Genomic DNA, 71,774 nt, shown 5'->3' with positions numbered 1-71,774 from the left:
TGTGGCTTAGTGGTATAGTGCTTGCCTAGCATGCATGAAGCCCTAGGTTCCGTTTTTCAGAACTACATAAACAGAAAAAGCCAGAAGTGTTGCTGTAACTCAAGTGGTAGAGTGCTAGCCTTGAGCAAAAGAAGCTCAGAGACAGTTCTCAGGCCCTGAGTTCAAGCCCTAGGACTGGCAAAAAAAAAGAGTTGTGTTTAATTGCTAAGGGAAAAGGAAGGGAAGGGAAGAATGCTAAAACCCATCATTATGCCCTTCCAGGACCAGGCTGCTGCTACCATTTAACTGCTCACCATTGCATCCAGGTTAGGAACCTCCAGACCTCCCCTAGCTTCTCCTACGTGAGGAATAACGTCATCCTGCAGCTCCCCATGCCCTGCAATAAATATGATTGAATCAAATCACTCCTTTTAAAGACTCACGCTTTTCCACTGCCAGTGGCTCAGGCCTGTGATCCTAGCTATTCTGGAGGCTGAGATATAAGGATCACAGTTGGAAGCCAGCCCTGGCAGCTAAATCTATGAGGCTCTTCTCTCTAATTAACCACCAGAAAACCAGAAGATGAGCTGTGGCTGAAAGTGGTAGAGCACTAGCCTTGAGTGAAAACGCTCAAGGCCAGCATGCAGGCCCTGAGTTCAGGCCCCAAGCCCGACAAAAAAATAAATAAAATAAAATAAAATAAAAAATAGACTCATACTTTTTTAAATGCCCCTTGGGAAGCCAGGGCCTCAAATTAGTTCCTGTGGAAGACTTTCTAAAAATCTTGGCAACTAAGTATCCTGACAAAACCAGATTAATCCTCTCCTTACCAACACAATTCCAAATCACAATTGTTAGCAGTGGCAATAGTTACAAGTAATATTCAGGTAGCATTTACTATGAGCCAGAAGCAACATTTCTATGGCTCTTTTGCTGCCTGACTGATTCAGTCGGCAGAAACAATCCTGTGAAGAGGTACTTTTGCCACAAAGCAGTGAATTTTTTTTTTTAATTTTTGGCTAGCCCTGGAGCTTGCCTCAGGGCCTGAGCACTGTCCCTTTCTTTTCGCTCAAGGTTAGCACTCTGCCACTTGAGCCACAGTGCCACTTCTGGCCATTTCCTATATATGTGGTGCTGGGGACTTGAACCCAGGGCTTCATGTATATGAGGCAAGCACTCTTGCCACTAAGCCATATTCCCAGCCCAAGAGGTACTTTTATCCTCATCCACTTCACAGATGGGGAAACTGAGATGCTGAGAAATTTTGGAACTTGCTTAATGTCACACAACTAATAACAAAGCCAAAATTTTGATGTTGGGCAGCCTGGCCCCAGAATCTATGCTATTAACCATGATACTGCCTCTTATTTCAAGAAAAAGTTTCGTGTTTTCATCAAACACAACCAAAATACTGAATAAACCCAGCTCCCAGAGGCGGTAGGAAACATGGAAATGAAGAAGGAATAATAACACTGTCCTTTGTTTGTTTATTGGTGCCAAGGATTTGTTTATTGGAGCCTTTACTGGGTGCTGTGGTTTTAAGTCAGGGCAGCATCTGTTGTGCTGAGGACCACTTGATCTGAACAGGGGCATGCTGTGTTAATAACAAGCCTAAGTGGAGAGCTTCTAATCCAAATATTTGTGGAAAAAAGCAGTCTCTGTAGCTGGGCTGCTCTGAGCCAAGCGAGAGCAGACACAACTTATGTTAGAATAGAGTTGTCACTTCGGCTACACTTCACATTTTCACATAATGGAGTCTTTGTGGACTTTGAAAAATATATAAACTAAACACTTTGTTCCTCATTCAGTTACTTCAAAGAGATGTTATGGCTGCCTGCCTAATGCTTACATGGAGTCGCTTTGGTCTTAACGCTTGGAATCATTAGGTATCAATATTTGAAACATCAAGTTTTCTCCTATTGGTTTTAATTTATTTTGTATGGTGTGTGTGTGTGTGTGTGTGTGTCTGTGTGTGTGTCTGTGTGTGTGTCTGTGTGCCTGTGTGTCTGTATGTCTGTATGTGTGAAGTGCCAGATGCAGGAATCACTTAAAGAAGGCATTGATGCATATAAATTTGATTCATAGTTCATTTTCAAGATTATTCATTAATTTACAAAACATACAAATTTGAGTTCTGATGGCTTAGTGAGCTAATGTTTCTAGGTTATAATGATGAAATTTAATCAGTCTCTGACTTTGACAATGTCCTGAGATAGCACCGACTCTCTCAAGGAGAATACAAAAGCTCCAAAAGCTCAAAGATAATATTTAGGGGCTAGAGGGTATAGCTCAATGATGAAGCAAATACTTAGCATTCACAAGGCCCAGGTTCAATGCTTAGCACCAAAAAGAAAAGAAAATTTATATCAGGTGTTCAGGATTTACAGTCCTGCAATATACTCAGCCAACGGATGACTGTGGAATGACATAAATTCTGAGGACATGATTACCTCATCTTAAACTGACTCATTTCAGCGACACAATAGGTGACATCACATAGCTAAAATATGGAACCGACCCAGATGCCCCTCAATAGACGAATGGATCAGGAAAATGTGGTACATATACACAATGGAATTTTATGCCTTTATCAGAAAGAATGACATTGCCCCATTCGTAAGGAAATGGAAGGACTTGGAAAAAATTATACTAAGTGAAGTGAGCCAGACCCAAAGAAACATGGACTCTATGGTTTCCCTCATAGGGAATAATTAGCACAGGTTTAGGCAAGTCACAGCAGAGGATCACAAGAGCCCAATAGCTATACCCTTATGAACACATAAGATGATGCTAAGTGAAATGAACCCCATGTTATGGAAATGATTGTTATATCACAGTTGTAACTACTTTCAACATGTCATGTGAAACCGTAGCTTCTTTTGTTGATGATCCTCTTATATCCCCTTCCTGTAGTCGTACCCGCACTATCACTGTATGTTATCTGAGTACATTGGAAACCGTGTATACTGGTATTAGAACTAGGAAAGTGAAAGGGAATACCAAAATTGAGAGACACAGGGTAAAAAAGACAAACGTCTTTGTGGGACACAACCCGATATGTTACATCAGAAAGAGGAAGTCAACTAGCTGGCCCCACCTGTTTCCCAGTCCTGGGGCCACGTGTGGCTAAGATGGTGCCTGACAGTGAACCCAGAGGTGGTCCTGTGGGCTGTGATGAAAAATTAGGCCGCCTCTAGGATTGGTCCCTGGCTCTTCGGCCCTGACGGACAGCTCATGCCTCCCCTCACAGTCCCTAGATAGGTGCACATACACCAACACCCCTCCCCTTCCTGCCGACCTGATTGGCTCCTTTGCCTTATTTAGTTGCAAGAACTACCTCAATAAACGAGATCTTGCACTGACTTGTCTCCCAGGCCATCTGATTGTCCTCCGGTGAGGGAGGGCTGGGTGCAGGTGGTCTGTCGACCCTTTCCTTTCTTGGCTCATCCGGTCAGGGCGTGCCTTCCCCATCTCTCCCGCTGGTCAGGAGAAGACCAGGGGGCTAAAAACCTCAACACGACTACAAAAGCAATACTTGCAAAACTGTTTGGTGTAAACCAACTGAACAACTCATGGGGGGAAAGGGAAAAGAGGAGGGGGAGGGGTAATGAGGGAGGAGGTAACAAACAGTACAAGAAATGTATCCAATGCCTAATGTATGAAACTGTAACCTCTCTGTACATCACTTTGACAATAAATAAGAAAAAAAACAATAGGTGACATCAATGACATGTATGATATATATATACATATATAATATATATAATCACCAACAACTACCCTAATTTGACTTCTTTGACTATTAAAAACACACCTGGTTATAAAAAAAATATGAGCAGTCAGATTAAAGACCATTTTGCACTGCTGAGACTGAAGTTCAAATTTAATGGTTAGAATCAAATTCAAAAGCCACTACTTATGGTGGTGATGGTAGTGGTGCTGATATTTGGTTTCATTTTAGGATTTTTTTTTGTAGGGCAGCCAAGCAGAGACAAAGAAGAAGAGGATGAATGAACAATGTAACTTGTGAACAGGGATGGGAAGGGGAAACTAGAGAAAAGCAAAGGAAGGGGTGCCACTGTCCATAAAAGAAATGTACTCATTACCTGATTTATGATATGGTAACCCCTCTGTACAGCACCTTAATAATAGCAATAACATTGTATATATTTTTTAAAGCCACTATTTAGAAATTCCTTCTGGTACTGAGGACCAGATTGCTATGAGAGGGTGAGTTACATAGAATGGCAGTAAGTAGAGAAGAATTTCCCCAAACTTAAAGAGCTAGCTGTCAAGAATAGTCTTACAACATCCAGGTGCCAGTGGCTCACGCCAGTAATCCTAGCTACTCAGGAGGCTGAGATCTGAGGATCATGGTTCAAAGCTAGCCTAGGCAGGAAAGTCCATGAGACTTTTATCTCCAACTCACCACCAGAAAACCAGAAGTGAAGGTGTGGCTCAAGTGGTATAACACTAGCCTTGAGTTAAAAAGCCAAGCAGTGCCTGAGGCCCTGAGTTCTAGCCCAAGTACTGGCAATAACACAAAAATATTCTATTTCTTATGGATCTCAACAGAACTTCTACAACAGAGTTAAATGGGATATTCAGATTCTAACCATGAATAAAAAACCAGTAAAAATTGATGTGTTTAAAGAACTGAGACAAATTGACTTTCATTCTCAGCCTTAGTCCAACCCCAGTCCTTGTTTGTCTATTCAGTTGCTCATTCACTCTCTACACCTCTCTTTTCTATTTTCCCTCTTCACTCAACCCAGAAATTCCTAGCCATTTCTATGTAGGCAATTCTACCTACATCTTTGTCTCATTCCATTTAACACTCAAATACTTCAGTTTCCATCATCCAAGCACCTAATGGAAGGATTTCACACCCTTCATAAGCTATATGCCTGGTGGATGTGATCAGATTTCTACCTTGTTGTGACAATTTTAAAGAAAGAGTTTGGAGCTAGCCACTGGTAGAATATAAAGTTAACACGCAAGGAGTGGGTGGCTCAAGTGGTCAAGTGCTCGGCTAGCATGTACAGGCCCTGGGTTTAATCCCCAGCACCATAACAAAAAGAAAGCCTATTTAGAGCACCAGTGGCTCACACCTGTAATCATAGCTACTCAGGAGGCTGAGATCTGAGGATCACAGTTCAAAATCCTCCTGGGCAAGAAAGTCTGTGAGACTCTCATCTCTAGTTAATTACCAAAAAACCAGAAGTGGAGCTGTGGCTCAAGACGTAGAGTACTGGCCTTGAGCAGAAAAAGGTCAGAGTCAGTGCCCAGGCACTGAGTTCAAGTACCAGGACTGAAACAAACATACACTCACACACTCACAATTCTAGGTGTTTACGTTTTTAGACACTGACTATATGGCTCAGAATACAGTCTTGAATACAGAATACTAGTTGTTTTAACAGGGTAAACCGAATAAAAGGATTTAGTAAAGAAACTATTGGAGGGATAAAATGCAAACAGAAAACATGAAGACAACACCTCTGCAGGAAGCAGCTATGAGTCTATAGGCTGGGAAACAATGGGAAGTAGTGAAAACTCACAGAGCCTTGAAGCTCAGAAAAAAAGAGATCAATCCCAGACCTCTGAAGGCAAGGAGCTGCTTGGTTGAAGTTTGATGCCTTGGAAGCTAGGAAGAGAGTCTTGTGGAACTGGTACCTGTGCCTCCAACAAGAGCATGATTTCAGGAGTGCTATGAACCATCTGCGAAGTAGAGCCGACTGTTGGACCTAACAAAGTGAAGTTCAGCCGATGGACTGATACTAATAGACACATGAAGCAGATAGAAAAGATCAGTCCTTGCCCTTTTCTTCAGCCTTGTAGTCTGTCTCTAGGTCAAGAGCCTAACAGAGACAGCTACAAAAATAAGTCTCATTTGCAGAGTCCCAGTACCATAAAGAAGCTCATAAAGCAGTATCCATAAAGCAACAATGGCTTACTAACCTATATACTTCTTTACCCTGAGTGGCAGTACTTTTGTTTGACTTACTTGAATGATGTTTCTAATATTGTTTATGGGGAGGAGCTCAAGAATTGTTACATCTTTGAGTGAAAATACACTTTCACCTAGAATCCAGAAGTGTTTAGTTAACATCCAAGGACTCAAATTCATGAACTACATTTCAGGGTATCTAGGCAACTATGACCATCAGAATCCCCTGCAGGTTGGGGGTCTGGAAGTTTGGTTTCTTTTGTTTTGTTTGTTCTGTCATGTTGGGGTTTGAATCCAGGCATGCCTTGCAATTTTATATTAACTTAAGGAGTTTTATAAATAATATATCACTCATGGAAAGAGAAAAGAGAATCCAGTACACCTAGCATCTTAGGCTCAGCATTTTTTCGTGCATTTTGCTGTTATTATAAAGGTGATGTACAGAGAGGTTACAGCTACATGCATCAGGCAATGAGTATATTTCTTTGTGAATAATATCACCCCTTCCCTTGCTCTCTCTCAGTTTTTCCCTTCCATCCCCAACCACAAGTTGTATAGTTCATTTTCAACATAGTGTCTAGTGAGTACCACTGCTGCATTTGTCCACCCTTTGTTACACCATTTCTGTCTTCCCCCATACCCTCCTAGAGCCAGATAATGAAGAAACAAGACAAAGGAAAAATCAAAACAAAAAAACCTCATTTCCATTTCCTGGAGTTCATCTCAATAAGTATTATTTTATATGATCAGACGTATATAAGCCTTACACCTTTGTGTTCCTCTCCTAAGAATATCCTCTTTTGGTCTCACTGTGTATGAATGCCTAGAGACCGGTATAATGTATGTGGGTTTTTTTTCATATCCAGTGTGCTTACTTGTAGGTTTATAACACCCAGCATTTTATGTGGTTTTGTTTCATTCTGCTTTCATACAGTGCAATGGGGACAAATATGCCTAAAAGACATGCTCCCCTGTTGTGTTAGTAAGACTTCATTGCTATGCCAAATACCTAATAGAAATAATTTTAAAACAAGAAAGACCTATTTTGACTCCTAGTTTCAGAGGTTTCAATCCAGGGCTACTTGACTTCTTTACATCTGGACCCTGGAATAATAATGATGGTGAAGAGCATGTGGTAGACAGGAGGCAGAGAGAGTGACAAGAAGCCAGGGCAAGATACACCCTTCAAAAGCACTCCCTCAGCGACCTTCTTCTTCCAACCAGGAAACACCAAAAAGACCCCTCCTAAAAGCCCACTCAGTATGAATTTACCTTTGGGTTACCTATTATAAAGTTAGTTCCCTCGTGGTCCAATAGCGCCACCAACTGGAGACCAAGCTTTCATCATGCACAAACTCTAATGCAGAATATCGCTAAATCGTTTCGAGTTAGCACAATCATAGTGTGTTTGAGCTCATAATATTGCTAAGTCCACATCTAGTGCTTTTTGGAATGTCTAAGAAATTGAGAGTGAAAAGGCCACTGAGATCACGAGTACAGGTTGCCTGTTTCATGACTTGTTGCTAAAAATACTTGCACCTCAGTGCAACAGATACATGACAGGGCCTATGGCCTCAACGACCAACTTCTGCATCCATCCACAGATCTGCCTCTTCTAGAAGAATACTTGAGGCCACCAAAAGGTATTAATAAAAGTGCTGCTAAAATTCCTGGAGCCAAAGCCAGGAACCCCTGCAGGAAGCTGAGAACAGGAGGGTCCCAATTCAAAGCTAGTCAGTGCAGAAAAGTGTGAAAGATGCCTTCCCTAGTTAACTAGAAAAAAAAAAGATGGACTGGCTGGGAATGTGGCTTAGTGGTAGAGTGCTTGCCTAGCATGTATGAAGCCCTGGGTTCAATTCCTCAGTACCACATAAGCAGAAAAGGCCTGAAATGGTGCTGTGGCTCAAGTGGTAGAGCACTAGCCTTGAGCACAGAGAGGCTCAGGGACAGTGCCCAGGCCCTGAGTTCAAGCCCCAGCACTGGCAAAAAAAAGATGGACTGGAAGCATGGCTCAAGTGGTAGGGCATCAGCCAGGACAAACAAGCCAAACAAGAGTTTGAGGCACTGTGTTCAAGCATCAGAATAGGGGAAGAAATTCTGGGGCCAGAAAAATTGGTGTTAAGTCCTGATACCTAGAGGTTTATCCAACAAAATAAAATATCTCACTCAATGCTTATTGTACAGGAGGATAAACAAGGCTGATGACCTTACCTTTTGGCTCCATGATGCTAGGACCTCAGGTTGAGACATTTAATCTCTCGAAGGAGCATGTGCACAGTCATCCTGGTGAGCCCTAACAAACCTAGGCATGAATAAATGCACATGTTACATAAACTCCACCTGTCAATCAACGTTCAGAATTCATCAGAATTCATGCCAAAGGAAGGAACTTCCAACTCTGCCCAACAACTCACTGTTCTTTGTTGATTTTTCCATAAAGGTGGGAAGGAATGTTGCCTCCATTTCAGCACTTCCTCAGCAGCCTGCCCTTGTATTCTGGCCGGACACACTTTTGCTTTCGATAAATGTTTCTACCACTTTCATTACACTTTGTGTCTTGCCTGGATTCTTCCCTCACTAGACACAAGAACTGAAGCTGAACTTGTGTTGACTTTCTCATGATAATACGTTTGTGCTTTTTTTTTTTTTTTGGTGCCAGTCCTGGGATTTGAATCCAGGGCCTGGGTGCTACCACAGAGCTCTCTCTCTCTCTCTCTCTCTCTCTCTCTCTCTCTCTCTCTCTCTCTCTCTCTCTCTCTTTCTCTCTCTCTCTCTCTCTCTCTCTCTCTCTCTCTCTCTCTCTCGCACGCGCTCTCTCGCTCTCTCACTCTCTCTCTTTCTTCCCCCTCCCTCCCTCCCTCTCCCCCCCTCTCTCAAGGCTGGTGCTTATTTGAGCCATACCTGCACTTCTGGCTTTTTGACTATTCATCAGAGATAAGAATCTCATTGACTTTCCTGGCCAGCCTGCCATTGCACCATGATCCTCAGATCTCAGCCTCCTGAGTAGCTAGGATTACAGATGTGAGCCAGTGGTGCCAGGCTTTGTGGTATGCTTTTACAGCCATATTCCACCTGATTGTGGGAGTGGAAATGCAGAACTGTCTCATCTATCTCTTACTATAACTATTTCCCTATATTTACCAAAGGTCCTGTTAATTACTAAGGATCTACACAGGCTTACATTTATTTCCAATATCCCTAAAGGTGCTTATGGTCGTGGCAGCTTCACTAGTGAGAGAACTCTGGAGAGAAGGCAGCATTTATGGGAGCTGGCTTTGAACAATTGATTCCATGTTGCTAGACATTCCTTAAATTAGTCAAGCAAGTCAGGGCAATTTTTTTAAGGTTCTGGCTTTACACAAGAAAAAATTCGACAAAAAGAAACAAGTAAATGCACAAGTCTGTATTCTGTAACCTAGGGTCATAGGGCTTTGGGGAAAAAAGGGAAACCATTTGGCACTTTCAGTAGTGATTTCTGATCTAATGTTTGGCTGGGATGGGATCTTCCAGGGCATTCATGCAGTTCATTAAATATGTTATTATGTTGGCTTATATTTCTCTTTCAATTTAAGTACCCAACTCCTAGAAAACATTTTCCTGAAATAAGTCCAAATAGCTTAGGCCTCAGAAACAAATCCATTTTGACTAATAAAAGGCTAATTTTCTAAATAAAGCAGGATGGTTTTCCTTAAATGAGAATCTAATTGTGAAATCCTATATCCTTAAATCTAGCAAATTACCAGCATAGACATTTTTAAGCCTCTTCAACTTGCATCTGATTTCTCATCCTCAGAAAGAAAAAGAATTTCTTGATCATCAGAATCCGAAATGAGCTGCAAGAACTTGGGCCTCAGCTGGCAACTACCTCCATAAGTAAGCAAATCCATATGCTGGAACCCCCAAAAGATTTGAGTCTCTTCCATGACTTTGCTCATCGCCCAATACCCCAATCACGCTGCACACCAGCCACCAGCCAATCATTTTCCAATTCTTAATCAATGAACCTTTTGTCTGCCCTTTCTCGGAAATTAGGAATAGTTCCTGTCTTTAATGAGATTTTCTTCCTCAAATTTCAGAGACAAAGTATTGTGTTCCTATTTTCATGCAGAGTAGCTAGTCAGGTGTGACTGATCAACTCTCCTAGGCTTCAAGCCAGAATTGCATAAATTGTCACACTCTGAAAAAGAAAATTAGCATGTAACATCTGGGTCTCTGTTCAGTGAGAGCCACATTGATTAAGAATTCCTTTTCTGGCCATAAACAAATAACTTAGAACATCATAACCTACAACGGCAGCTCCTACCACTCCCTCCTGGGGACCATGCCTTTGTCCCTGGCATCTAATCAGCCATAAGAACTAATCATTATTCGAGATGCATCCTTTGAATTGTTGCAAACATTAGCATCCCAGTTTTGTGTTTTTTATTATAGTCACAGGACAAAGTCTCCCTTTAAACTACCAGGGGCCACCTGTAGGCTGTCTTGCAACGTAATGTGTGAGCAGCAAAACCCTAACAAAAGGGAAATTAGTGTAGTGAAAATAAACAGCAGAAAACAGAGCAAACCTAGAATAAAGGCAAGGGCTGTGCATATATTTAGTTGTTCTGAGACTTGAGGACATTCCTATACCCTACACTTCTCTAAATCAATTCCTGTGAGCAGATCCCAGAACCAAACTCTATTCAGAGTTACCTTTTCTCTCACTTGTACATGTATGCATTTATTAAATAAAAAACAAAATGTGCCAGGTGCTGGTGGCTCACACCTGTAATTCTAGCTACTCAGGAAGCTAAGATCTAGAAGATTGAGGTTTGAGGCCAACCTAGATAGAAAAGTCTGAGACACTCTAGCTCCAAAATAATCAGCACAAAAGCAGGATTGGTAACATGGCTCAAGTGGTAGAGTGCCAAATTAGCAAGCTCAGTGCCCTAAGTTCAAACTGCCAATAAATAACTAGCTAGATGGATAGGTAGATAGATAGGTAGCTGATAGACAGACAGATAGTATGTCCTACCTGCATAGACAGATAGATAGTATGTCCTACATGCATAGTACTGTATTAGGTACTGGGAACAGACTGGTGAGATAGTCACATTGTCAAACTCAGGAAGGTCATAATCTAGAAGGAGTGTCAATTAAAATTTTTTTAAATGGCTGGGCATTGTTGGTTCACACCTGTAATCCTACTTAGTCAGGAGGTTGAGGTCTGAGGATAGTGGTTCAAAGCCAGCCTGGGCAGGAAAGTCCATGAGACTCTTACATCCATTTAACCACCTTAAAAACAGAAGTGGCACTGTGGTTCAAAGTGGTAGAGCACTAGCCTTAAGCCCAAAAACTCAGGGACAGCTCCCAGGCCCTGAGTTCAAGCCCCAGGACTGAGTCCTACAAAAATGTTTAATGCTGTTGTGATAAAGGCTCTGATAAAATCAAGTCAGGTGCCACACCAGTGTAGGCAAGGAGTATAATTCATGCTAGCTGGAGATGGCGTTTACACTATTGACCAGGAGGGACAGAGACCCTTGGGAACAGAGAACAGAGAGGCACTAGCAGGAAGATAGAAGGAAGAGTGGCTGGGACAAGGTAACAGCCTTTGAAGGCTTGAAAATGACAGACACTATACTCTGTTATTCGAACTTCAAGGTGACTAGAAGAACAGAGTGAGAAGGCAGTGTGAGGAGAGACTACAAGAAAAGAAACTGGGGAAAAAAGAAAGAAAAGAAAACAGATTGTGAAGGTAAAGTAGAGTTGACTAGCAAGCAGTACTTGCCTCTTATGCTCAATTGTTTCTGAGGTTTCGGTTACCCACGTCAACAAAAAAGAGCAAGAACAGTACATGCCTATGCATATATGTATACACACACACACAGACACAAATGTTTTGTAGTACTGGGGTTTGATCTCGCTCAGGCTTTGGCCTTATTTGGGTTGCTTCCTTGCCTCGCTGACACTTTACCATTTGAATCACACTTCCAACCTAGATTTTTGCTAGAGATTTCTGACTTTCCTAATCAGGGTGGCTTCCAATAACAACCCTTCAGAGTTCAGGCTCCTGAGTAGGTAGGCTTATAGGCATGAACCATCTGTGCTTGGCTCAGTACAATATTTTGAAAGAAAAACCATATTCTCACAACTCTCACTATAGTATAGTATTATATTTGCTATATTTTATTATCAGTTCTTGCTGATCATCTTTTACTGTGCCTAATTTAGAAACAATACTTTGTCATGAGTATGTACTTGTAAGACAAAACATAGTCTGTATAAGGTTTTCCAGATATCCTCTGGGGGCTTTTAGATGCATAACCAAAGCATAAGAAAGGAGTACTACATTTTTGCCAGTGCCCACTCCATTTCTTACAGAGCTATCATTCCCTGCCCTTGCCACGGCTCCACAGTAGACAACGCGGACTTCTCTGGCCCTTGACATTGGGTTTAGAAAGGTAATTTGCTCTGCTCACTGCAGTGTTAGCACAGAAAGACAGCCAAAATGAGATCTCATGGTTTGGCTTGCCTTTTCATACCCCTGTGATGATCTAGGACAACAGTTTGCTTCCAGTAGCTGTTGTTCATGCAATGAAAGCCCTAGCTTAGTAAACATATGTGAACCAAACCTGAACCCACATGGAAGCCTGAAGCCAGCCTCTGTGAGTTACGCTGCCACCAACCTACTGACCTGAAAGGATGAAAAGAAATATTTATTTTGTCAGCTACCGAGATATGAAGGTTGTGTTGGAATGGGAAACAGGCTAAAATATAAAACCATTGTAATTTTTAAGAGGTGAGTGCTATGACCTTTTTTTTTTTGCCAATACTGAGGCTTAAGCCACCAACAGGGTGTTTAATAAAATTTAATAAAACATTTAATAAAATGAGCGGAAACAGATTTTATAAATTCCCCCAAGCCCTAGGTGACCCTGTAGGCTTTCAGACTAGGAGATCTTCAAGCTGTCACACCGATGGTATAGGTGTGACATTTACCACCTGTTCCTCTCCCTGCTGTTGTTTTTTAAACACCCAGCACACTATAATATAGTGAACTGGAGCATTCCCTTCCAGAACAGCTCGGCCAGCTTTCAACCCATGGCACCTGAAAACTGAACTAAGGATCCATCTGGGCCTCTCTTCCCCAGCCTCTTGCCCAGTGCCATTTTATTGAAGGACTGAACTTTCAAGTCAACCCTCTGCTTTTGAGAAATTCGGAGAACTATGATTGGTCACTTCTGTCTACACCCTAATCCTCTTTGGTAGTCTCTGCAGCAGCCACAGCCTTAGCAGAGCTGGGTTCCTTGTCTCTGCACTCTTTCTGGATGGGTAAATTTTTCTAAGATCATTAGCAATGGATCAACTGGGTTTTGGCCAGGAAGTTGTCTTTGTGGACTCCGCCTGCATGGCTTAGTAGTAGAAGGAAGTAGTAGAAGGAAATGCCGGGATCATAATTGTATTTCAAATGTTCCTGACTCTACTACAGAAAACAGATTGAAACAGAGAAGGTATGGAGACCATTTGGAAATGGCTTTGTCTGAGGATGGGAAAAATGAAAGTTTACCTCTTTCTGTTTAGTAGTCTTTCAGTGCAGCAGGATTGGAGTGGGGTGGGAGTTACTCTTTTCTTTCTTTTTTTTTAGGGGGGGCTATGATCCTGGAACTTGAACTCAAGGCCTGGGCATTGTCCCTGAACTTTTTTGCTATAGGCTAGTGCTCTACCACTTCTCCACCACTACTTCTACTTCTCCTACTTCTTCTTCTTCTACAACTTCCCCCTCCACCTCCTCCTCTTTCTCTTCCTCCTCCTCTTCCTCCTCCTCCTCCTCTGCCTCCTTCTTCTTCTTGTGGTTAATTGAGATAAGAGTCTCATGGACTTTCGTACTCCACTTGGCTTCAACCATGATCCTCAGATCTCAGCTTCCTGAGTAGCTAGGATTACAGGTATGAGCCACTGGCACCTGGTTAGGGTGTTTTTCTCTTTTTAATACAAAATCAATTTGCCTCTAACACCAATAGAAGCACAATATATTTGAGGACTTAGAACTCCACAGTTCTTTGCCATCGAGCTTTATTTTTCATTCATATATTCATTCCACTGTCCTGTTTGAATGGCTGTCACATGCCAGAATAAGATAGGGCATCCTATCTATCCAAAAGCCACAGTCCAAGAAAGAAAAACAGACATGTATAGTTGTACTAATGCATTCAAAAGGCTGCAATATGCTATAATAAAAGTCAGAAAAGCCTTGAGGTTGGTTGAGGAGAACGTGATCTTTAATATTTATATTTCTAACCATTAATTGAGACATTTATATTCTATGATGTGGGCCAAAGACTTTTTGTCAATCATTAATATATCACAGATGCCTAAAAGAAGGGGCCTGGTAAATGTCTAATAAATACTGGGTTTGGCTCAGATTCAACCTCTGCTGTTTTGCAGTCTAGGCTGCCTCAGACACAATTCTGTAGTGATGGTCAGCACTTTTGCACATTCAAATGAATGTAGGAGCCAGGCAGCCATATCTCATATAATCCTAGTTACTCAGGAGGGTGAGGTCTAAAGATTGCAGTTCAAAGCCAGCTCCAGGGGCTGGGGATATGGTCTAGTGGTAAAGTGCTCGCCTCGTATACTTGAAGCCCTGGGTTGGATTCCTCAGCACCACATATATAGAAAAAGCCAGAAGTGGAGCCATGGCTCAAGTGGCAGAGTGCTAGCCTTGAGCAAAAAGAAGCCAGGGACAGTGCTCAGGCCCTGAGTTCAAGCCCCACAACTGGCAAAAAACAAAACAAAGCCAGCTCCAGTGAGAAAGTCCATGCCACTCTTATCTCCAATTTAACACCAAAAAGCTGGAAGTGGAGCTGTGGTTCAAGTGGTAGCCTGGAGCACAAAAAGCTCTGGGATAGCACCCAGACCCCAAGATCAATTGCCGGGACTGACACCAAAAACAAACAAACAAAAAAAAGGTAGCTTGAAGTTTTATGGAATCAGAGAAAGTATAGAGGACTTCAGTATTCAAACAGAATCAGGTGTTCCTTTTTAATCAGATTTTAATGACAGGGCTCAGGGCTTGAATTGCCAGGCATTTGGGATATTTATTGAGATTCACAGGGCACTCTGTCCCCAGGACAGTGCATAGAAAGGCACTACCCATATTTACCTAGTTCCATTGCTGTCCTGCCTTTGTTTGTGATTGACACTTGGCTTTCCACAAAGCCTCTGTGGGCAATGCCTGGCATGAAGGGCATTGGGCCCTTGGTTGTGGAATGTTTGCCTATGGAATGGTTGAATGCGCAAATGCAATTTGTTAAAAAAAAAAAATCAGCAAGTAAATTCAGATGTGGCTGGCTCTTCATAACAAAGCTAGTTGTAGGATTACAATGCTGGCATACTGACAAAAGATTAAGGAAAATTTCACAACTATTTGAACAGACCTTAGTCTTCCACTGAACCACAAAGTAACAAAGGATTGTGTGAGTGATGTGTTCACCTTTATCTCCTCCCAACCAGCCTCTAGCTGACTAGGAAGTCTCCAGATAAAATTATGCAGCTCTGAATACCACGGAAGAGTTGGCATGGGAACAAGAATACCATAGATGATCATTCTTGTCGAGTTTCACCTGTGTGCATCTGCCTGTGCCATTATTGCTATACAGAACACAGTGGCAAGTCTGGATAAGGGAGATGACTTCAGAACCATGTGGTATATTGAGGGTGGGGGAATGGTCCCTTGCTCTACATCCCAAGCAGAATGGGAAGTACTTTCATATTTATTTTAAATTCTTGGTTTGTGTATAAGTATTTCAACCACAATTGGCACATGGTTTAAATGGTGTGTTTTACTTTTGAGCTTACTAGTCTTCAAATGCCTGGTTATTTGGGCCCGTGAAGTCCCATGCGTATAGAGGTATGGCCTTCTTTTTTGCATCCTATCTACAGGCAATGGCTGAAGGCCAGCCCCTATCTGGGTCAGCTCCAAAGTTCAAGGGGCACAATGAAAATGAATCCTGCATCTGGGTATCTCAAAGGCCAGATTTAGTCACTTTGTTTCCTTTCATCCCCCCAAGCAAATTCTTGATCAAGGCCAAATTTTTGAAACCTCAGAGATAAGCTACACTTGGAGCAGGCACTCCAGCCTTTTGGGGGAGGGGTTGTAAGCCTAAGACCAGGAAGTCCACTCACTTCCCAGCCACTCCTCACCCCAGGAAAGATTAGGCTCTGCCTCACATCTACATACCTCCACAGTCCCAGTGAAGTCTGTCTTGATTATGTCCCTCAACAAAGATTCTGTACGTGTGTGTGTGTGTGTGTGTGTGTGTGTGTGTGTGTGTGTGTGTTATTGATTTCCCAGATCTGAGGCTTGAACTTAGGACCTGGACACTGTCCCTGAGCTTTCTTACTCAAGGCTACCATGCTACCCCTTGAGCTACAGAGCTCTACTTCTGGTTTTTGATGCTTAAGTGGAGATAGTCTCACAAACTTCGAACCACAATCCTCAGACCTCAGCCTCCTCAGTAGCTAGGATTACAGATGTGAGCCATCGGTGGCCCACCTGTCTGTGCTTTTTGAACAAGAGTTCTAGAAGTGTGCCAACCTACGACTACTTTTTATACCAGTTTTTCAGCTCAGGGCTGCCAGACCACACAGGTAATATAAATCTAAGCTATAAGCCATCTGAGGAAAAATGGTGATTATTCATTCTTACAGAATATAGTTTTTGACACAAAGGTCAGGCAAAAGCAGAAAATTTGGGTTTTATTTTATTTTATTTGTAAAGGTGATGTACAGAGGGGTTACAGTTACATAAGTAAGGTAATGAGTACATTTCTTGTTGAACATTGTTACCCCCTCTCACTTTCCCTCTCCTCAGGCTCCTCCCCTAAGTTGGAAAGTTCATTTCCAACATAGTGTCTTGTGAGTATTGCTATTTCATTGGTTCACCCTTTGTCCTTTGTCTCACCATTTTGTCATTCCCCTTTCCTTCCTCAAATCAGATAAATGTATATACAAGACACAGGGTACCAAAATTGAAAACAGTGACAACAGGGGATAAACCAAATGAAAGAAAAGAAAGAAAAAATAACTTCACTGAGTACATTTAAAAAAACACCAAAAAACCCTCTTGTTTGGGGCTGGGAATATGGCTTAGCAGTAGAGCACTTGCCTTGCATGCATGAAGCCCTGGGTTCGATTCCTCAGCACCATATAAATGGAAAAACCAGGAAGTGGTGCTGTGGCTCAAGTGGTAGAGTGTTAGCCTTGAGGAAGAGGAAAGGGAAGTCAGGGACAGTGCTCAGGCCCTGAGTCCCAAGCCCCAGGACTGGCAAAAAAAGAAAGTAAGAAGGAAGGAAGGAAGGAAGGAAGAAGGAAGGAAGGAAGGAAGGAAGGAAGGAAGGAAGAAGAAAAGACAAGACAAAACCCTCTTGTTTCTATATCTTGGAGTTCATTTCTATTAGTATCATTTTATACAGTCATATGAGCTACTGGGATCCTCTGCTAAGACTACCCTAGGAACATACAAATGAGGGGAAACATGGAGTCTATGGGCCTTTGGGTCAGAAAGAATGACATCACCCCATTCATAAGGAAACAAAGACTTGGGTTTGTTGTTTGTTTGTTTGTTTGTTTGTTTTTATGACACAGCACATGGATGGTATTTTCTTCTTCTCAGCTGTAGTCTTTCTAGAGTTCCACATTTCTACAAATACTTAGTTCTAATTCCTCATACTGTCTGTGCCCAAAGTCTTATCTCTTGACCTCTAAAGCTATTAATACTCGAAAGGATCCTGGCATGGTGGCTTATACCTGTAATCCAAACTACTTGGGATGTGGAGATAGGAGGATAACAGTTTGAGGGCAGCAAAAACAAGTCAGTGAGACATTCTCTTGAAGAATAAGCCAGGTGTTAGTTGGTTTCTGATGGCTCATGCCTATAATCTTTGCTACTCAGAAGGCTGATATCTAAGGATTGCAGTTCAAAGCCAGCCTGGGCAGATAAATTTGAGAGACTCTTATCTCCATTTAACTAGTGAAGAACCAGAAGTGGAGGTATGGATCGCATGGTACAACACTAGCTTTGAGTAAAAAAGCCAAGCAAGAATATGAGGCTCTCAGTTCAAGCCCCAGTACTGACACTAAAATAAAGAGAGAGAGAGAGAGAGAGAGAGAGAGAGCACAACAAAAATAGCAAACCTAGATTATATTATTCAAGAAGGCTATTTATATTTAGCTGAAAAATAATCTTTGAAATACCATCTGTCAAAAGAAATAAATCTTTTTTTCCAGTCCTTGCCTTGAACTCAGGGCCTGAGCACTGTCCCTGGCTTCTTTTTGCTTAAGGCTAGCACTCTACCACTTGAGCCACAACACCACTTCTGGCTTTTTCCATATATGTGGTGCTGAGGACTCGAACCCAGGGCTTCATGTATACAAGGCGAGCACTTTACCATTAGGCCATATTCCCAGCCCCCAAATGAATGCTTTTTGATGGCTATTTTCACAGTTCATTGGATAGAAAAGCTATTATTGGAATTATGAATTATTATGTAGAAGACAATTTTATATTCTCAAAGGAAAGGAAAAGTAGATGTTTGTTTTTTGTTGTTGTTTTTTTTTTTGGCCAGTCCTGAGCCTTGGACTCAGGGCCCGAGCACTGTCCCTGGCTTCTTTTTTGCTCAAGGCTAGCACGCTGCCACTTGAGCCAAAGCGCCACTTCTGGTCATTTTCTATATATGTGGTGCTGGGGAATCGAACCCAGGGCTTCACGTGTACGAGGCAAGCACTCTTGCCACTAGGCCATATTCCCAGCCCCTGAAAAGTAGATGTTTGTATCATGTTTCCTCCATGAAAATTTTCCTGGACTAACATTTTTCTGAGCTCGAGAAACAGTTTAAAACAACGTTTACATCATTTGATTTAATCAGTCAATATGTTGAAACCTAGTACCACTGCATTTGACCTTTGGCAGAACTTTTTAGCTGAATGTATAATAATTCAGCAATTTTTAATTGTGTCACTGATAAGATAAACAAGTGTAAAATTGCAAGTGCTAACTAAGTACAGCTGCTACCCAGTGTGCAGTTACTACCCAAATCTGTTAAGCCTAAGCAGATAAAATGTCCTTTGTAAATATGAACAAAATATTGAAAAAGAGGGGCTGGGGATATGGCCTAGTGGCAAGAGTGCTTGCCTCATATACATGAAGCCCTGGGTTCGATTCCCCCGCACCACATATATAGAAAAAGCCAGAAGTGGAGCTGTGGCTCAAGTGGCAGCGTGCTAGCCTTGAGCAAAAAGAAGCCAGGGACAGTGTTCAGACCCTGAGTCCAAGCTCCAGGACTGGCAAAAAAATAGATAGATAGATAGATAGATAGATAGATAGATAGATAGATCTACACAGAGATGGGCACTGGTGATTCACACTTATAATCGTAGCTACTGAAGATATTGGTTCAAAATGTATAAGACTCTTATCTCCAATTAACCACCAAAAAGCCAGAAATGGAAGTGTGGCCCAGGAAGTAGCACTCCAGCCTGAGCAGTAAAAGCTAAGAGACAGCACCCAGGCCCTGAGTTCAAGCTCCAATATTGGCTGTGTAGATATACTTGTGCTCTCTCTCTCTCTCTCTCTCTCTCTCTCACACACACACACACACACACACACACACACACACACACACACACTGTTCAATCTTTTCTTTTTTGTTTTTGGTCATCAGAGCCTCAGTGCTGACCTTGAGCTTTTCTGCTCAGGGCTAGCACCCGACCACTTTGAGCCACAACTCCACTTCTGGTTTTTACATGATTAATTGGAGATAAGAGTCTCACAGACTCTCCTGTCCAGGCTAGATTTGCTCAAGGCTAGAGCTCTACCACTTTGATCCACAGCTCCACTTCCCAATTTTTGGTGGGTTAATTGGAGATGAGTCTCATGGACTTTTCTGCCCAAGCTGGCCTTGAACTACGATCCTTAGATCTCCACCTCCTTAGTAGCTACGATTACAGGTGGCATGATTCCATTCTTATAGAGTTAAAAATCAGACTGTGAGGGCTGGGGATATAGCCTAGTGGCAAGAGTGCCTGCCTCGGATACACGAGGCCCTAGGTTCGATTCCCCAGCACCACATATACAGAAAATGGCCAGAAGCGGCGCTGTGGCTCAAGTGGCAGAGTGCTAGCCTTGAGCGGGAAGAAGCCAGGGACAGTGCTCAGGCCCTGAGTCCAAGGCCCAGGACTGGCCAAAAAAAAAAAAAATCAGACTGTGAGGATAAGCAAAAACAACTCCAAGAGAAGGACACAGGCGGATTCTATTGTTGACATTAAATTTAAAGTTCTAGGTGAATTTCCTTTGACGTACCCTATGTGGTTACTGTATATGATTTTGGTACACTGGATATTATATATATGCCTACCTGATCTAGGGAAGGGAAAGAAAAACGAGGGTGTAAGATATCACAAGAAATGTATTCAGTGCCTTATTATGTAACTGTACCCCCTTTGCATAACACCTTGTCCATAAAATTTAATTTATAAAAAAAAATCAATGTGCAAAAAAAACCAGACTGAAATGATCTTTGGTGATAGATAGCAGAAGTGTTTGGCTGACTAGCTTTGGCTAATGGAACATAAGTGGAAGTAACACTGCAGTCTGGACTAAGCATTTCACTCCTAATGGCAAACTCCCTAGTCTATACTTCCCATGCCTTGTTAAAACCTTCAGCCTCACCTTTGGCTGTATATGTAATAAACAGTAGTCTTCATTGATCTGCTACGTCCCCACCTGCAGATTCTGCCAGGCCATGTGCCAGGCATGAACAAAACAAAGCTTTGTTGTTTTAAGTCTCTAGATTTAGGATTTCTTTCCCCCAAAAAAAGTCTAGCTTATCCTGATTGGTTCAATTTAGTGTCATAAATGTATAGTATAATGACACCAGAAGTAAACTATCAGCTTAGATTTATGAGAAATAATTCTTTCTCTTTTTTTTTCATCAGTGGTAGGGCTTGAACCCGGGGCCTGGTCACTGACACTGATCACTCAAGGCTAGCGCTCTACCACTTTGAGCCACAGCGCCACTTCCAGATTTCTAGTGTTTACATGGAGATAAGAGTGTCACAGACTTTCCTGCCCAAGGGAGCTTCAAACCAAGCTCCTCAGATCTCAACCTCCTAACTAGCTAGGACTAAAGGCGTGATTGCTAGCTCTGAGCAAAAAAGCCCAGAGAGCAAAAAGCCAAGAGTTCCAGCCCCAGTATTGGCACACATGCACTCGTCTATGTTATCGGGTTTGAGGGAGGGGATTCCCAGTCCACCAAGAGTCCACCAAGAGTCCACCACTCAGAGACAGTCTCAAGCAAAAAGATGAATTTATTGGGGAAGTTCCAGACGGACCAGTCCCAGGTTTCAGAAAAACATATAACACAAAACAGGACAGAGATTTACTTCCAGATTTCTAAGTAATTCCTGCAGCCCACACATGCCCTTAACACTATCAGGAAATAGGCCACAGAGGGAGGAAAGAACAAAAACGCTACCAAGAAACCAATTCAGCTTCTATGGAGAGCTGACTTGGGACTCCATGGAGACAAGAGATGAGCCAGGAGACAGCACCCAGGACACGAAAGTGGGGACTGTGGCATGGCGTAATGGCACCTGAGCTGGCCTGACCCTAAATAGGGGGCGGGGTCACAGGAAGATCCCAGTCCCAAGCACTTGACTGACAAGTTCAGTAACCTATAGGCCAAGTGCTCACCCCGTCTCTTGGGATTCAGGAACACCTATCACCTGGGAATGGGACTTCCCTTCCTCTAGGAATCCAGGCACACCCATCAACACAACATGCCAGATAGTACAACTCACCCTGTAGTCAGATCTGACCTCCATATTACAATACACACGCGTGCGCGCGTGCACACGCACACACACACTCGAATACTGATACTTTTAATCAACAAATAAAAATTATATCTACCATGTCGTTTTAAAATACATCACATAACTAATTACTTATTTTAATAAAATTTTAATTGAAATTTCATCTCACATATTATTTTATCTTAGACGTGTATTGTGGTGATATTCTAATTTAGACAATATTAATGTGCAGCTGCTTTGCATTCAGCCAAAATGCATATCTGGTGTCCCTCTAAAAATAATAGATTAAATAAAAACGATGTTAAGTAAAAGTTCAGCTATTTGTCCCTTAAAATAGTAACTTGATAGAAACCTAAAGTGATTGGTAAGGGAAATCATAGATTTATTCTATGGGAAAATACCTTGATGAATCACAATTCAGGCATTCCTGGCTGCCATTTTGCATCCTCTGTCTGGTTTCTTCTGCGGCCACCAGCTGGCTTCTACTACAGCTAAATTCCAGCAACCAGCAGGATTCAATTCAGTGCTTTGTTTTGACTGCTGGGCTCCTGAGGAGAACACCAGCTCAGATGAATAACTACATTTTTAGGCTGGGAACAGAACAGCACAATCAACTCATTTCCTGCACATTTGAGGTTAAGGGATAGCCACTCTCAGTAGCTAGTACTTGTCCCAGCAAGTGGTCCAGACAAAGCTCCAGGCTAACAAAAGAGAAGCCATTTCAATTCTTAATATTCTCCTCCTAGAGAGAGGGGGGGGAAGAAAACCTACAAAGTAAGCCGGGTGGTCACAGAAGGCTCACTCTTGTAATACTAGCTACTTAGGAGGCTGAGATCTAAGGATCCTGGTTCAAAGCCAGCCTGGGCAAGAAAGTCCTTGAGACTCTTATGTCCAATTTACTACCAGAAAACAGGAAGTGGTGCTGTGGCTCAAGTGTTAGAGTGCTAGCCTTGACCTGAAGAGCTCAGGGACAGTGCCCAGTCCAGAATTCAGGCCCCAGGACTGGCAAAAAAAAAATCAGGGGCTAGGAATATAGCTTAATGGTAAAGTGCTTGCCTCATATACCTGGAGCCCTGGGTTTGATTCCTCAGCACCACATATATGGAAAAAGCCAGGAGTGGCGCTGTGGTTCAAGTGGTAGAGTGCTAGCCTTGAGCAAAAAGAAGCCAGGGACAGTGTTCAGGCCCTGAGTTCAAGACCCAGGACTGGCAAACAAACAAAAAATCCCTGCTTGTTAGCCTACCAATTACACCACCAGGATGTTAGTGCCCAAGAAAAAGAACAACTCTTGAAAGTCTGCCCATGACTATTGAAAAATACCGATCGTTAGGCAACCCCCCAAAAAGGATTAACAAAACTCTACTTGGTAAGGGTCTGATCACTTGTTTGGCCAGAGTTAGCTTCCTCCTGTTCCCAAGCAGAAGAACCAATAAAGGAGTTTGGGTTGTCCTGTTTATAGATGATTTGGTTTCAATTCTACTTACTGTTTTCATACCTACCTTTCTACACTAATACAATATAGTATTATGACCCCAATTTTTGGTATTAATATTATTATTGTGAATGACTGTTTCCTACAAAAGTTGAAAGAAAAAAACGTTCAAAGCTGAAAAGCGATTACAGCAGGGGGTTGGTGAGAAGCTCAGTGGAAGAGCACTTCATTAGCTAGTATAATCCAAGCCCTTGGTCCCCACAGTGCAAACAAACAACAAAAAAGGCAGAAAAACAGTAGATATTTGTTTTCTCTCCAGTTGGAGTATCTCTAATTCAGTGGTTCTCAACCTTGATTGTACAGTAGAATGACAGCTAGTTTAAAAAGTATTAAGCTTGGGTCCTTCCAAGCGTCTGGTGTAATTGTTCCAAGCTCCAGAATGAGCATCTGGACTTTTTTTGCCAGTCTGGGGCTTGAGCTCAGGGCCTGGACACTGTCCCTGAACTTCTTTTGCTCAAGGTTAGCACTCTACCACTTGAGCCCTTTATGTGGTGCTGAGGAATGAAACCCAGGGCTTCATGCATGCTAGGCAAGCATTCTACCACTAAGCCACATTCCCAGAGCATCTAGACTTTTAAAGCTCTCAGGTGACCCTAATATGCAGCCAAACTTAACCACTGTTCTTGTTCATTTACATTTGGATATATGTTAGCATAAAAATGTGTGCAAGCCAGGCACCAGTGGCTCATGCCTGTAATCCTAGCTACTTGGGAGGCTGAAATATGAAGATTGAGGTTCAAAGACAGCCTAGGCAGGAAAGTCCACGACTCTTATCTCCAGTTGACCACCAAAATGCTGAAAGTCGTTCTGCGGCTCAAAGTGGTAGAGCACTAGCCTTAAGTGAAAAAGCTCATGGACAGCTCCCAGGCGGACTTGAGTTCAAGCCATGCAACTGACAAAAGTGAAAAAAGTGTGCAGATATTCCAAGCTCCAAAATTTTCTTAATATCTTTAGTTGTACCAAGGAGTTGCCATTCACCAAAGCAGTTTATGAATACAATTTTACCTTGATTAATGTCACCCCTTTCATCATTCACCCCCTCCCCCAACATATACACACCATTTCTTTTCGCAAGTATTAAGAGTTAAACTCAGAGCTTCACCCTCTGGCTTAGCTTTTTGCTCCAGGCTGGCTTGGAGAGCCAGCTTGAGCCACACCTCATTTCAGCTATTTTCTGGTTAAATGGAGATAAGAATGGACTTTTCTAAAGTCCAGGTGATCCTCAAGTACCAGCCTGCTGAGCAGCTAGGATTACAGGCATGAGCTGCTAGCACTAGGCTCACAGTTCCAGTGGGGCAGGGAGGGCAGGGGAGTCCTGGTGCTTGAACTCAGGGACTGGGTGCTGTCCCTGAGCTTTTTTTTTTGTTAACACAGTTCCAATTTTTAACATTACCAGTAATCTCAAATTTTATGATGTAGAGGGATTCTTTTTAACAAACCCTTACTTGATCCACATGGATAAATCTCAAAAATATAACAAGAAAACCCAGCCAAAGAAACTGGCACACTTCTATTTACATACAGTTTAAAAAGAAGCCAGGAGCCGGTGGCTCACCCCTGGAATCCTAGCTACTCAGGAGGCTGAGATCTGAGGATCACGGTTTGAAGCCAGCCTGGGCAGAAAAGTCCTAGAGAATCTTATCTCCAAATAACCACCAGGAGGCGCTGTGGCTCAATGTGGTAGAGCACGAGAGCCTTGAGCAGAAAAAGCTTCAAGGGCAGCACCTAAGGCCCTGAGTTCAAATCCTAGGACCAGCCAAAAAAAAAAGTTAAAAAAGAAATCGGAATTGCTCATGGCAGGAGCCGAGGGGGAGAGGCAGAGGGAAAGGAGGGGCCTGGGAAAAGAGTTGGAAATGAGGGAGCAGATTGCTGAAGGATGGAGAAGAAACTTTTTGAAGCGAAAATGTTATTTCTTTACTTTCTTTTTTGTTTTTAGGTTGGAGATTGGGACTCGAACTCAGTACCTTACGATTTTGTTGCCTGGGTGGCGTTCTATCAACTGAGCCACGCCTCCAGCCCCCAAAATGTTATTTTGATTATAGAGTACACCTCTATATTTGTTTATCAAAAGTAATGGAATTCAGGGGCTGGGAATGTGGCTTAGTGGTAGAGTGCTTGCCTAGCATGCATGAAGCCCTGGGTTCGATTCCTCAGTATTACAGAAACAGAAAAATCCACAAGTGGCGCTGTGGCTCTGAGTTCAACCCCAGGACTGACCAAAAAAAAAAAAAAAGTCAGGGAAATGAACAACTGGGAACTGTATTATGATTTCACCACATGTGAACTATTCTCACCAAAGTAATCAAAGTAATTAACTTAAGGATGGATGACTATGATAATCATTTCAGATGATCCCAATTGTCAGCATAAAAGGAACAGCATCTATGTCACAACCAATGAGAAGAGCGAGCAGATCCGAGGCTGGGAATCCTCATACCCACGGCAGCACGAACCGAGCGGCTCCCACCGGCACGACGACGTCAGGGTGTCACAGAAAAATAAGCCCTACACGGTCTTCCGGTCTGTGTGTCTCTACCGGAAAGGTCCGGTCGGAAACATGGTCACCAGAGCAAAGGAGCCGGGGGCAACTTGGTTCCTGCGCAGATGTTGAGGCCGTAAAGCACGCCGGGCGGTCAGTTGGTTGCAGATCGCAGGGAGGAAGCCGCCGCGGTTCGCCTTCTCTCCGCTGCCGCTATGATTCCGGTGTCGTTGCTGGTGGTGGTGGTGGGTGGCTGGACTGCAGTTTACCTGACCGACTTGGTGCTGAAGGTGAGGGCCTCGGGCCTAAAGCTCAAACCAGCGGTGCCCAAGGGCCGCTCGGAGTGCAAGGTCCTGTGTCTCCTGAGGCCTTTTTTCTTCCTCTGCCAAATACCTCCCAGGCGCGACACCTTTCCGCCGATGCCCACGTGTGGCCTTCCGCCTGGCCCAATGGCCCCGGCGGAGTAAATAAAACCCCAGCGACCGTGGGAAGGGAGGGGCGGGAGGCCCGCGCGGCTGCCGCATTGCGGGCAATGGGTTCCTGCAGCGTTGGAAAGCTACCTGGGAAGCATCGATGGTGGGCTCGGGAGGCAGAGTACCTGGGAGGCAAATGATAATAATAAAACATCCATTTAGGACAGGTATGGTTTTTCCCTTATTGCAACTCGGTGAAGGATTCTGGTATTGGAATGAAACTAAATCAAGTGGTGATTTCAATCTGTGGTCTCCAATGCAAAAGTGATTTGGATCGTGCGTTGAATCATCTGCACTTTCCAGTTCGAATGCAGGTTTCGATCTAGCAGGGCTGGGGCGAAACCGAAGATTCTCTATTTCTCGTAATCAGTCCCCAGGTGCCACCTGTGCTGCTAGTTCATCGACATTCTTCAAACTAGCGCACCCAAGGGGCACGGAGTGTGATAGAGTGAGAGTAATCGGAATACTGGATAAGCGTGTGGAGATGTTATGCCCTTTGTATAATTGATCTACGTCAATCAAAGAACTATGGTTAAGTAAACATTTTTAAAGAAAAACAAAAAGAAGCATCCGGGAGTCAGTGGCTCATGCCTTTAATTCTAGCTAGTCAATAGGCTGAGATCTGAGGATTGCAGTTTGAAGCCAGCTGGGACAGACAAATCTGGAGGTTTAGCTCCAGTTAACCACCAAAAAGCTGAAATGTCCAGCGCAGAGTGCCAGCGTTCAGTGAAAACACTCAGGGACAGCCTCCATGCCCTCAGTACGGGCAGCAAAAAGTATGCTCAAATCCAAGGGTTTAGATGACTAGAATTCTGCTTTGCACCGGCTCTCCCCCCTCCCTTTTTGTGCCTGCTCTGGGGCTTGAACTCATGGCCTCACACTCAAGGCTCACACTCGACACACACAGCGGGTGCTGTACCACTCAAGCCACGCCTCCACTTCCTGCTTGTGTGGTTTCCCCATTCAAGACCAGAACTGGCACGTCTTATCTTACGCTTTCGCTCATTGGCTGGCAATGATGCTTTCGCTCATTGGCTAGCACTCTACGACCTACGCCACACCTCTAAACCTCCACTTGCTCCTTTTTTTTTTTTTTGTCAGACCTGGGGCTTGAACCCAGGGCCTGAGCACTGTCCCTGGCTTTTTTGCTCAAGGCTAGCACTCTACCACTTGAGGCACAGCGCCACTTCTGGCCTTTTCCATATATGTGGTGCTGAGGAATCGAACCCAGGGCTTCATGTATGCGCGGCAAGCACTTTACCACTAGGCCATATCCCCAGCCCCACTTGCTGCTTTTTTTGTTGGCAAATAGGAGAAATTAATTTTCTGTCGAGACAAGTGACAAACTGAGATCCTCAAATCTAAGCCTCCAGAGTAACTAGGGTTACAGGTGTGGTCTACCTGTATCTGTCAGGTAACTTTTTCCCTTTTAGGAATACAGGGGTTTGAAATCAGGGTCTCATGCTTTCTAGGTAGACACACTACACTTGAGCCCCTCTACCAGTCTACACTCCCCTTTCACACTAGCCACACACAACCTGGTTACACAGTCCATCTTTCAATTACTTGGGAATAGTATTGCAAAATTAGGAACTTTTAGAGGCACATACTTCAAGCAACCTTTTGAAATGGAATATTGGTGGAGAGGATCTGTGGAATAAGTCATATAAATTCTCAGGGGGTTAATACCTTCATGTAAGGAATATTTTTTGGTTTTGTCGGTGTGGGGCTTAGACTTGGGGCCTGGACACTATCCCTGAGCCCTTCAGCTCAAGGCTAGCGCTCTACCACTTTGCGCCACAGCACAAAGCTTTCTGGTGGTTAAAGAATCTTACAGACTTTGCTTCTGAGGCTGGCTTTGAACCATGATCTTGGATCCTCGAATCTCAGCCTCCTGTGTAGCTAGGATTATAGACATAGCCACCTGCGCCTGGCTTATGAATACTGTTTTTTGTTGTTGTTGAGTGCTACAATTTCAGTTTGGGGCCTCATGTTTAGTAGGCAACGGATGTTACAACAGAACCACACCTCCAGCCCTATTCTGTACTAATTATTTTTAACATAGGATCTTGCTTTCTAAGCTGCTACACACTGAACCTGAGAGACACCATCTTCTTTTAGGCTTCCAATTGTAGCTCTGGTAACAGGCACTCCCCACCCCCCAGCTCTTGATTGAGGATTTTTTTTTTTTGTGGTCTTTTGTTGACCTTGAACTGTGATCTTGATTTCAGCTACCTAGGTAGCTGAGACTATAAGCATGAACCACCCAACTCTAGCCATTCCACTGTTAAATATAACATACACATACTACTATAAAATTCTCTTCTACAGGGTAGTGTGTGCATTAGATATTTCACAGTAGTGTGTGTATGTGTGTGTTAGATATAACAGTGAAACAAAACAGTATGTGTATTTTTTGCTATAGTCCTTAGGAAGGCTGGGCCCTGCCACTTCCTAGCCCTGGTGATTTGGGGGCAAATAGCTACTTGTGCATTGCCTTCTCATCTCTAAATAGGGATAATAATAGGAAGGGTCTCCTGAAATTCTGGAGATTACATTCAATCATCCGCATAAAGAAAGGCTTGCTACTCAACCTGATATTCAGAGCCAGCAACACTTGCAGGATCTGGGTACTTTGTTGGAAAGAGAATCTCAGGCTTCATCCCAGACCTACACAATCAGGATCGTATCTTCGCAAGCTCCCCAGATAATTGCTCTGCACATTTGGGCTCAAGAAGCACTGATGTAAATGACTTAGCAGAGTTCTAGGACTTAGTGTAGTCATAAGCAGTACAATGATTTTGTTGTTTGGGGTTAAAGAAAAGGCAACCTGATTTCAGGTTATGTGTGTGGAAAAAAATCCAAAAATGCCAGTTGCTAGTGGCTTATGCCTGCAATCTTCACTACTCAAGAAGCTAAGTGATATAGTGCTAGCTTTGAGCAAAAGAGCTCAGGGACAGTGCCCAGGCCCTTAGTTCAAGCCCCCAAACCAGAATCAAAAAAAAAAAAAAAAAAGGAAAGAAGAAAGAAAAGGGAGAGGGAAAGCACCTCATCAAACTTGTACAATTAATCTCTGGTCAAATGTGAGGGGTGATAACGGTACCACTTTAATTTCAGTGGCAAGTCATGAGCACAGACTCCTGAGCAAAAGCCCTAACACTTATGCAGAGTATCTACCTGGAGAAGTAGACACCTTGACTTTTAGGAGCTTGCAGTCACTCTTAGCTCCTGGGCTTAGTATGCTATTCCATCTTGAGTTTTTTTAGCATCTCTGCAAGAGTTGTTGTGTGTCACTCCTTTTCAAGTCCTGGAAAACAAGCGGATTTTAAAAGTCATCAGAAGACAAAGATAGGGACCATTACAGACCCAACCAATGCAAACAGATACCTGTGTTCAGACCGGATGTGTACGTGTGTGTGTGTGTGTGTGCGCATGCGTGTGCATGCTTGAACTCAGAGCCTAGGCACTGTTCTTTAGCTTTTCTTGCTTAAGTCTAGAGCTCTGCCAATTTGAGCCAGAGCTCCACTTTCAGCTTATTTGTTTGTTTATTTTGCTGGTTAATTAGAGATAAGTCTCGCAGACTTTGCTGCCCAGGTGGCTTCAAACCGCTATGCTCAGATCTCAGCCTCCTGTGTAGCTAGGATTACAGTTGTGAGCCACCAGTGGCTGGCCCAGGTAAATTTTTTATGACTACAATAAGACAAATTGCCTTCTAGAGCAAATAAGTTTCACTCATAGTTGGTCATTAATCATGACCATGCAGCACTAACTGTAACTCTCAGTACTAAAACAGAGCTTTATGTTATGGACAAACTTAGCCAGGGACTTCAAACTTTCATTAAGATAAAACTTCTATGGCTGTGTATAAACTGCTATACCCACAACCTCTAGGAAATTTAAGAGATATTACTGACACCAAAATGGCTTGAAATAAGTTTTGGACTTGTATGTGTGTGCATGTGTGTGTACACACACCAGTACTGGGGCTTAACCCAGGGCCTATGCTCTGTCACTGACCTTTTTGTACTCAAGCCTAGCATTCTACCACTTGAGCCACAGCTCCACTCCCAGCTTTTTTGGTGTTTAATTGGAGATAAGAGTGTCATGGACTTTGCTGCCTGGGCTGGATTCGAACCGAAATCATCAGATCTTGGCATCCTGAGTTGTTAGGATTACAGGCGTGAACCACCAGTGCCCAGCATATTTTGTAATTTTATATCATCAAAGTTGGCATCTAGAAGAAGAAAGCAAGCACTGATTCTTCCAACTTCTGTTGACTTGGTTGAGGATCTTTGAAAATTGCACCGTATAACTTTTTTTCTGTGGCAACAAATCCAGAATGGCAAGTATTAGCTAAGTGAAGCTAGTCAGTGTTTGAAGAAGAACAAGTCTGAACATAGATGGGTAATGATGACACCAGATTTCAAAAAGGAAGTACCTTGACTTTTACATTATTTTATGTTGTGAAATGGTATCTTAGATATTAATGACTAAAAGATATGAAAGCCAGGGCTGGGAATATGGCCTAGTGGTAGAGTGCTTGCCTTGCATACATGAAGCCCTAGGTTCGATTCCTCAGTAATACATACAAAGAAAAAGCCGGACGTGGTGCTGTGGCTCAAGTGGTAGAGTGCTAGCCTTGAGCAAAAAGATCTCAAGGATAGTGCCCAGGCTCTGAGTTCAAGCCCCACCACCGAGACACACACACACACACACACACACACACACACACACACACACACACACCAACACACACAGAATTTTCCTAGCAACTGAAGAGGCTGAGATCTGAGGATGGGGATTTGAAGCCAGCTGGGGTAGGAAAGTCCATGAGACTCTTATCTCCAATTAACTACCAAATAAATCAGGGGTAGAGGTATAGCTAAAATGGCCTGGGCACCGTCCCTGAGCTCTTTTACTCTAGGCTAGTGCTCTGGTGCTTTGATCCACAGTGCCAGTTCAGGTTTTCTAGTGATTATTTGGAGATATGAGTCTCATGGACTTTCCTGCCTGGCTTGGCTTTGGAACACAATCCTCAGATTTCAGTGTCCTGTGTTGCTAGAATTACAGGCATGAGCCACCAGTGCCCAGCTAGGAAATATCTTTTTAAGGCACTATAGTTGTTAAATATTTTACATTTCCTGAGCCACATAGGATCCCTATTGCATATTCTTGGTTTTTATTGTCTTTCATTATAATCTCCAAAAGGTGTAACAGTTATTCTTAGCTCCCAGGAGCTGGCTGTAAGCCAGATTTGGCATGTGGGCCAGTTTGCCAACCTCTATCCTTAGTAGTTCAGCTAGTCTGGAGAGCTATAATACTCTGAATAATAAATGGTAAAGTTTTTTTCTCATTCTGTTAGTATTTTAAATATTTGGTGGTTACACCTTTGTGTTCCTCCCCTAAGGGTATCCTCCTTTAGTTTGTGTGTGAATGCCTAGACTCCTGTATAGATTATCATGTCCAATTATATTTTAGATCTAGCTTCCCTACATACATACCATTTGCAAATGCTAAAGCTTTTAAGATAATAAACATTCAAGTGGTCAAGTGGCCTAGTGGCAAGAGTGCTTGCCTCGTATACATGAGGCCCTGGGTTCAGTCCCCCAACACCACATATACAGAAAATGGCCAGAAGTGGTGCTGTGGCTCAAGTGGCAGAGTGCTAGCCTTGAGCAAAAAGAAGCCAGGGACAGTGCTCAGGCCCTGAGTCCAAGGCCCAGGACTGGCCAAAAAAAAAAATAATAATAATAATAAACATTTGAGCAGTCCACTTCTAGATTTCTTATAGAAAATGCTTTATCTTATGTCACACATTGTTCTTAAATTTGAGTTATGTGAAACTTTTCTTTCTCTCTTTAGTCATCTGTCTATTTTAAGCATTCTTATGAAGATTGGCTGGAAAACAATGGCCTGAGCATCTCTCCTTTTCACATCCGATGGCAAACTGCAGTTTTTAATCGTGCCTTTTACAGCTGGGGACGGCGGAAAGCGAGGATGCTTTATCAGTGGTACACTTGATCTCTTTTTTGGTTTAAATTAGACATTGGGATCATCAGAGATTACTTGTTATATTCACCTTTATAGCATTTCATTTTGTCTGTGGAGTTTTAAGATACTGACAGCAGAAAAGCTGTTTGTTTTTTTTGCTGAGCTCATACCTACAGTCCCAGCTACAAGGAAGTCAAAGATCAGGAGGATCACATTTCCAGGCCAGCCTGGGGGAAAAACATTACCAAGAACTCATCCCATGGGAAGTATAAATAAAAAAACTGTGGCCCAGGACTGCCTAGGCAAGAAGTGCAAGACCCTACCAGGCTGGAGGATTTGGTTCCAGTGCTAGAGTGCCTGCTTAGCACATGAAGCCCTGCGTTTAAACTCCAGTGCCACAGGAAAGGAAAAAAACTACATTTTTTGTTCATATACCTTTTATTGCCAGTTGTGGGGCTTGAACCCAGGGCCTGGGCACTGAGGTCCCTGACCTTCTTTTGCTCAAGGCTAGAGCTCTACCACTTGAGCCACAGCGCCACTTTCCAGCCTTTTCTGTTTATGTAGCACTGAGGATTGAACCCAGGGCTTTGAGCATGCTAGGCAAGCACTCTACCACTAAGTGACATTCTGAACCCATCCTTACAGCTTTACATGTGAGTGCCGGTCCTGGGGCTTGAACTCAGGCCCTGGGCACTGTCCCTCAGAGATTTTTCCTCAAAGCTAGTGCTGGACCACTTGAACGACAGCTCCACTTCCAGCTTTCTCTGTGCTTAACTGGAGATAAGAGTCTCATGAACTTTGTCTGGGCTGACTTTGATCTGTAGTCCTTAAATCTCAGCCTTCTGAGTAGCTAGGATGATAGGTATGAGCAATTACAGCCATTTTTTTTGTTTGTTTGCTTAGTTGTTATTTGTTATTGGTTTTTATGCATGCATACCAGGTACTAGAGCTTGAACTCAGGGAATTGCATTCTCACTTGGAATTTTCACTCAGATCTTATGCTCTATTTCTTGAGCCATACCTCTACTTCAAACTTTTTCACTGGCTAATTAGACATAAGTATCTCACAGACGGCCAGGCACTGGTGGCTCACGCCTGTAATCCTAGCTACTCAGGAGGCTGAGATCTGAGGATCATGGTTCAAAGCCAGCCTGGGTAGGAAAGTTCATGAGACTTATCTCCAATTAACCACCAGAAAACCAGGAGTGGCGCTGTGGCTCAAGTGATAAAGCACTACGTTGAGCTGAAGAGCTCAGGGACAGGGCCTAGGCCCAGAGTTCAAGTCCCATGACTAACCAAAAATTTAGAAAATCTTTCATTTTCTGCCCAGTCTAGCTTTGAACGTTAACCCTCCGATCTCAGCCTCCTGAGTAGCTAGAATTATAGGTATGAGCCACCAGTGCCCAGCTGAGGAGAAACCTTTTTTTTTTTTTGAGGGAGGAATGATAGTCAACTTCTTAGATTATCAGAAAAATTGTAAATTTATTAGAATTGATTTTAAAAATTGTAAATTTATTAGAATTGATTTTAAAGAAACTAGTCAACATACTTTAGTCAGAGAGTATAAAAGATTAATGAAAAATTTTTGCCATTATGTCAAAGCTATGCAATGCAGCTTGTCAATGAGTTTGTTAGCTCATGCAATCTGAAGAATTGTGTATTGACATGGTGGTTTTCTTTTCCTCTTGGCAGGTTCAATTTCGGAATGGTGTTTGGTGTGGTTGCCATGTTCAGTTCTTTTTTTCTCCTTGGAAAAACCCTGATGCAGACTTTGTCACAGATGATGGCTGATTCTCCCTCTTATCCTTCCTCTTCTTCGTCTTCCTCCTCCTCCTCTTCCTCTTCTTTCTCCTCTTCTTCCTCTTCTTCCTCTTCCTCCTCTTCCTCCTCTGCCTCTCTTCACAATGAGCAGGTGTTGCAAGTTGTGGTAAGTTCTTTTGGCTTTAAATAACTTCGTTGAAATAACTGTAGATAAAAGACATTTTTCTCACTAGTATAACTACTATCCATAGTATACGAACATGAAAATAAAAGTCATGGCTTTTGTTTAAAACTGTAATTACAAAATTAAATCTTAAACACTATGTGAGCTCTCAGCATCTAATTTGTTCAGTTCCTCTCTTTTGTAAGATAAGTTGTAATGCTTTCTGGCTTGTACATTTTGCTTTAATGAAAGCTTTGATTGAGTAGAAGCCTCCAAATATTTTAAGTCACATTCTTTTTCAAACTGCCTTTTTAAACAAAGCGTTGATCAGTAGCAGGAATTATTGCACTATTTGCTGGTGGCGATGGTGTACTGGCAGAGAACAAATATGCCCCCATCAAGACCCACAATTGCATACACCTTTTAATTAGTATTTTCTTTTTTGTGTGCTGGTACTGGGGCTTGAACTCAGGGCCTTGAGTTCTTGCTTGACTTTTCTTTCACTCAAAACTAAAGTTCTACCACTTGAGCTACACCTCTTCTTCCAGCTTTTGACTGGTTAATTAGAGATAAGTGTGTCTCATGGATTTGTTTGATTGGGCTGGTTTTGAACCATAGTCCTCAGATCTCATCCTCCTGAATAGTGAGTGAGGCTTATAGGTATAGGCATGTGCTACTGACATTTGACTTCATGTTGTCTTCTTAAGATATGAAATGATTGTTACATTCAATGAATAATCATGGTGATGTACAATCTCTATATCAATAAATTGCATTGTAATCCTATAGTGTTCCTCTTTCCTTTTTATAATTTTCAGAATCTAACAATATCCATTTAATTCATTTTATGGAGGCTGGAGATGCAGCTCAGCAGTATAGCATTTGTCTAGCATGTGTGATGCCTTGGGTTCAATCCCTGGCACACACACACACCCCCACACACAGTGTAAGGCCTTGCTGAATGGTGACTGTGATCTCTTAATGTGAACAGTAGTATGTTGAATATTATTGAGAATAGTATTCATGAGGTATTTGTGGTTTTTATTTTATTTATTTAGCCAGTCCCAGGGCTTGAACTCAGGACCAGGACACTGGCCCTGAGTTTCTTTTTTGCTCAAGGCACTCTACCACTTGAGCCACAGCGCCACTCCCAATTTTTTGTTTATGTGGTATCAAGGAATCGAACCCAGGGCTTCATGCATGCTAGGCATGTACTCTACCACTAAGCTACGTTCCCAGCCCTTTCTTTCTTTTATTTATTTTTTAAAATTTATTTTGCTGGTCCTGGGGGTTGAATTCTGGGCCTGGGCGCTGTCCCTATGGCTCTTTGTGCTCAAGTCTAGCGCTCTACCACTTGAGCCACAGCACTGCTTCCAGCTTTTTTTCTTTATTGTCAAAGTGTTTTGTTTTGTTTTGTTTTACTTTCAGCTTTTTCTGATTAGTTTTATTGCAGTTAAGAGTCTCTCAGACATTCCTGCCCAGGCTGGCTTCAAACGGTGATCCTCAGATCTCAGCCTCAGTTGCTAGGATTGCAGGCATGAGCTATGGGTGCCCAGCAATGATTTTTATTTTATACCACATATATACTTTATCTTTTTCTATTTCCAGAGCTTGGAAAGGGGCTTGACATGGCTGTTTTATTTTGCATGTTTAGACCTATAGTTCTCATTCCATAAACCATTTGTTGTATTTTTTAAAAATATTCTTATCAATGGGATAGATTTTTATGGTTTGGTAGCAGATTTTTAGATAATATGTCCCTTTGTGGCTTTTGCTAGACTGAATGATTATAGGAAAAGATAGCAGACATATAATTCTTCAAGTAAATGTAAGGCCAGGTGCTGGTGGCTCGTACATATAATCCTTGTTTCTCAGGAGGCTGAACTCTGAGGATTGTGGTTTGAAGCCAGCCCAGGTAGCAAAGTCCGTGACACTATTATCGCCAGTTAACAACAACAACAACAAAATGATCTAGAAGTGGAGTTGTGGCTCAAGTGGTAGAGCATTAGCTTTGAGCAAAAAAAGTTCACAGACAGTTCCCAGGCCCTTAGTTCAATCCCAAGACTAGCACAAAAATAGAAGGAAAGAAAATATAAGTAATTTCGACCTGTGTCTATGAGGTATATGGTGGAAGCCTTCATTCTAAGTTTCATTTTTACCTATAGGTAACAGTTCTGTGCACACTGGGCCAAATATGAGACTGTTCAGAAGGCAGTTAGAATAATTCATGTTAGATATCATAAGGAGCTAAGCAAAATTAATGGCAAGGATAGTGAAAAAGATGGATTCAAGTGGGCTCTTGGAGCAGAGTTCTCAGACCTAGTGATTAATTGAATGTGAGGCTGCAGGAAGAAGCAAGAGTTGATGAGTCTCAGGTTATATGAGAAGTTTTTGTTCACTAGGAAAGAGGATAGGAGGGAAGGAAACCAGTTCGAAGGAAATATGATCGTTGAAATATCTGCCTGCTAGAATTAGAATGACAAAATGTTATGTTGACAACAAATGGCTTTTCCCTTTGCTTTTCAGTTTATTCTTAGAACTCATAAAAATACTGTTAGGCAAGCTGTGCTTTGGAACCCTTAAAAAGTCAGCAACCCTCGAGTCCACTATGTGTATTTATGTATAGTTTTAAGAATATTACATCTCCTGACTTTGATGTAAGCCCTAGGAGCTTAAGGAACATATTTTCTGTTTACTCAGTAAATCCCTACAGTCTTGTTCAATATTCATTCTCAGAACCCGAGTGCTTTGTGTTGTTGAGAGTATTCTGTGTTCAGTATTCTGGTACATCTAATACCCTGTGTGATCATGGCAGAGACAGATGGTAATCTTGTACTGTTGCCAGGAAATAAGACCTACCATCTGTCAGGCTAGTCACACACTGAAATTCTTACCTTATCTCATTCATTATTACATCTAAGACAAAGAGAAGGGACAAACACTATACAGGATTAAGCTTGCCAATTTATTTGAAATAAAGGTAAAGTGACCAGTATATTCTGTGAGAGAAGTAATCTAAGTACATACACTCAAGAGGTCAGAGACAGGAAAAGTGCTGAGCTGAGCAGATGCCTGACAAAATGGAGCTGGAGCAGCTCTAAAGAACAAGGGACCCTAATGTGTATGGAAAAAGTTGCTCAGTAGAGTCTCCATAAAAAGAACTCCGGACCAGGTGCCAGTGGCTCATGCCTGTAATCTTAGCTACTCAGAAGGCTGAGATCTAAGGACCACAGTTCTGAGCCAGTCTGGGCAGAAAAGTCTATGAGACTCTTATCTCCAATGAACTGCCCAGAAAAAGCCAGAAGTGGTGCTGTGGCTCAAATTAAGGTAGAGACTAGCCTTGAGCATAAAAAGGCTCAGGAACTGTGCCAGGGCCCTGAGTTCAAACCCCAGGACTGGCACAAAAAAATTCCAGGTAATGAAATATGCATACATTAAGATGATTATGAGACTGGGTGCCAGTGGCTCATGCCTATAATCCTAGCTGCTCAGGAGGCTGAGATCTAAGGATCATGGTGCAAAGCCAGCCCAGGTAAATAAAAATCTGTAAGACTTTTATGTCTTAACTATTTCCCCCCCCACCCCCACCCCCCCCTCCCCAAAAAAGCCAGATGTGAAGCTGCGGCTCAAAATGGTAGAGCACCACTCTTGAACCAGAAAGCTCAGGGAAAGAACCCAGGCCCTAAATTCAAACTAGTTTTAGGACCAGAGAAAAGACAGCTGGAATCAATGGAATTTACAAAACAATCCAAGCAGCATTCTAGGAAATCTCTTTGGTTAAAAGGTAAAATTCCTCTGTAGTGCAGTACAAAAGTCAACTGTTTTGGAAGTAATTGTAAATCATAAAAGATCGTGAGAAAAAAAAATCAAGCTAATTGTTCTTATGAACAGGTAAAACTAAACAGGGAATATTTTTGTGTAACAGTACCACCCTTTTTATTTTTTATTTCAAATGGTGTCATTTTTTAGAGTAGTATTAGGCACATATAAAAATTAAGAGGACAACACAGAGGTATCCTTTGTAGCTCTCCCTCCCCCACAGGAATTGCTTCTACCACCATCACCCATCACCACTACAGTGGTGAATGTGTTACAAATGATCAACCTGTGTTGGTCGGTTATCGCCACCCAAAGTCCATGGTTTACATTCAAGTTCACTCTTGCTGTTATAGGAAATAGGTATTGATAAATCTGAAGTTTTTCCATATCAAAACAATATGATTACAAGGCAAGCATACTTGGGTAAAATGTTTGTGACACATACTAGAAAGGACCAAAACTGATATTTTAAGTGATTTTATAAACCAGTGAGAAAAAGACAAGTATTTCATTTTAGGGAAAAATTCATGTCATGAAAAGGCAACTCAGAAGACAAAAAAATAGAGAAAAATGTACGAGAAAAGTTCAGCTTACTAATGACCATAGAAATTTAATCAAATTGCAGAGTTGAATAAAATGAACTTACCTAAGGGTAAAGAAGGGTCTGTTTTTAGAGAACATCTAGATGATTGGAAGGAAATGCTTTCAATTTTGTGTAACGAAAGAATTTATTGCCTGGTGCAGGTAGCTTACGCCTGTAATCCTAGCTGCTCTGGAGGCGGAGATCTGAGGATCGTGATTCAATGCCAGCCGGAGCAGGAGATTCTTGTCTCCAATTAATTAACAGAAAACTGGAAGTGGCACTGTGGCTCAAAGTGCTTAGGGACAGCACCAAAGCCTTGAGTTCAAGCCCCATGACCAACAACAACAACAAAAAAATTTATTACTGTCTTTATGAGGCATGTGGGTGCACTGTTACAGTGATTTATTGCCCAAAATATTTGGAAATATCTATCTGTGTCAAATTATATAAGATCAGAAACTTTAAAACAATTAGACAGTATTCCCATAGTTCACACCTGTAATCCTAGCTAATCAAGATGCTGAGATCTGGAGGACTACAGGTCAAAGTCAGCCCAGGCAGAAAATCCTCAAGATTCTATCTCTAATATAACCCTTAAAAACCAGGCTGGGAGCATAGCTCAAGGGGTAGGGTGCTAGCCAAACAAGTAAGCCCAGCAAGGGCAAGGCCATGAATTCAAACCTTGGTACCTGCAAAACAAAAATAAAACAAACCTGATAATTATTGCCATATTGTGTCTCTGAACAGGTTCCTGGTATCAATTTACCCGTCAATCAGCTGACCTATTTCTTTGCTGCTGTCCTCATTAGTGGTGTTGTACATGAAATTGGACATGGAATAGCAGCTATTAGGTAATGATACTTAACCTTTTTCTTTTCTCTTACAGAGCTTTTCATTAAAGGTTTATTACTAAAATTTGCTACATTTGGTAAATGTTCTTCATTCTGTATTACCACGAGATGGCTATGCTTTTATAGAAAATGTGAATACATTCATAAATGTAATCATGTGCACATCTGTAGTGAAGTCTTCCTCTCCTTTGCCAGAATGGTTATAGCCTTGTGGAGCTTCAAGGTTTTTCATCTAATCTTGAAGTTCTTTTTAATTTTATGTATTTTTTGTGCCAGTACTGGGGCTTGAAATCAGGGCCTGGGTGCTGTCCCTGAGTCTTTTGCTCAAGGCTAGCACTCTACCACAGCTCTACTTCCAGCATTTTGTGGTTAAGTAGAAATAAGAGTCTTACAGAGGGCTGGGAATGTGGCTTAGTGGTAGAGTGCTTGCCTAGCATGCATGAAGCCCTCAGTTCAATTCCTCAGTACCACATATACAGAAAAAGCCGGAAGTGGCGCTGTGGCTCAAGTGGTAGAGTGCTAGCCTTGAGCAAAAGAAGCTCAGGGACAGTGCCTAGACCCTGAATTCAAACCCCAGGACTGGCAAAAAAAAATGTCCCACAGATTTTTCCTGTCCAGGTAGGAAAAGATCCTCAGATCTCAGCCTCCTGAGTAGCTCGGATTACAGAATTACAGACATGAGCCACCAGTGCTGGCTTTAAATTCTTTTCAGTTTATCAATAATCTTTATTCTTGAGACTTGGAAGGGTGGCAGGAGTTTGTTAAGTGGTCCAGGGTGGCCTAGGTCTCATAATCCTCCTGCATCCACCTCCCAAGTTCTGGGATTATTGAAGAACACCATCATACCTAGCATATATCAATACTTTCTTTGGCTTATCAGTTGAAATAATTTCCTGCCTTCCTAATCATATCTTGTACTAGCTAGACAAATAAAACTCAATGTGCTGGGTTGAATAAATTCAGAGGATGCAACCTAGGATTTGTTTTGAAGATCACTACTTGTTTGTGGCCTTAGTGCTCCAGATGTTATTCTATATTTACTCTTGACTAGCTATGATGGAAAGTGAGTGAAAGGCATCATAAATTCCCAGCTGCCTCAGTGATAATGATGGCCATTACCAGAAGCATACTGACAAGACTTGTGTTTACCCTGGGGAAGCAGAGTAGAGACAAAGCACTCTTATAGTAGAGTGAATTTGGTCACCTGCTACTTCGCAGTTGCTTATGAGCAACAGTTTACTTACTGGTAATAAGCCCTCATTTTAACAGAACAAATAATGTTACGTAGATGTGTGTGCTCATTTAATCTCTTTCATCATTGCCTCTATGTCTTTACCCTGATAGACTTTTGAGTATATATGTTAAAAAAAAAAGAATGCATTTAGATAAAACTCCATCATTATCTGTGATACCTAAGACAGACAAATAGTATTACATAATTTATGTGGATTATACATTTGTGTCCTCTGATGATAGTTCATGCTAAATCATAAAAACGTTTATAATTTAATTTCTTACAGAAGTATTCTTCATTTTAATGTGTATTCAGTTTCAACTATAAACTCAGCATATTGCCTTTTTTTTTTTCCAGTCCTGGGCCTTGGACTCAGGGCCTGAGCACTGTCCCTGGCTTCTTTTTGCTCAAGGCTAGCACTCTACCACTTGAACCACAGTGCCACTTCCAGCTTTTTCTGTTTATGTGGTGCTGGGGAATTGAACCCAGGGCTTCATGTGTACAAGGCAATCACTCTTGCCACTAGGCCATATTCCGGGCCCACAGTTCGTTTTTAAGCAAGAATTTGAATTGAAGTGGACTTTAAGATTACATACATTATTACTTTGACAAATGCAGTAATATTAATAAATTCCTTTTTCTTACGTGATTTCTTAGGGAACAAGTTCGATTTAATGGCTTTGGAATTTTTCTCTTCATTATTTATCCTGGAGCATTCGTTGATCTGTTCACCACCCATTTGCAGCTTATATCACCGGTCCAGCAGCTAAGGATATTTTGTGCAGGTAAGAAGACTTCAGTATATTTTCAGACTTATTTTATTTAATATTCATCTGTGTATTTGGTTTTGGTTTTCCATGGTTAGCTTTTATAGAAAGTACATTAAAAATGACAACCTCTTATCATGTGTTTAACTCAGTTTTATAAAATATCCTCAAAAGTAGTACAATAAGGGGCTGGGAATATGGCCTAGTGGCAAGAGTGCTTGCCTCGTATACATAAGGCCCTGGGTTTGATTCCTCAGCACAAAATATACAGAAAATGGCCAGAAGTGGCGCTGTGGCTCAAGTGGCAGAGTGCTAGCCTTGAGCAAAAAAGAAGCCAGGGACAGTGCTCAGGCCGAGTTCACGGCCTAGGACTAGCCCCCCCCCCAAAAAAAAAAAAGTAGTACAATAATCTACATTCCATTTTCTTCTTTAAAAGTAATATAGGGGGGCTGGGAATATGGCCTAGTGGCAAGGGTGCTTACCTCCTATACATGAAGCCCTGGGTTCAATTCCTCAGCACCACATATATAAAAAAGGCCAGAAGTGGCACTGTGGCTCAAGTGGCAGAGTGCTAGCCTTGAGCAAAAAGAAGCCAGGGACAGTGCTCAGGCCCTGAGTCCAAGCCCCAGGACTGGCAAAAAAAAAAAAGAAAGAAAATTTATTTTTTTAAGAGTGTAAATGGGTCTGGCAATGTGGCTTAGTGGTAGAGTGCTTGCCTAGCATGCATGAAACCTTTGGTTCAATTCCTCAGTACCACAGAAACAGAAAAAACTAGAAGTGCCTCTGTGGCTCAAGTGGTAGAGCTCTAGCCTTGAGTAGAGAAGCTCAGAGACAGAGCCCAGGCCCTGAGTTCAAGCCACAGGACCAGCAAAAACAAACAACAACAAAAAACCTCTGTAAGGCTGGATGGTGATGGTTCACACTTGTAATTCTAGCTACTCAGAGACTGAGATCTGAGGTTTGAAACTAGCCTAGGCAGGGAAATCTGTGAGACTCCAATTAACTACCAGAAAACTGGAAGTGAAGCTGTGGTTCAAAGTGATGGAGCATTTACTAGCCTTGAGCAAAAGGAGCTCAAGACATTCAAGCCCCACAACCACCCTCCCTCAAAAAAAAAGTCTGTGAAACTTAAAATTCATGCTGAGTGTTGGTGTCTCACACCTGTAATCCTAACTATTCAGGAGGTTGAGGTCTGAGGATCAAGGTTTGTAGCCATCCTGAGCAGAAAAGTCTTATGAGACTCTTGCCTGTAACTAACCAGCAAAAAGCTGGAACTGGAGCTTTGGCTCAAGTGGTAGAGCACCAGCCTTAAACAAAAAACCCACTGAGAGCGTGAGGCCCCTGAATTCAAGCCCCAGGAGGACCAACATGAAACAAAAGTCTCATGTATTAGTTCCCAAAGAAGGACTCAATATAATGTAAGAACTTAAGGTAAAACTTGCTAAAATTTAGAAATTTATCTTAATTATATAACTTTCATCAATTTAATTAAAATCATACTTTCCGTGTTCTAAAATTGTAATTTTGCTGGACTATTTTACAAAGTTTCGTTAAAAGGAAAAAATTACTTTATTTCACTGGGTCTGGTTTACTTAATATAATTTTTTCCAAGATCAAGATGCACTGTATTTATAAGCTGCTTTGTTATATGGCACCTCCTCCTTTGTACACCTATATATATAATTTTAAAAATAAGTATTTCTTTATAAAAAAAGATGCACTGTACTCATAAACTGCTTTGTTGAATGGCAGCTCCTTTAAAGATAATACAATATTCAAAAAGGGAAAAATTACTGCCTTCAGTTACTATGCAGTTATAAATAGAAATAAGTGAATTGAGCAAGCACCAAGATACATAAAAAGAACTATAAAACAGTTAAGAAGTGATGAAGTAGCCAGGCACTGGTCATCCAACCCCTGTAATCCTAGCTATTCAGGAAGATGAAATCTGAGGATCCTGGTTTGAAGCCAGCCCAAGCAGAAAATTCTAAAAAATATCCAATTAACTATCAAAAAGCTAGAAGTGGGGCTGGGGACGTGGCTTACTGGTAGAATGCTTGCCTAGCATACAGGAAACCCTGGGTTCAATTCCTCAGTACTACACACACACACAGAAAAAGGCAGGATGCTGTTGTGGGTCAAGTGGTAAAGTGCTAGCCTTAAGCAAAAGAAGCTCAGGACAGTGCTCAGGCCATTAGTTCAAGCTCCAGGACTGGCAAAAAAAAGCTAGAAGTTAAAGTGTGGCTTACATGGTAGAAAGCCAGCCTTGAGTCAAAATACCAAGTGAAAGCTTGAGGCCCAGAGTTCAAGCCCTATTAGTGAAACAAACACCCCCACACACAAAGAAGATGATGAATTAATGTATAAGGATATAGGCAAAATGATGACTTAGTAAGGATATAGGCAGGAAATAGAACTGTGAAATCTAAGAGTTCTTTGAGGGAAAAAAAAAGATTACACAACTGGGTGCTTGTGGCTCACCCCTGTTATCCTAGCTACCTAGTGGTAGAATGCTAGCCTTGAGCCAAAGAAGCTCAGGGGCAGCACTCAGGCCGAGTTCAAGCCCTAGGAACAATGCCCCCCCCCAAAAAAAAGATTAAACAATAAGAAAAAGCATCTATGTACAGAATTATCAATCATACTAAATAACTGATAAAAAGAAAATGAAAATGTCTTAAATATTCTTTGTTCATCCCTGTAAAAAAAATTTTAAGAAAACTGGATATAAGGAAAAAATTAACAAATTAATTCCAGAATGGATAGATTGAAAACAAAAATCTAAACAGGCCAATAATTACAAGGGGAAAAATGAAGAGAGCTGATGAGGAATGCCCTGAAAGTTACATATGTAGAATTCTCCAAAATCTTGACTGAAAAGTCTTTTTAATTCTATTATGCTATTCAGCATAAACTTTCCAGATTACAAGACAAAGGAAATTAAGGTTTTTTGTGTTTTTGTTTTTTTTTTTTAGTCTAGGATAGCAATGAACTCTTGGTGGTATTCTGCTTCAGCCTCCATAGTGCTAGGATTATAGGCATGTACCATTCCAGAGAAAACTAACATTTAGAGGAGTAATGGAGTTTGAACTCTGGGCCTCAGGGACTCTTACCCTCTGAAGCCCTCCTCTGGGCTTGTTTATTGCTAAGTTTTTTGTGTGTGTGATTTTTATTTGATTTGGCTTTTTTGTGGGTTTTTTTGCTTTTGTTTTGTTTTTGTGCAAGCGCTGGAGTTTGAACTGCAGGCTTCATTATTGTTCCATTTTTCATTCACAGTGGCATGCTACCAATTGAGCTACACCTCCAATTCTAGCTTTTTTTTCTGGTTCATTAGAAATAAGAGTCTGGAGTACTTTTCCCGGGTTGGCTTTAAACTACAATTCTCAGATCTCAGCCTCCTGAATATCTAGAATTATACTTGTGGGATACTGGTGCCTGGCATCTGCTAATTAGTTTTGAGATAGGGTATCTCTTCTGGGGTCCCCCTAACCAGGATCTTCCTGTTAGGCTTCCCCTCCTAGTTTGGACAAACAGGAATATGTGCCACTACTTAGCTCTTCATTGAGAAGTCATTTTGAGAAATTTTCTGTGAAGGATGGCCCCAAACTGCTTTCCTCTCATTTTTGGCTTCCAAATATTCTACTAAAGGGGAGAGTGGGGGAGGGGCTTCAAACTGCTATCCTCCCAGTCTCAGCATCCCAGATAGCTAGCTTTACAAGCATTAAAAACTAACATTTTTAAGACAATATAACAATGGTACATCAGGGCTGAGAATGTGGCTCAGTATTAGAGTGCTTGCCTAGCATGCGTAAGGCCTTGGTTCAATTTCCTCAGTGCCACATATGCAGAAAAATCCAGAAGTGGCACTGTAGCTCAAGTGGTAGAGCATGAGCAAAAAGAAGCCAGGGACAGTGCTCAAGCCCTGAATTCAAGCCCCAGTATTTGCAAAACAGACAATGGTACATCATTTTTGGAGAAGCTTAAAGAAACTACAGTTACATGGTACATTTCAATAATGCAAGGATGGTTCAACATTAGAAACTCAATTTGAATGTGGTAAATGTTGAGGGAAACATTTTGTCATCTAACATGATATTCAGACATTTTTTTTAATTACCATGTCATGGTAATGGCGTGATATTTAGAATTTCTATTAAAGGACAAGATCACTATCTTGTAATCTTGCCCTGTCTATGAGCTATTACTGATGGTAAGTGTTGGTTTATGAATATAGGACAGTGAAACTAAATATGAGGAAATGAAGTATACTGGAAGTATAGCCACTGGTGGAGTGCTTGCAGCATGTGTAAAAGATGCCCTGAATTCAACCCCCAGCACCACCAAAAAAAAATTTTTTTAACCTGTTTATCAGTAAAAATACTACTACTAATAATAATAATAATAATAGGTTTTCCGTTTTTTCCGTAGTTATAAACCTCTCAGCTTGTGGGGGGAGGGGCAAATGCTAGGAGCGGCACTTGAAATGAAACTCAGAAATAAAATGAAATGTAGAAATATTGTGGTAAAGAACCTCGTGAAATTAATATTCATCTAACTGGCAGTTGGACCCGCCGCAGGAACACCCGCTGCAAGCGCACACTGAACGTAACACTGTAGTGGGTACTTGTGGGAACGCGGAACAGAGTATGCGCACTGAGTGCACCAGCGGGGTGCCTGAACAGAGTATGCGCACTGAGTGCACCAGCGGGGTGCCTGAACAGAGTATGCGCACTGAGTGCACCAGCGGGGTGCCTGAACAGAGTATGCGCACTGAGTGCACCAGCGGGGTGCCTGCTTGCCCCGGATGAGGTGGGAAGTGGCTGTACAGGATGTACACTTGATGGGCGGGGCTTGGGTCAACTGCAGAATGTGATAGGTGGCGTCTGGAATGTCTACGTGACCACGTGGTAGCGAGGGGGCGGTCCACCGCCTTCACGTGCACGTTTACTCCCAGAAGCACCTGCGTCTTCCGCGTCTTTCGGAAGAGGCAGCCGCTGTGGGGAGCTCGCTCTTCCGAAAGCAGCGATTTTCCAGACTGCTGACTGCCGGTGCGTTTCTCTGGAGATGGATTTCTCCACCTACCAAGAGTCCGGTGGCCAAGCCGCTGTAAAGACTTCAGCCTTGGCCTCCGAAAACATCATCTATATTACCACAGAAAACGCGGAGGTTCCCGCCGATATTCTTGAGGTAGGCGGAGGCGGCGCAGGCGGGGGCGGCCCAGTCGAAGGCGGTGCGGTCGAGGGCGGTGCGGTCGAGGGCGGCGCAGTGGGAGCAGTGGGAGCAGTCGCAGTGGGAGCAGTCGGAGAGGTCTGCACCGCAGTGGGCGCAGTCAGTGCTGTCGGTGCGGTGGGCGCGGTCGGCGAGATGGGCACCGCGGTCGGCGAGATGGGCACCGCGGTCGGCGAGATGGGCACCGCGGTCGGCGAGATGGGCACGGTCGATGTGATGGGCACGGTCGATGCGATGGGCACGGTCAACGCGATGGGCACGGTCGACGCAGTTGGCGCTTTCAGCACGGTCGACGCAGTTGGCGCTTTCGGCACGATCGGCACAATCGGCACAATCGGCATGGTCGGCGCAGTCGGCACGGTCAGAGTGATCGGTGTGGTCGACGGCCTGCCTGTGGAGGCTCTGGCTGTGTACCAAGATATCAATGGCGATTGGGCTCACGGTGGTCACTTTGACTCACCTCTCATTGCCCTACAGCCGTTGGGTATTAGCAGCCTGAGCCACGGAGACCATGACCAAGAAATGATCATGGTGCAGACCCGAGAAGAAGTGGTGAGCTGCCACGATTCCGACTGCCTGCCCGATTCCGACTGTCTGCCCGATACCGACTGTCTGCCCGATACCGACTGCCTGCCCGATACCGACTGCCTGCCCGATACCGACTGCCTGCCCGATACCGACTGCCTGCCCGATACCGACTGTCTGCCCGATACCGACTGCCTGCCGGATACCGACTGCCTGCCCGATACCGACTGCCTGCCCGATACCGACTGCCTGCCCGATACCGACTGCCTGCCCGCCACCCATGAGATCTCCCATGAGATCTTCGACACGGTCTCCATTCCGTGCCCTGATGCTGATGAAGACTTCCAGGAGACCCTGGCCGCACTCGCAGCTTCTATGGAGCCCGCGGCGTTCGGAGCCAGCTGTGAGGGCAACGACAACGTCCTCAGCTTCATCCACGATGGCTTCCAGGCTCTTGGCCTCGACAATCCCGATAATCTTTGCCAAAATAACCAAGAGCACGGCGGATGTAGCCAGCACGGCCAGGAGAGCAACCAGACCGGAGGAGGCAGCAGCAACCAGGTCAATGCTGGCATCGTCAGCGCAGACCTGGGGCTGCCGGAGCAGGTGCAGTTCCCAAACCTGGAAGGTGAGTTCTCGGTCGCGATGTGGCCTACAAGCGAGAAAAGTGAGCCGGAGTGCCCCAAAGCAGCAGCAGCAGCAGCAGCAGCAAATTCACCCCCGGATTACTCCGAGTATCTGACGGGGAAGAAACTCCCTCCTGGCGGCATACCTGGCATGGACTTCTCTGATCCCAAACAGCTCGCCCTATTCACTAGCATGAGGCAGAAAAAAGCCAAAGAGGATGGGCCGAGAACCACCCCGTGCGTTCATCCCGGCTGCACCAAGATGTTCAAGGATACTGCAGCGATGAGGAAGCACCTGCATATCCACGGGCCCAGAGTGCACATGTGTGCTGAGTGTGGCAAAGCTTTTGTGGAGAGCTCCAAGCTGAAGCGCCACCAGCTAGTGCACACTGGCGAGAAGCCTTACCAGTGCATCTTTGAAGGCTGCGGGAAGCGCTTCTCGCTCGATTTCAACCTGCGCACCCACGTCCGCATCCATACCGGCGATCGGCCGTTCGCCTGCCCCTTCAACACGTGCAACAAGAAGTTTGCCCAGTCTACCAACCTGAAGTCGCATATCCTTACCCACGCCAAGAATATGAGTAACCAGTGAAGATGAGAGAGGGGGCACAAATGTTCCTCCGTTCCACATGCCCCAAAGTTCGAGAATGAATTATCCGTTACCTGCTGGTCAGTTTTTGTTTTTGTTAGAAGTAGTATGTTTCCAAAAGGAACTTTTGCGTAGGATAATGTGACTGAGACAGTTCATCTAAGTTTGGTGGTGGTGTTTCTGGGAATTTCGGCTTCAAGAGACTAAGACTAATTCGTGAATCTCACATCAAAAAGACAATCACTTGATTAAAGAACTGGCTAAAACTGGACTTCATCTTGTTTAGTAGTGGTGTTTCTAAGAACTTCAGTTTCAAAAGACTAATTCGTGAACTTCATCAAAAGGACAGCCACCTGATTAGAGAACTGGTTAAAAATTGGACTTTGCTTTTATAAGTAATAGCACTTACTGTTTATAGAGGGGTTTTTGGTATTTTCTAAATGTACATATGTTATGCTTTTCTAGAAGTTGACAAGTTTGGTTTTAAAAGTTTGCTGTGCAAGAGTGTTTTTTTATAGATATTTTTCTGGTACTGTAAGAAAGATGTACAGGTTTTGTTTATGATTGTAATATAGTTATCTTCCCCCATGTGAGCATATTTTTCATAACTTTTAGCTATAGGTAATAACATGGTAATGTCTTAAGTGAGTTTAGACCTGTTAGTCACTTTTTCCCCAGTATTATTAGGTGCTTTTGAGTGTAATTTTTTGAAGTAGTTAAAAGAATTTCCTCTTTATTGGTGAACACCTGATGTGTAAATCTACATCGTGTGTAACAGAAAGAGCAAAAATAAAACCGTTTTAGCAAAAACAACTTGTCTTTATCTATGCATATATAAGTGTGTATATATCATTGCTAAAAATACAGGAATGGGAAAAATTGAAATCAATTTTTAAAAATAAAGGGAACTGGGCACTGGTGACTGTTGACATCTGCCCCTGACACCAAAAAGCAGAAAGGACTGGAGGTCTATAGCTCAAGAAGAAGAGTATCTTTAAAAACTTATGCTATTACTAGGACTTGTTCTCTGGGTCTTTATACTCTTACAAGCCTCCACTTTTTTTCTGGCTTTTGGTGGGCTTGAACTGAAGAGCCTGGGCACCACTATCTGAGCTTTTGTGCTCAAGGCTAGTTCTCTAGCACTCACAGCTCCATTTCGGGCTTTTTTTTTTTTTGGTGGGTAATTGGAGATAAAGAGTTTCAGAGCCTTTTCCTGCCTGGGCTGGCTTTGAACAGGGATCCTCGGGTTTTAGCTTTCTCACTAGCTAGGACTACTGGCATGAGCCTCTGTCACCTGGCTAAAAAACAGTTTTTAGGAAAGGTGATCTAACTTTTTCTTGCTTCATCTTACACTGTTGGGATTTTTTTGGTCAACACGTCGTTTTGGGGCATTTTCTTAAATGCCAACGGGGCTGGTGGCTTAGTCCTATAATGCTTGCTACTGAGGAGGCTGAGTCTAAGGATCATAGTTCATAGCTATCCGGCACAGGAAAGCCCCTGACTCCAAAAGCCCGAAGTGGAGCTGTGGTTCAAGTGGTAGAGCACTGGCCTTGAGCAAAAAAAAGCTCAGGGATGGTGTCCAGGCTCTTGAGTTCAAGCCCAGGATTAGCCCCTTTCCCTCCACCCCCATCCCTCAAGAAAAAAACAGTCTCAACAGACTTTTTTGCTCAGCATGTTGGTGGGACCGGGAGGGGAAGCCCGGGAGAGAGGATGGGAAAGCGCGGAGGGGGGGGGGGGGCTTGGGGGCGGGGGCCGCCCGACAGCTTCCCAAAAGAAATGTACTCATAGTTGTGGCGCTGTGGGGTGGCGGGACCAGAGCCTGGCTCGTCTAGTCAGGCCCCGTGCGGTCACGCGCCGCTTATTCCCGCCACTAATTCCCGCCACGCCGCCCACGTCCTCCGGCCACGGCTGCGCGGCCATATATGAGGCGGTGAAAATGGATACCTTACCACAGCCGCCGGAGGGTGGGGGAGGGGGGCCTGTGACGCAGTTCAAGATCAAGGCCCACCGTGTCCATGAAGGCCTACTGCAAGCGGCAGGGCCTGTCAATTCCATTATATTCCCATTTGGTAGGCAGCCAATTAATGAGACAAATGAGCCCCCGCTAGTAGTGGGGGATGAGGACACCCTTGAGGTGTTTCGGGGGGGGGGGGGAGACACAAGGACACACAACTGTCCTAGGGGACCATCGTCACATCTACTGTCATTCCGGTTTTTAAGGGTCGCATGGTGAACGTGTGGCCTTGTCAATCACAGAAGTGGCTGCAGGAGGCAAGGAGTCAGGCTATATTTATAATGCTATATTTATAATAAGCCGTAGGTTATTATTGTGGATGATTCCAAGAATAATGTGAGGTTTTATTTACCTACTATGTGTTCCTGTGACCTGAAAAAATGACTTCTGTGTGTTTGAAAGTTGAGATGGTTATTGTGGGGCGGGGGGGGGGGGGGGGGGGGGAGGGGAGTTTTTTTTTATTTTTATTTTTTTTGGCCAGTACTTGAGCTTGAACTTCAGCCCATGAGCTCTCGGGGCTTTTGTTTTGTTTCACTCACAAGCTGGTGGTCTCCCACTTAAGCCATACCTCCAGCTCCAGTTTGTTGCTGGTTCATCTACATCAGATTTAGATTTTAGTACCTGACAAGAAGGTAGCCTTTAATGGAGTACCTGCCTGCTGTACTTGTTAATACATCTCTCCTTCACAGCTTCTCATCACTTTACTAATTCTCACAATACACGTGTGTTAAAAATCCGGCTATCTATATCATTCTTGCTCCTGATGAACTTACTTACTAATGCTTTTATCTCTTTTCAGGTATCTGGCATAATTTCGTCCTTGCCCTCCTGGGTATTTTAGCTCTTGTCCTCCTCCCAGTAATTCTCTTGCCTTTTTACTACACTGGAGTGGGAGTACTTATCACAGAAGTTGCTGAGGTAAATAATGGATCTCTAATGCAGCATTTTTCACTAGATGTTGTGATGTAATACTCTACATTTAATGTCATGTACTTTTTTTTTGATGCTAGTATTTGGGCTTGAACTCAGGGCCTTTCATTCTTGCTGGGCTTATTTGCTTATAGCTAGAATTCTACCACTTGAGCCATGCCTCCAGTTAAGGGGTTTTGCTAGTTAATTGGAGATAATAGATTCCTCTAGCTAGTCTTTATGCATGGATCCTGACATCTCAACCTTCTAAGTAACTAGGATTACAGGCATGACCCACTGGTAATCAGCTAGCTTGTGTGTGTGTGTGTGTGTGTGTGTGTGTGTGTGTGTGTGTGTGTGTGCCAATCCTGGGGCTTGAACTCAAGTTATGAGTACAGTAGCTGAGCTTTTTTGCTCAAAACTAGTGATCTGCCACTTAAGCCATAGCTCCACTTTCAGAGCTTTTTGTTCTTTTTTTGCTGGTTAATTGGAAATCTCATTGGGATTAAAGGCATGGCTCAATTGGTAGAACATCATCCAATAGTAAAGCATCAGGTACTGAGTTCTACTTCTGGTCTCACAACAAAAAACTAAAAGGAAGAAAAAAAGATCTCATGGACATTCCTGCCCAAGCTGACTTTGAACCACCATCCTCAGATCTCAGCCTATTAAATAGCTAAGATTATAGGAGTGAGCCACCATTTCCTGGCTCCCAACTGGGTGTTTGTTTTTGTGTATGTGCCAGTCCTGGGGCTTGAACTCTTAGGCTCTGTCTCTGAGATTTTTTTTGCTCAAGCCTAGCACCCAAAAACTTGAGCCACAGTTCCACTTCCAGTTAATTGGAGATAAGAGTCTCATGGACTTTCCTGCCCACTTCCAGTTAATTGGAGATAAGAGTCTCATGGACTTTCCTGCCCAGGCGGGCGTTGAACTGTGATCCTCAGATCTCAACCTCCTGAGTAGCTAGGATTATGGGTGTGAGCCACTAGTATCCAGGTCCACCTTGATTTTTTTTTGCCAGTCCTGGACCTTGGACTCAGGGCCTGAGCACTGTCCCTGGCTTCTTTTTGCTCAAGGCTAGCACTCTGACACTTGAGCCACAGTGCCACTTCTGGCCTTTTCTACATATGTGGTGCTGAGGAATCAAACCAAGGGCTTCATATATACCAGGCAAGCACTCTTGCCACTAGGCCATATTCCCAGCCCCGCACCTGGATGTTTTTTAACTGAAAAAATTTCTAACTCTTGGACTGTTTATTAGATTTTGTATTTTGTTATTTGTCTAGGTACATATATCTTGAATTTGAAGGTAGATTGTCTTATGTAATATGCAAACTATTCTACTTAAATAACTTTCTATTTTGTTGTTTGCTTAGATTAATCATAGCTTGCCTTTATAGACTGATTTGGTTTTGCCTTCTTCCCAAGGACTCACCTGCCATTGGACCCCGAGGCCTTTTTGTGGGAGACCTTGTCACTCATTTACAGGACTGTCCTGTTACTAATGTGCAAGACTGGAATGAATGTCTGGATACCATTGCTTATGAGCCCCAAATTGGTTACTGCATAAGTGCATCAACTTTACAACAGTTAAGCTTCCCAGTCAGAGGTATGTATATTATATTAATATAATGCTCCCGGGGCTGGCAATGTGGCTTAGTAGTAGAGTGCTTGCCTAGCATGCATGAAGCCCTGGGTTCCATTCCTCAGTACCACATAAACAGAAAAAGCTGGAAGTGGCGCTGTGGCTCAAGTTGGCAGAGTGCTATCCTTGAGCAAAAAGAAGGCAGGGACAGTGCTCAGGCCCTGAGTCCAAGCCCCAGGACTGGCAAAAAAAAAAAAAAAAGAGTCTCATGGACTTTACTGCCCAGAGCTGGCTTTTAATCATGAGCCTCTCAGATCTCAGCCTCCTGAGTAGCTAGATGTACAGGTACAAGCCACTGGCACCTGGCTCATTGTAATTTAAAAAATAAATCAGTAAAATACATTGATACGAACTAATATTCCTGTTAGTATGCTGAATATTAATATGTATATTTTCTTTATTATATATTGTTCTTTTTTTGGATGTATGTCAGTCCTGGGCCTTGAACTTAGGGCCTAGGCACTGTCTTTGAGCTTCTGGCTCAAGACTAGCACTCTACCACTTGGGCTACAACTCCACTTCTGGATTTTCTAGTGGTTAATTGGAGATAAGTGTCTCAAGGACTGGCTTTGCACTGTGATCCTCAGATCTCAGCCTCCTGAATAGCTAGATTACAAGGGTGAGCCACTACCAGCATCCAGCTAATATATATTGTCCTGAAATTCCTTCTTTTACTATATCATATGTGACTTTCAGAACTTTAGTGTATATTTTTTTTTGTTTTTGGAAAACTATTGGCTTTCTATTATTTCTTTTTCTTTTTTTCTGTTTGTATTTTGTTGTTGTCTTTTTGTCAGTCTAGGATCTTGAATTCAGGGCCTGGGTGCTATCCTTGAGCTTTTTGTGTACAAGGGAAGCACTCTACCACTTTAAGCCTCAGCTCCATTTCCTGTTTTCTGGTGGTTAATTGGAGATAAGAATCTAGGTGCGGGTACCTGTGGGCCTCTGTTCCCCTCTTACTCCTCCTTCTCTCCCTTTTCTGGGTTTGGTTCCCTCTTTTAAATTTTCTATTGTAAAGGTGATGAACAGTAAGATGAGTACATTTTTTCTGCCAGCCCTGGGGCTTGAACTCAGCGACTGAGCACTGTCTCTGAGCCTCTCTGTGCTTAAGGGTTACCCTCTACCATTTGAGCCACATCCCCACTTCTAGCGTTTTCTGTGTATGTGGTACTAAGGAATTGAACCCAGGGCTTCAGGCATACTAGGCAAGCACTCTACCACTAAACCACATTCTCAGCCCAAGTACATTTTTTTAACCAGTCGTGGGCCTTGAACAAAGGGCCTGAGCACTGTCCCTGGCTTCTTTTTGCTCAAGGCTAGCACTCTACCACTTGAGCCACAGCACCACTTCCCCAGTACATTTCTTTTTAAACAGTTACCCCCTCCCTCATTTTCTCCCACTTACACTTCCCTACTCCCCTCCCCACTTTGTCCCCCTCTTTTCTCTGTCCCAACTCCTTCACAAGCCCCTTTCCCCTCCCTCCCACACCCCACCATCTCATCCCCTCCCCCCTAAGGTCCAATGCTACCCCCTGTCCCGCCCCCCTCCCACCTGGGGAAATCCCCTCTGAGAAGAACCAGCCTGCTGAAATTGACAGCAGCAAGCTGTCTGGGAGAGACTCCAGCCTGTGGCTTTGCTGGACACGCCCCTACACCTGCCCCCCTCCCCACCTGGGTAGTGAGTGGGTGGAGACCTCCCCATTCTGGTTCCCACCCCCACCCCCTGGGAGTTTCCTTTTTTTGGGTCTTTTGGCTAGAATGACCTTGATAAGATTTCTGTTTGGGGAAGTCCTGGCTACTCTAATTCAGCTTAGGAAGGCACAAATTGAGACTGGCCAGAACTTGCAATCTTCCTGCTTTAGCCTCCTGAATGCTGGAATTACAGGTGAATTACTAGAGGCTATATCAATAGCATTACACTGAATGTCTCTGAATTATACTTGATAAATACAGTTCTTAATACTTCACCTGGGGAAGTGGCACTGTGGCTCAAAGTGGTAGAGTGCTTTAGAGTACCAGCCTTGAGTGAAAAAGCCATTGCCTCCCGGCTGCCTGTTTTTAAAAGGGCCATTTTTTTTTTTCCTTCAGTCTGAGTTACTACCTAGAAAACCTTAAATTCAAATGACAATTTTTCTTAATGCAAGAATAAATTACAAGCACCAACACTGTACCAAGAATTTAGACTTAGAATATTTGCTTTTTCAAAATAAATCCAAATTGCAAAATAGCATAGAAATCAAATGACATCATACAGATAAACTTTTGTAACCCTCTTTTTCAAACTTTGCCAATTCTTAATACCTCCCAAGGAGCAGTTTTACATACCAATCAACTCATCCATTTTTACCATCAGGTTTTCAGTGTCCATCTGCAAGGAAAAGACAAAGATAGGCCTCCATTGGCCTGTCCTACAGAATGGACATATACCCATCTGACTCCATGGGGCTTGATGAATTGCCTGTGTGCCTGCTCACTCTTTCCGCCATGCTGGACTCCCCTATGGCCTGTCCCACAATACGTGGTCCCACCAGTGCCTGTCCCACCATGCGGACTCCCACATTAGGGCCTGTTCGACCATGAGTGGACTGGCTAAGCTCCACCTTTTCCAGATCACCCCTCATCCCTGAAGTTAGGCACACAGGCCCACCCTCGCTTTTCCTGTCTTTTCCTATTGATTTCTTTTTTTTTTTTTTTTTTTTTTGGCCAGTCCTGGGGCTTGGACTCAGGGCCTGAGCACTGTCCCTGGCTTCTTTTTGCTCAAGGCTAGCACTCTGCCACTTGAGCCACAGCGCCACTTCTGGCCGTTTTCTGTATATGTGGTGCTGGGGAATTGAACCCAGGGCCTCATGTATATGAGGCAAGCACTCTTGCCACTAGGCCATATCCCCAGCCCTCCTACTGATTTCTGAGAAACCCAAGCAGTTAACAGTGATAAACATTCATATCCAAATTTCTGACATTTAGTCCCAGATTTTAACAGTGGAGGAAACCAAATTTCAAGTTCCCAATACCTTTTGCTAAACCAGATAACTTGATTACAGCAAAAACAGCCTAATGCATTAAGATACCAAAGTTTTCAACCACAAATTAAATCTTTTTAACTATAGTTCCTCTTGATGACCTTTTTGGAGTTTAAACATAAACTCACACATTTTTACATCATACTGACAGTTTTAATCTTGAACATATTCACACTAAGACATGCGCGGACACACACTCATTCTTGCAAAAGATCTCAAACCACACAAAATAAATATTGGCCATATATTTTCCAGTGGCAAGAGGTATTTTTGCCAATCTTACTCTTGCAGATGACCAAAACTTAAGACAAAACTTTTAACCTCAGTATTCATTCTCCAGCCTCATTTACCAGGGCTTACCAGTTTCAGCAAGGCATTTAGCATATCAAATACCTTCCTGCTAAAGAAAGCTGGGTGGGAGGGTCCCCTGGAGCTAAACACAGCCCACCCAGTACTTGACTCTAGTCTCGGCCCAATTTTGACTAGAGCACTTTACAGATCAATTGACCTTTGAATACCTTCAGTTGGAAGAAAGTGGTTACTTGAAGCTGAGCCCTCTTCCCCTTGGTCCTCCCATCTTGGGAGACCTGGGGAGGCTCGTTGGAACTTGATACTTTTCCCTTCTGCTTAGTTGGTTTAGCCACAGCTATAATGGGACGTTTTTCCTTTCCTTTGGACTTTTTGTCAGGGGCTGGTGGGGAGTCCTACCACCAGGTCAATCCAGGCCATAATAAGGCATCTGGTCTGGGTGTCACAAGACCCATCAAATGGCCAGTAAACATCAAAGGAGGGCCACTCCATTTCACAAAAGCGTGCCCAGATGGCCCTTCTGAGTAACTGTAGACACAGGCCTTGTCCACGAAATCAAGGAAATGCTGCAATATGATTTCAATTGGGCTTAAGGAAGAGTTGGTCCATCCCATGTTGTCCTTTTGGTAAAGGGAAAGGACACTACACTGACACACTAACACACAGAACAAAAAACAAGAAATAAATAGACAAGTGGCCACACACAAGACAACCAGGTGACCCACTGGGTCCCAGAATTAGGGGCGCCGTCTCACCACCTTCCAAGGTAGGGGTGTACACTTGCGTCCAAGTCACCTCCTGACTTATTCCAGCTGGCACACACCGACAAAACACAAAACACTTACCTCTGGAGGGTTTCTAGTCAGACTCCTACAATCGTTGATCCTGGAAAGTGTCTGGGGCGCGGGGTCACCTTCACAGTCCTGGGGCCGAGGATAAAGCATTCTCTCGGTGGCTCCTGGGGCCAAGGCCTGAGGCTGCCATCTTGCTGGGGCCTCCAGAAAATGTTGTATACCGGATACCCAGGTGGGCCTCGAACCCAGGATAATAGTCACCAGCACTCAGTCAATCAGGCTAGGAGTCTTATTTAGCTGTGCACAGCTTCTGCTCGCCACCACAAACAGCGTTGGGCCACAGAGGGGCTGGGTTTTTAAAGGCAAAAATCACATGTACAACAAGGTGGTGGTCTGGCCAGTTAGGCAAAGCAAGCAAGCAGACGTTCTGAAGTAGAATTGGTGTTAGAGATTGCAAGTCCAGTAAACTCTGGTAAACAAAGCAATACAATTCTTAGTTCTGGGTGTGACTGGTATTTACCTATTTAACTTAATTAACTTTAGATCTTTCTCTTTCTGGAACTTCCCCTAAACTAAAACAGGTAAACTGAGTGGTCTTCCTCATTCCTTTCTTTTGCCAAGGTCAAGCAGCTCTAGGTCAAGCTGCTTTTGGCTCCTATTATTTGGCTTAGGTTTGCCCTTCCCCAGGTCCACTACCTTGTCTAAGCCTGCTGTTTCTAGGGACTCCAAAAAGGGAGTTCCCCTACACCTTTCACTTGGTTTCTACAAGGCCCTGAGTTCAAGCCCCACGACAGACAAAAATAAGTAAAAATAAAAATAAAATAAATGGGATGAGGATATGGCTTAGCGGCAAGAGTGTTTGCTTTGTATACATGAAGCCCTGGGTTCAATTCCCCAGCACCACATATACAGAAAACGGCCAGCTGGGAATATGGCCTAGTGGCAAGAGTGCTTGCCTTGTATACATGAGGCCCTGGGTTCAATTCCTCAGCACCACATATACAGAAAATGGCCAGAAGTGGCGCTGTGGCTCAAGTGGCAGAGTGCTAGCCATGAGCAAAAAGAAGCCAGGGACAGTGCTCAGGCCCTGAGTCCAAGCCCCTGGACTGGCAAAAAATAAATACTTGACCTGGATGAATAAGGAAATAAAACTGTGCTGGAGCTCAGATTAAAGTTGCTTCTTATATGTGAAGTCATTCCAGCCCTGGACTCATGGAGACCGAGCATTTATTCAGCGTCTCACTGTATAGTCCAGGCTGGCCTTAACTATTAGATTCCTCTGTCTCAGCCTCCCACTTGCTGGGATTATAGGTGTGCACCAACTTGGCCTAACTGCTGTTTTATTTTGGTGATCATTAATTTTGTTCTTGTTATATTGAGGTTTAGAATTCTGGGCCTTGCACTTGCTATGTAAGTGCTCTACAAGTTGAGCCATGCCCATACCCTTTTTGCTTTAGTTATTTTTTCCAGATAGAGTCTTGATTTTTTTCCATTGACTGGCCTTAATATAGTACTCTTTCCTCTCTTCCTGCATATCTGGGATTATAGGTGTAACGATCACACCTGGCTTGTTTGAGGAAACTGGACTCTAATATTTTGCCTGGGCTGTCCTAAAATCAAGATTCTTATCTCTACTTCTCAAGTAGGTAGGATTACCAACATCAGCCACACTGTGCCTGGTTTCTCATAAAAAATAAAAATCCCTACTGATAGTTACTTGCAAATGAAATTTTAGAATGTGTTGAATTCAGATAAGTATGAGAATTCATGAGCATAGTGTTTAGAACACAGTATTCAATAAATGCTAGCTACTGCTATATTACTTGAAAGGATTGCTTTCTTTGATCAGAGCCTAGGGCATTCATATTGGAGATAACAACACTGAGATTATGTAGTTTCTTGTCCTTCTGAAGTCAATAAATATACTCCCCTTTAAAGAAAAAAAAAGTCTCAATGACTTTCCTTCCCAGACAGGCTTCTATGATCCTCAGATCTCAGCCTCCTGAATAGCTAGGATAACAGATGTGAGCCAGTGGTGCCCAGGAAAAAAAATATACACATATTTTTACACACACATATATATGACACACGTACATTTATGCCAGTTGTAGGGCTTGAACTCAGGGCCTGGGCACTGTTTTTACTGTCTTTGAGTTTTTTCTCTCAAGGCTAGTGCTCTACCACCTTGAACCACAGTTCCATGTCCAGTTTTCTCGTGGTTAGAGATGAGAGTCTCGTAGACTTTCCTGCCCAGGTTGGCTTTGAACCACAGTCCTCAGATTGCAGCTAGGATTACAAGCATGAGCTACTGGTGCCCCCTAACTTCCAACTTTTTTGTTAGTTCATTGGAGATAAATGTCTTATAAGCTGTGCTGTCCAGACTGACTTCAAATCGTGGTCTCAGATCTCAACTTCCTGAGTAGCTAGGATTACAGATGTGAGCCACCAGTGCCGGACAGGAACTATATCCTTTTTTTTTTTTTTTTTTTTTTGCTAGTCCTGGGGCTTGAACTCAGGGCTTGAGCACTGTCCCTGGCTTCTTTTTGCTCAAGGATAGCACTCTACCACTTGAGCCACAGTGCCACTTCTGGCTGTCTCTATATATGTGGGGCTGAGGAATCGAACCCAAGGCTTCATGTATGTGAGGCAAGAACTCTACCACTAGGCCATACTCCCAGCCCCAGGAACTATATTCTTTAAGGTTGAAATATATGCCAATTTCCCTAGCCGGTAGAGCTACCTAGAATCTTTTAAAATTTTTCATAAGTAAGTAGGCCATTCTCCACTATCTGTTTCACTAAGAAAGGGATCTGGAGAGGCTTGGAATATGGCCTACTGGTAGAGTGCTTGCCTAGTATGCATGAAGCCCTTGGCTCAATTCCTCAACCCCACATATATAGAAAATGCCAGAAATGGTGCTGTGACTCAAGTGGTAGAGTGCTAACCTTGAGCAAAAAGCCAGGGACAGCCCTGGGACCCTGAGTTCAAGCCCCAGGACTGGCTGAAAAAAAAAAGAAAGAAAAGGATCTGAAGTTACTATTGCTCAGACTTCTGAGACCCTGAAACTCCACCTTCCTGGGTGAGTAAATTTATGAGGACATCTATCATAAAATCACTATGGTTTCTTAATTTCAACTTAGTTGGATCTTTTTGTGTGCGTGCATGTGTGTGCCAGGCCTAGGCTTGAACTTGGGGTCTGAGCACTGTCCCTGGCTTCTTTTTGCTCAAGGTTACCACTCTACCACATGAGCTGCAGCATCTGGATCCTCTTTTATAATGTGAAATTACAGCAAACAGCTGTCAAATTGAACTGAATTAGACAACTGCTTCCAGATACATATGCCATTTTCCGTGTGTGTGTGCGTGTGTGTGTGTGTGTGTGTGTGTATACCAGTACTGGGACTTAAACTCAGTGCCAGGGAGCTGTCCCTGAGAGTTTGAGTTTTTGGTCAAGAGTACTGTCCTACCAGTTGGACCACAGCTTCACATCCTGATTTTTTTCCTGGTAATGATGGGGTTAAGAGCCTCATGCCATGCATGATCCTCAGATCTCAGCCTCCTGGGTAGCTAGGATTATAGGTGTGATCCACCCATACCCAACTTTCAACTTGACATTGAAAGTGGCTACAAGGGTTTGGGAATATGGCCTAGTGGTAAAGTGCCCGGCATGCATGAAGCCCTGGGTTCCATTCCTCAGCACCACATAAACAGAAAGAGCCAGAAGTAGAGCTGTGGTTCAAGAGGTGGAGTGCTAGCCTTGAGCAAAAAGAAGCCAGGGACAGTGCTCAGGCCCTGAATCCAAGCCCCAGGACTGGCAAATGAAATATAGAAATTTTGAAAAAGCAAAAGTAATTACTAAAAAAAAAAGGCATCTCCGCGGGCCCCCTGCGGTCGCCAGGTGCCCCGTGTTCCGCGTTCTGTGCTGAGAACGCGTGGGTGGGGAGAAAGCGTGGGTGGGGAGAAAGCGTGGGTGGGGAGAAAGCGTGGGCGGCCAGGGCGTGGGTGGCGCCCAGAGCCTCTGGGTGGGGCGGGGCCCTGAAGGAGAGGGGGTGCTGGAATCCCTTGTGGGGGAAGGCCTTGCCTGGAAAGTTTCCATAAAGAAAAAACAAGGGCGGGGGGGGGGGGGGGGGGAGGGGGCGGCGTCTTATGCCCATTCCTGCCGGAACTGGCTTCAAACTACAATCCTTAGATCTCAAGCTCCTGAGGAGCTAGGATTACAGGCATTGCAACTGGTGCCCAGCTCCTTATTCTTTTTGTGTCTAAAAAGCTAAATACTGTCAGGCGCCAGTGGCTCACGCCTATATTTGTCTACTCAGAAGGCTGAGATCTAAGGATTGTGGCTTGAAGCATCCAGACTGGAAATTCCGGGAGACTCTCATCCTCAATTACAAAGAAACCCACAAAAGGCCAAAGGTTGAGGTATGGCTCAGATGGTAGAGCAATAGCCTTGAGCAAAAACAGCTCGGGGACAATGCCCAGGCCCTGAGTTTAAGCCTCAGTACTGGCACAAAAAATGCTAAATGTTAGCCAGGTGCCAGTGGCTCGTGCCAATAATCCTAGGTAATCAGGAGGCTGAGATTTGAGGATGGAAGTTCAAAGCCAGCCCTGACAGCAAAGTTGCTGAGACTCTTTATCTCCAATTAACCAACAACAACAAAAAGTATGTCAGAGGGACTGGGGATGTGGCCTAGTATTAGAGTGGTTGTCTAGCATGCATGAAACCCTGGGTTCGATTCCTCAGCACTACATATACAGAAAAAGCCAGAAGTGGTGCTGTGGCTCAAGTGGCAGAGTGCTAGCCTTGAGCAAAACGAAGCCAGGGACAGTGCTCAGGCCCTGAGTTCAAGCCCCAGGACTAGAAAAAAAAACACCTAAGTATGTCAGAAGTGGGGGTATGACTTATGTGGTAGAGCACTACCCCTAAGCAAAATAAGCGCAGAGACAGAGCGCAGGCCTGAGTTCATGTCACCTGTCCAACACACACACACACACACACACAATATTGCCAGGCATCAGTGGCTCATGCCTGTAATACTAGCTACTCAGAGGGCTGAGATCTGAGGATCAAGGCTCCAAGCCAACCCAGAAAAGAAAGTTAGTGAGAAAAGAAAGTTAGTGAGACTATCTCCAGTGAACCACCAAAAAGTTGGAGGTGGAGGTATTGCAGATGGTAGAGTACTAACCTTGAATGAAAAAGCTAAGAGGCAGCATCTAGTCCCAGAGTTCAAGCCCTAGTACTGGCACAAAAAAGTAAAGTGTTTATAAATGTACTTGAATTAAGTGATTCTAATCAGCACTCTGTTTTTCTTTAGCATACAAACGGCTAGATGGTTCCACTGAATGCTGTAACAATCATAGCCTCACAGATGTGTGTTTTTCCTACAGAAATAATTTTAACAAGCGCTTGGTAAGTTGTCTCCAACTGATTTCATTTCTACAAAAGAAGTTAAATGTGACTGTAACACCCCCATACATCATCTGTAAAATAACTATAAAAGAAAATAAATTAAAAGTTTAAAAAAACTGAAGTTTTATCTATGAAAACTTTTCCTACTGACTATATTTAATTGGTCATTTTATATACATCTCTGCATGCAGATGTCATTTTTTTTCTGGGAGTCGTTAAAAATTTATAGTGGTCTCCTATCTTCTATGGGATATTTGAAGGTAAGTATATGCACATAATGACACTTTTTATGAGCTTTGTTCCTAATATTCTCAGTGACATGAAAGAAAATATTGAAGTTTGGATTTTTGTTAGTAAATAAATCATTATTAATATTGACTACTTTTTTATTTATAGCATACCTGTCTACCTGCCCGGAAAGCAGTTGAAGCTACCCAAGTTTGTAGGAGCAATAAAGATTGTAAGAAAAGTTCAAGTTCAAGTTTCTGTATAATACCTTCATTAGAAACTCATACTCGCTTAATAAAAGTGAAGCACCCACCTCAAATTGATATGCTGTATGTAGGACATCCATTACATCTTCACTATACTGGTGAGTATTAAATATTATGGTAGAGCCTTAGAAAAACATTAATATCACATATATTGCCAAGCACTTGTGGCTCATGATTATGATCTTTGCCATGCAGGAGGATGAGATCTGAGGATGGCAGGCTGCTAAGACAGCCTGGAAGGGAAAGTGCATGAAATTCTTTTTTTATTTTTGGTCAGTTGTGGGGCTTGAACTCTGGGTCTTGCTGCTCTCCCTGAGCACTTCAGCTCAATGATAGTGCTCTACCATTGAGCCACAGTACCACTTCCGGTTTTCTGGTGGTTAATTGGAGGTAAGAGTCTCACTGACTTCCTTGCCTGGGCTGGCTCATATCTCAGCCTCCTGAGTAGCTAGGATTGCAGACGTAAGCCACCAGTGCTCAGCTTTTCTTTTCCTTGCTTTCTTTCTTCTTTTTTTCTTTTTGTTGTACTGGGGATCAAACCCAGGACACTGAACTTGCTAGACACGTACTTTGCCACTGACCTATATCCCAGCCCTAAATTGCTTAAGCTTTAGTGAAATTTGGGCATAAAATAACCTGAATTTATGAAGCATGATAGACGCCTTACCTGTAGAAAGTGATGCATTTTTTTCCTTCCCCACTATTTATGCTCAAACCAAATAGATGATCTCTCAGATGGTCTCTGAGTTTATAAATTCATCTGGCTCTCCAATTGAGTGGCAATAGTTGCATCCCCTCAAGAAAGTCAGAATACTTAGGGATATGACTTATGCATAATACATGGATTTTGTATGATTAAACTAAATAAATAGCTTCTCTACTCCCTATGTTGCGGGGGCCAGTGGTTCACATCTTTAATCATGTCTACTCACAAAACTGAGATCTGATCCGAGGATAACAATTTCAAGCTGGCACAGACAGAAAAAGCACATGAGACTCTTGATTCCAATTATCCAGCAAAAAGCCAGAAGTGGAGCTATGGTATGGTTTAAGTACTGGCAAGGAAGGAAGGAAGGAAGGAAGGAAGGAAGGAAGGAATCCTGTAATCCTTATGGTATTTTTTTCTGTTAATAGTTTACCATACAATCCACTCATTCAAAGTGTACAATTCAATGGTTTTTAAACTCCCATAGCTTCTCCAATCTCTGCAGCCTTTGGCAATCACTAATGTAATTTCTGTTTGTATAAATGTGCCTCTCTGGGGCATTTCATATAAGTGGGATCTTTCATGATTATCATATTTCATGTAGCATAATGTTTTCAAGGCATCCACACAGATTATATTTTCTTGATTCATCCATCAGTTAATGGATATGAGTTTTATATTACTCTAAAAGGCTTTTTCATTGCTTTGTAGTCATCTATTGAGAAATAATTGGACTCATTTTTCTTACTGATTTGCCATTAACTGACTCTAGACTGTGAATACTAAATATAGTCTCAACACATGAAGAAATGACCCTACTTTTAGTAATTCAGAAATGTGTATTATGAGTTCTACCCAATTAAAGGATAGATTATACATGTTTTGGGCAAAATCAAAATTAAGGCCTTTCTATTTGGTAATACTAACTGGTCTATAGTTAGCTTTATTTCACCCTCACCTCAAAACATAGCCAGAGGCTCATGCCTCTGATCCTAGCAACTCAGGAGGCTGAGATCTGAGGATCACAGTTTGAAGCCAGCCCAGGTAGGAAAATCCATGTGACTTTTTTTTCTATATGTGTGGTGCTGAGGAATCGAACCCAGGGCTTCATGTATACGAAGCAAGCACTCTACCACTAGGCCAAATCTCCCATTAACCACCAGAAAACCAGAAGTGGCACTGTGGCCCAAAGTGGCAGAACACTAGCTTTGAGCACAAAAAGCTCAGGGTCAGCACCTAGGTCAAGTCCCATGACAAAAAAAAATAATAATAAATAAATAAATAAATAAATAAATAAATAAATAAATAAATAAATAAATAAATAAATAAATAAATAAATAAATAAATAAATAAATAAATAAATAAATAAATAAATAAATAAATAAATAAATAAATAAATAAATAAATAAATAAATACCAGGGCTGGGAATATGGCCTAGTGGCAAGAGTGCTTGCCTCCTACACATGAAGCTCTGGGTTCGATTCCCCAGCACCACATATATGGAAAATGGCCAGAAGGGGCGCTGTGGCTCAGGTGGCAGAGTGCTAGCCTTGAGCAGGAAGAAGCCAGGGATGGTGCTCAGGCCCTGAGTCCAAGGCCCAGGACTGGCCAAAAAAAAAAAATACCAACCATAAGTAGACCCTAGGACATGAGTTTAGTTATCCCACCTTTTTATGTATCTCTTTTTACTTGTCAGTACTGGGACTTGAATTTGAGGCCTAGGCACCATCACATAGCTATTTCCACTCAAGCTGACACTTTACCACTTGAGCCACACCTCTACTACCAGCTTTTTTCTTGTTAATTGGAGATAAGTATCTAGGATTTGTCTGCTCAGCCTGACCTTGAATCACAATCTTCAGATCTCAGCCAATTACAGGTATGACCACCCAAATCAAGTAATGCCATTGTTTTGTTCATTGGTTTTATATGTGAGGTATATGGCCTGATTATATATATTGCTTGTTTTTTGTTTTTTGCCAGTCCTGGGGCTTGAACTCAGGGCCTGAGCACTGTCCCTGGCTTCTTTTTGCTCAAGGCTAGCACTCTGCAACTTGAGCCACAGAGCCACTTCTGGCCTTTTCTATATATGTGGTGCTGAGGAATTGAACCCAGGGCTTCATGTAAACGAGGCAAGCACTCTACCGCTAGGCCATATTCCCACCCCCTGATTATATATATTTTAAAAGGATGTTATCAGCCAATTTAAGAGGTTAGCCTAAGTATATGGTAAAATTTTTAGTATGTGGTAAAATTCAGAGTGCTTCTGGTTTTCTGGTATGAAAAATATTCATAATTTCTTTTGTTTCCTTTTTCTAGTGAGCATCACCAGTTTTATTCCACGTTTCAACTTTCTAAGCATAGATCTGCCAGTGATTGTGGAGACATTTGTCAAGTATCCTTTTGGTTTAAAAAAGGTTTAAAAAGTGTGTTTGGTGGCTAGGAATGTAGCTTAGTGGTAGTGTTTGCCTAGCATGTATAAGGCCCTGGGTTTGATTCCCCAGTAGCACACAAACAAACAAAATGTGTGTTTTGAAGCTTGATCAGTTTTACCTTAGATAAAGCATTACAAATGTAAACTTCACTACATGTACCACTTAATTTACAAAAAGAGACTTTGAAATTGAAAAAGATCAGGTTTTATATGGAAGGGGAAAAGTCAGGGGACAAAGATTCATCAGGAAGGGAGTAATGTTCAGACATGGAAGGGAAGGAATTCAGAATACAAAATGACAATTGAATTATAGGAAGTTTATAACAGATAAAAAGATTTTGTTGCTAGCTAGATGATCAATTCTACCAGATTTGATCTTCTTAGTGCTAAGCCTTGTATCATTAATGGGGATATATAAATCCATTCCCCTGGTCTGAGGGAGGAATACCTAAGGAAGACCAAACTGGTTTCTTTTGCTGAAATAGTAATGCAGAGGACAAAAGTCTTATGTGGTCTTTAGCATGTTTCCATGTATATAAAAGATGACTTTTAAATCAGTTATATAAAATTGAATTATTGGGGGGAAAATTGCAGCTCTACCACTTGAGTCACAGAACCAGTTCTGGCTTTTTCTGTATATGTGGTGCTGAGGAATTAAACCCAGGGATTCTTGCATGCTAAGCAAGCACTCTACCACTAAGCCACATTCCCTGCCAATTATTGGAAATTTTTGGAAGTGTTTTCTTTGTGCCAGTACTAGGGCTTGAACTCAGGGCCTGGACACTGTCCTTGAGCTTTTTCCCATAAGGTTGACACTCTACCACTTGAGCCACAGTTCCGCTCCAGCTTTTGGTAGTTAATTGGGGATTATAGAGTCTCATGGAATTTCCTTCCTGGGCTAGCTTCAAACCAGGATTCCCAGATCTCAGCTTTCTGAGTAGCTAGGATTATAGGCATGAGCCACCAGTACCTGGCCTGGCTGAGTCTTTATTTATGTTACTTTTATGCCTTTCTAATATCCTTCCTAGATGATTTACAGCAAAATGAAGCCGGGTACAAGTGGCTCACACTGGGGCTGGGGATATGGCCTAGTGGCAAGAGTGCTTGCCTCATATACATGAGGCCCTGGGTTCAATTCCCCAGCACCACATATACAGAAAATGGCCAGAAGTGGCGCTGTGGCTCAAGTGGCAGGGTGCTAGCCTTAAGCAAAAAGAAGCCAGGGACAGTGCTCAGGCCCTGAGTCCAAGGCCCAGGACTGGCCAAAAAAAAACAACAACAAGTGGCTCACACATGTAATCCTAGCTACTCAAGTGGCTGAGATCTGAGGATTGTGGTTCGAATCTTGCCCCAGTAGGAAAGTCCATGAGACTTATCTCCAATTAATCACAAAAAGCTGGAAGTGGTGCTGTGGTTCAAGTGCTAGAGTGCTAGCCTTGAGCAAGAAAGGTCAGGGACAGTGGCCACGCCCAGAGTTCAAGTACTAAGACCAGCACATACACACAGGCACATACAAGCACACATGGACACGACACACGGACACACAGACACACGGACACACACATATACGTGGAATTTATATTATTTTGAAGTTCAAAAGCCTTGAATAACAAATGAAGGAAAACCAACTATAGAGTAGTCTATATAAATTCCTAGGAAAACTCTAATCTATTTTTTTTTTTTTTTGCCAGTCCTGGGCCTTGGACTCAGGGCCTGAGCACTGTCCCTGGCTTCTTTTTGCTCGAGGCTAGCACTCTGCCACTTGAGCCACAGCGCCACTTCTGGCCATTTTCTGTATACGTGGTGCTGGGGAATGGAACCTAGGGCTTCATGTATGGGAGGCAAGCTCTCTTGCCACTAGGCCATATCCCCAGCCCCTCTAATCTATTTTTTATATGCCAGAACCTCACTGATTTTCCTGCCCTGGCTGGGCTTGAACAAGGATCCTCGTATTTCAGCCCCTGGAATAGCTAGGACTATAGCATTAGCCACTTTCACCTGGAACAAATTCCTTTTTGTGTTTTTTTTTTTCTGTTTTGTCTTTTTTTTTTTGTACTGGGAACCAAATAATAGAGAGAAATATTTGAAATATTAGAGAGATAAAGAAAGCAGAGAAGGACTGGGAATGTGGCTTAGTGGTAGAGTTCTTGCCTTGCATGCATGAAGCCCTGGGTTCCATTCCTCAGCACCACATAACAGAAAAAGCCGGAAGTGGCGCTGTGGCTCAAGTGGTAGAATGCTAGCCTTGAGCAAAAGAAGCTCAAGGACAGCGCCCTGGCCCTGAGTTCAAGCCCCAAGACTGGCAAAAAAAAAAAAAAAAGCAGAGAATTGTAATCTCAGACTCCATCCCAGTTCAGTATATTCTGATTTCCCCAAAGGTGGTTTGCAGTTGGAACTCACAGCTGGCTTCTTAACTGATTTTAACCCAGGTACCTGATTTCCCTCTCTGGAGCTCTGGCTATTGTGAATGCCGTCCCCTGCTTTGCCTTGGATGGTCAGTGGATTTTAAACTCTTTTCTGGATGCTACCCTTACCTCAGTGATTGGAGACAACGATGTCAAAGATCTGATAGGATTTTTTATCTTACTTGGTGGCAGTGTACTTTTGGCTGCCAATGTGACCCTGGGACTCTGGATGGTTACAGCACGGTAATATCTGCTCTCATCTGACAGAATCTCTGAGTTCCCATCTACATCTGTGTGGTAATATCTGCTGCCATTAACATCCTTATTTGGTGTAAAATGTGTTTCTTTCCGGTTACATCATGGCTAATATCATTAAGCTCCTCCTCTCACTAGAGTACCCATACTCTGTGGTAAAGGATGAGCAGAAGAAATAAAATAGCCCCCAACTCCATTTTTAGTTTTAAAAGACGGGATGTGCAAATCTCACCTGTTTGTGGAACACTTTCTGAACAAGTACAAATTCATTCACATAGTATTCATTTTCTGTGACTACATAGCACATTGAAATAGTATAAAGGAGAACAGAATTGAATAGAAATTATTAGGAAACATCTTTTTTTGTATGTGTGGCTCTGGATATCAAACCCATAGCCTCATATGCTAGGCAAGTGCTCTACCCACTGTACTCCAGCCCCATCCCCAGGGAAAACTTCTTGAAAAAGCATCATTAAGCTGGATGTGGTAGTACACACCTGTAGTTCCAGCACACAGATTACAGCAGGAGAATTGCAAGTTTGAAGCCAGCCTGGGATCTATAGCAGGTTCCAGGCTAGCTTGCCTATACACTTCGCAAGACCCTGTCTCAAAAGCAAACCAAACAAACAAAGCACACCATCATTACTAAAGACTTAAAAGAAATCAAACTTCAGCCAAGTAGAAGGGTGACTGGGTTCACCGCCTATATTTCTTATCCTCTGCCATATTTAAGAAGTATTTTACAGTTGAATGGTATATTATTTTATACTCTGAAAACTGAAGTCCGATTACAATTAAGTTTAATAAGGTTCTATACGAGAATCTGCTGACATGACCGGAAAATCTTTGTCAGGTGACACTTAAGTAAACAGACAAAATTGGAAGGAGGGCCTATGATCTCATGAGACAGTTTTATACCACAAGCATTGCCTCTGTGTTAATGTGTGCTGCAGAAAGTATCTCATACAGCAGCATGTAAGCTCAGGCACTTCGAATTAAACCTCAGAAATAAGCCGGGTTCTCTGATCACAAGACACAATACAGGATCTTCAGCAGACCTGGTTACCGTTCTCTAGAGCTTCGAAGCTTGGAAGCCTTCCAGGGTTGATACTGTCCCCTGCGCTGCTGAGGCCATCTAAGGCCTACCTATGTTCCTGAAGCAACAACCTTAAACCCCGAGCCGCACTCTGTCCTCACCAGCAGCTCCCGTGTTTCTCTCGGTTGGGTGATGAATCACCTAGCTCTTGCTTTCCATGTCTCCCCTGAGCTACCTCCGCAGGTCCACAGCAGACTTGGTAATACAGGGAGAATGGCTTGCACAGGAGAGGGTTAGAAGGGTGGGTTTGCCAGAGCCTGGGACTAGATTCTTATACCTGACAGAGCTCCGCCTAGTCTTGTGCCTAGTCAATGGGCCCTGTGCAAAGTTGTTGCTCTGAGAAACATGTGAGCAAACTATTTTCTCCAAGCAGAATGCACACTTCTGTCTTATACTCAAGAGGTGACAAAAGCAATAACTCCTTAGTAGCCAGGTACCCGCCTTCTTCACAAATTGAGATATACCATGGAGTTACCTTTTTCAGATTAGTAGCTGCTCTTTAAGCACTAGAACTTGTAAATTATTTTTTAGAAACTTTTTTAGATTGTACTACAAATTTGCCTTCCTTCTTAAACAAAAATTATATGTATTGGATATCGTTTAACATTTTATTAATGACCCAAGTTGTCAGAATTAAAAATCATACAGATTGCTGGTTTATCCAGAAAGTAGGACATTTATTATGTTCAGTAGACAGTCATTGGGGACCAAGGTATATTAAACATGGTTATGCTTAGAACTGTTCTGGAAGTTGAACTTGGGAAAATGCCATGAAATATTCATGTAATTAATTTGGTTACATATATTAAGTGGTTTATTAATGAAAATGTTATATATTGTGCACATTAGGGTTTTTTTTTTTGTTTTGGCCAGTCCTGGGGCTTAAACTCAGGGTCTGAGCACTGTCCTGGCTTCTTTTTGCTCAAGGCTAGCACTCTACCACTTGAGCCACAGTGCTACTCCCAACTTTTTCTGTGTATGTGGTACTGAGGACTCAAACCCAGGGCTTCATGCATGTTAGGCAAGCACTCTACCACTAAACCACATTCCCAGCCCCACATTAGTTTTTTAAAACTAAAAAAAAAAATTGTTTTTGCAGTACTAGGGATGGAACCCAGGGCCTCATGCATGTGAGGCAAGTATTCTACCACTAAGCCACGCCCTTCTCCCAAGGTGGGGGGGGGGGATAGTAAGAGGAAATCCTATCCACTAACTTCTTTATCTGAGTCACAGAAAAAAAAAACAGGAATTTTATTTTAGCTTTTGGTCTGCTGTTCAGTTGGACGAGGGTTTGAGAACCACCCTGCTAAGAAAGTAGCAGATCAGCAGCATTTATATAGAAATGGCCTATGGCATAAGAAAGGAAATGTGTGTTCTCTGTTGAGCTTGATTGTGGGCTCTTTACAGCAAGGACCACGTCATATTCAGCTTTGTGTCCCTGACACAGTGCATGAGACATCATAAGTACTTAATTAATGTGGTTGAATGGATGGTGACTAGTGTTATTTATGGATTAGCAAAGCATGTTTCTATTTAAGTGAGCTGTAAAAAGGATTATTGAATATTTACTGTAAATATATGTTAACATAAAAAGAACTTGGAAGGTCTTTATGTCCCTGGTGTATCATCATCTTTATGGAAAGAATCCACTTGATTTCCATAGAGTGAGTAGAAAACTGAATCATTTTGAAGATTTGGAAAAGGTATTCTTTCTGTGTTGTCACTGTTCAATCGTAAAACTTGATTCCAGTGTTCCTATTCTGCATTGTTTACATTTTTGAGGCTTTTTAAAATAATCACCTACAACCTTTAAAGAATGTATATATTCTTTTCAGCATCTCAGTTTGAAGAGACGTGCAATTAAACATGACCTTTTGATAATCTCTTGTAGATTATTGTTCTAACAGCCAGTTGAAATCGTGCTT

The 71,774-nt window shown here is 42.9% G+C and overlaps 2 protein-coding genes across 2 annotated transcripts; both read left to right on the top strand.

Moving 5' to 3' along the window:
* The first annotated feature begins 25,867 nt into the window (after window positions 1-25,867).
* On the top strand, window positions 25,868-69,575 carry Mbtps2 (membrane bound transcription factor peptidase, site 2). The gene is made up of 11 exons (XM_048336249.1): window positions 25,868-26,042; window positions 32,088-32,236; window positions 33,909-34,143; window positions 39,290-39,393; window positions 41,285-41,412; window positions 51,174-51,292; window positions 52,712-52,892; window positions 62,364-62,458; window positions 62,855-63,050; window positions 65,979-66,054; window positions 68,523-69,575. Exons 1-11 carry the CDS (start codon window positions 25,968-25,970, stop codon window positions 68,743-68,745), a joined length of 1,581 nt encoding a protein of 526 aa, XP_048192206.1. The 5' UTR covers window positions 25,868-25,967; the 3' UTR covers window positions 68,746-69,575.
* On the top strand, window positions 46,456-49,141 carry Yy2 (YY2 transcription factor). Its single transcript, XM_048336651.1, has 2 exons — window positions 46,456-47,204; window positions 47,433-49,141. Exons 1-2 carry the CDS (start codon window positions 46,456-46,458, stop codon window positions 48,361-48,363), a joined length of 1,680 nt encoding a protein of 559 aa, XP_048192608.1. The 3' UTR covers window positions 48,364-49,141.
* Window positions 69,576-71,774: the final 2,199 nt, after the last annotated feature.

Source organism: Perognathus longimembris, chromosome 28 (assembly GCF_023159225.1).
Source record: "Perognathus longimembris pacificus isolate PPM17 chromosome 28, ASM2315922v1, whole genome shotgun sequence".
Classification (NCBI taxonomy): Eukaryota; Metazoa; Chordata; class Mammalia; order Rodentia; family Heteromyidae; genus Perognathus; species Perognathus longimembris.
Note: the sequence above shows the minus strand (reverse complement) of the source record. Positions and strands in the feature narration are given on the sequence as shown.

What these genes read in the sequence shown, in the direction of transcription:
- Yy2 (XM_048336651.1), top strand. Translation starts at nt 46,456, where the DNA reads ATGGATTTCTCCACCTACCAAGAGTCCGGTGGCCAAGCCGCTGTAAAG. An exon ending in GATTCCGACTGCCTGCCCGA is followed by an intron (nt 47,205 to 47,432) that starts TTCCGACTGTCT and finishes CACCCATGAGAT; the next exon opens with CTCCCATGAGATCTTCGACA.
- Mbtps2 (XM_048336249.1), top strand. Translation starts at nt 25,968, where the DNA reads ATGATTCCGGTGTCGTTGCTGGTGGTGGTGGTGGGTGGCTGGACTGCA. An exon ending in TTATCACAGAAGTTGCTGAG is followed by an intron (nt 51,293 to 52,711) that starts GTAAATAATGGA and finishes CTTCTTCCCAAG; the next exon opens with GACTCACCTGCCATTGGACC. An exon ending in ATAATTTTAACAAGCGCTTG is followed by an intron (nt 62,459 to 62,854) that starts GTAAGTTGTCTC and finishes TTTTATTTATAG; the next exon opens with CATACCTGTCTACCTGCCCG.